Source organism: Cyprinodon tularosa, unplaced genomic scaffold (assembly GCF_016077235.1).
Source record: "Cyprinodon tularosa strain WSP-4 unplaced genomic scaffold, ASM1607723v1 ctg103, whole genome shotgun sequence".
NCBI lineage: Eukaryota > Metazoa > Chordata > Actinopteri > Cyprinodontiformes > Cyprinodontidae > Cyprinodon > Cyprinodon tularosa.
The window spans coordinates 617,931-689,694 of NW_024037816.1; the positions used below are offsets into that span (position 1 = coordinate 617,931).

General features: G+C 36.6%; 4 protein-coding genes across 4 annotated transcripts; 3 read left to right on the forward strand and 1 right to left on the reverse strand.

Annotated features, from left to right (window-relative positions):
* Positions 1–3,052: 3,052 nt before the first annotated feature.
* Positions 3,053–10,218, forward strand: sec11a (SEC11 homolog A, signal peptidase complex subunit). The gene is made up of 6 exons (XM_038280839.1): positions 3,053–3,225; positions 4,238–4,347; positions 4,582–4,731; positions 4,924–5,043; positions 9,434–9,491; positions 9,582–10,218. Exons 1-6 carry the CDS (start codon positions 3,175–3,177, stop codon positions 9,630–9,632), a joined length of 540 nt encoding a protein of 179 aa, XP_038136767.1. The 5' UTR covers positions 3,053–3,174; the 3' UTR covers positions 9,633–10,218.
* A 3,587-nt stretch (positions 10,219–13,805) lies between these two features.
* nmbb (neuromedin Bb) lies at positions 13,806–14,755 on the forward strand. The gene is made up of 3 exons (XM_038280621.1): positions 13,806–14,068; positions 14,230–14,417; positions 14,538–14,755. The coding sequence occupies exons 1-3, from the start codon at positions 13,903–13,905 to the stop codon at positions 14,589–14,591; spliced, it is 408 nt and encodes a 135-aa protein (XP_038136549.1). The 5' UTR covers positions 13,806–13,902; the 3' UTR covers positions 14,592–14,755.
* Positions 14,756–20,952: 6,197 nt separating this feature from the next.
* LOC119780720 (tetraspanin-3-like) lies at positions 20,953–26,904 on the forward strand. The gene is made up of 7 exons (XM_038280864.1): positions 20,953–21,131; positions 21,547–21,738; positions 24,355–24,429; positions 24,574–24,675; positions 24,795–24,947; positions 25,069–25,152; positions 26,751–26,904. Exons 1-7 carry the CDS (start codon positions 21,069–21,071, stop codon positions 26,841–26,843), a joined length of 762 nt encoding a protein of 253 aa, XP_038136792.1. The 5' UTR covers positions 20,953–21,068; the 3' UTR covers positions 26,844–26,904.
* A 2,203-nt stretch (positions 26,905–29,107) lies between these two features.
* LOC119780712 (proline-serine-threonine phosphatase-interacting protein 1-like) lies at positions 29,108–43,133 on the reverse strand. Its single transcript, XM_038280853.1, has 15 exons — positions 42,947–43,133; positions 42,412–42,512; positions 41,319–41,393; positions 40,705–40,739; positions 40,500–40,606; positions 40,230–40,292; positions 39,914–40,003; positions 37,065–37,110; positions 35,569–35,648; positions 35,171–35,269; positions 30,578–30,674; positions 30,356–30,446; positions 30,138–30,226; positions 29,835–29,944; positions 29,108–29,748 (listed from the first exon to the last, which is right to left on the reverse strand). The coding sequence occupies exons 1-15, from the start codon at positions 42,977–42,979 to the stop codon at positions 29,617–29,619; spliced, it is 1,248 nt and encodes a 415-aa protein (XP_038136781.1). The 5' UTR covers positions 42,980–43,133; the 3' UTR covers positions 29,108–29,616.
* Positions 43,134–71,764: the final 28,631 nt, after the last annotated feature.

A 71,764-nucleotide genomic window follows, 5' to 3' on the forward strand; every position in this document is an offset into this window, starting at 1 on the left:
TTGCAATTTTATTTTAATTAGCATACTTCCAGTCTTTTAACAGATTTTTCAGTCAGATCTGACTTGAGTTATTTTTAAATGTTAATAAACCTATTTAGAAATTGTTTTATTGTAACTGCAACTATAGGTGTCTCTTAATGAATACCCGTTGTCAAGCTCTTTGCATATTCCCATTAGCTACAAGCTATAAGTACAATATCCCCACTGCATGCTGCCACTTCCAGTTTGTTCTGATGACAATGGTGTATTCAGGGTGATGAGTACTGCATGTTTTTTTCGTAGCACATTTTAAAGAAATGCTCTCCAACCTCGGTTCCTAAGTTCTACTGTCCTGCAACTTTTAGATGCATCCCTGCTCCCAGACCTAAAAAGGGGCTAAATCATCTCAGCAGGTAATCAAGAAGTACAAAGCCCTGGCGATGAGCCATTTGATTTGGGTGTGTTGGAACAAAGGTGAATCTAAAGATTACAGTACAGTAGCCCTTGAAACCATAGCTCGGAGATGTAAGCCAACAATTTAATCTTTTAATCTCCTGTGACCTGAGTACCATTTTATAATGAACTGTAAACAATTCATTTTTCTTGCCATTTTTTCCATGAGGGACATCTTTTTGGGTAGCATAAATAAAGTCATGCCATTGAACACTACAGCTGCTTCAAAGTTTCCATCATTGTCTCCCTGATATACACATAACCTTTCCTTGCTTGCAGTGGTGCTATATTCTTTTTATTTTGAGATGATTGTATTAATAAAAATATGTAAAATGTCCGAAGCTTGTCATACTGTTGTGCAGTCTGACCTTCAATGTTATTCTTGTCCTACCTGCTGTATTCTTTGGTTCTTATGATGACTTTTTATGGATGTGGATTTTATTTCTGGCTGTTTGATCAATGGGGCAAATGCCTATAGACCTCACTTTGGTTTACTATCTTCTTTCACGTTATATATATAATCTAAAAATGTAAACTACTGTACTGGTCTTAAAAAAAAAGTACAGCAGCCAATTTAGCTGTGGTCAAAATGTGACAAATATGAAGAGCACAAAAGGTGTGACCACAAAGCACTATTATAGGTAAGGATCGTAAACAAATGCATACATTATATATATCTATCCATCTGTCTATATAGAGAAATATATATATATATATATATATATATATATATATATATATATATATATATATATATATATATATATATATATATATATATATATATATATATATATATATATATATATATATATATATATATATATATACAGGTGCTGGTCATAAAATTAGAATATCATGAAAAAGTAGATTGATTTCAGTAATTCCATTTAAAAAGTGAAACTTGTATATTATATTCATACATTACATACAAACTCATATATTTCAGATGTTTATTTTGTTTAATTTTGATGATTACAAATGACAACAAATGAAAATCTCAAATTCATCATATCAGAAAATTAGAATATTGTGAAAAGGTTCAAAATTGATGGCCCCTGGTGCCACACTCTAATCAGCTAATTAACTCAAACCACCTGCAAAAGCCTTTAAATGGTCTTTCAGTCTAGTTCTATAGGCTACACAATCATGGGGAAGACTGCTGACTTGACAGTTGTCCAAAAGACGACCATCGACACCTTGCACAAGGAGGGCAAGACACAAAAGGTCATCGCTAAAGAGGCTGGCTGTTCACAGAGCTCAGTGTCCAAGCACATTAATAGAGAGGCGAAGGGAAGGAAAAGATGTGGTCGAAAAAAGTGTACAAGCAAGAGAGATAACCGCACCCTGGAGAGGATTGTGAAACAAAACCCATTCAAAAATGTGGGGGAGATTCACAAAGAGTGGACTGCAGCTGGAGTGAGTGCTTCAAGAACCACCACACACAGACGTATGAAAGACATGGGTTTCTGCTGTCGCATTCCTTGTGTCAAGCCACTCTTGAACCACAGACAGCGTCAGAAGCGTCTTGCCTGGGCTAAAGAGAAACAGGACTGGACTGCTGGTGAGTGGTCCAAAGTCATGTTCTCTGATGAAAGTAAATTTTGCATTTCCTTTGGAAATCAAGGTCCCAGAGTCTGGAGGAAAAGAAGAGAGGCACTTCATCCACGTTGCTTGAAGTCCAGTGTAAAGTTTCCACAGTCAGTGATGGTTTGGGGTGCCATGTCATCTGCTGGTGTTGGTCCATTGTGTTTTCTGAGGTCCAGGGTCAACGCAGCCACATACCAGGAAGTTTTAGAGCACTTCATGCTTCCTGCAGCTGACCAACTTTTTGGAGATGCAGATTTCATTTTCCAACAGGACTTGGCACCTGCACACAGTGCCAAAGCTACCAGTACCTGGTTGAAGGACCATGGTATCCCTGTTCTTAATTGGCCAGCAAACTCTCCTGACCTTAACCCCATAGAAAATCTATGGGGTATTGTGAAGAAGAAGATGCAATACACCAGACCCAACAATTCAGAAGAGCTAAAAACCACTATTAGAGCAACCTGGGCTATCATAACACCTGAGCAGTGCCACAGACTGATCGACTCCATGCCACGCTGCATTGCTGCAGTAATACAGGCCAAAGGAGGCCCAACTAAATACTGAGTGCTGTACATGCTCATACTTTTCATGTTCATACTTTTCAGTTGGCCAACATTTCTATAAATCCTTTGTTTTTATTGGTCTTCAGTAATATTCTAATTTTCTGATATGATGAATTTGAGATTTTCATTTGTTGTCATTTGTAATCATCAAAATTAAACAAAATAAACATCTGAAATATATGAGTTTGTATGTAATGTATGAATATAATATACAAGTTTCACTTTTTAAATGGAATTACTGAAATCAATCTACTTTTTCATGATATTCTAATTTTATGACCAGCACCTGTATATATATATATATATATATATATATATATATATATATATATATATATATATATATATATATATATATATATATATATATATATATGTATGTATGTATGTATGTGTGTGTGTGTAGTTTGGAAAGCCCCTCCACTTTGAACTCTCGTATCCAGAAGCGACACCTCAACCCAGTTCTCACAGGTGGGCGGGACTTCCGGTTGCAAGGACCCGGAAGATTCGCTGCCTGCATCCATATGCCCGCTACTTGTAACATATTAATGTAATTTAGACAGTTTTCTACTGTGTAGTATTAGCAAACATGTTATCTTTAGACTTTTTCGACGACGTCCGACGCATGAATAAGCGTCAGGTAGGTATCACAGCTTTAGCTTCTTCTCATCTAACGCCTGTCTCTTTGTGCGTTGAGTACCTCTAAGCTAACCACAACAAGCCGCTCCGCGCCTTATAAACGCCGCTCATTTCTCTGGACAAACCCTCTGCAGATTGAAACAATGTGTTTGCGTTTGGGGAGATTAATTTCAAACGCTTCAAAAATGAGTATAACACCGTTTGTTTATTATACAGCACACGCTGTAACAGGCTGTTATCCACATTGCTGCCGACAGATGTTGCTCCGACTAAAGCAAAGTTATAAAGATATTCACACATTCGGCTGTTTGGACCAACTACTTATCTGTGGAGCATTTCTTCTACAAAATCGAAACCTTTCTGCATGCACAGGAAGGCAGACAGTGAAATACAATCGTATTTTCCTTTAAACGAGCAGAGATACTGGCCCTGGTCTCTGGGCTCTTTAATGAAAATCCCCTGCCAGCAATGTAAAACTATTCAAAAGCTCTACTCAGGACAAGTATGTTATCATCAAAATCACTTTATATGATCTCACATATTTCATATTGGTCACATATTTCATATACCTTTCTTGGACTGGGTAAAAGTAGTTTAAAATATTGAAGGAATTTCCTAAAACCCTGTAGTCTAAGCAGAGAAAGTTAAAGGGCTTTCATTTGAATGACTTTTGTATTATATTAATAAGTAGCTAATTCCTACATAGTAATATTGTTTTAATTAATAAAGTAACTTTAAAATTAGCAATCAGAGGCACAGCACGCACATAGGGCCTCATTCTGATCACACTACTCCTTTTACTTTGCTTAAATGTGCTTACTTTTATTTTCTTTTTTTAGCCCTAAAAATAACACTAAAGCAACATTAGCTACACCACAAACAGTTTGAAGGCCATCAAACTCACAGTACACATAGAACTCTTTAGTAAAATTATTTTACAGATTTAACAAATATTCTCCAGATAACATGCTTTTGTTTATTTCTGCCTATTGAATGAGATTGCTTGCTCTCAGTTGTATTACCAGGTTTTGAACTTCGGTATGATTGTGTCTTCTGCGCTGATGATCTGGAAAGGACTGATGGTTGTCACTGGCAGCGAAAGCCCTATTGTTGTTGTCCTCAGGTAAATCTAGTATTTATTTCTGTTTTGAATTTGGATTAAACACGTTTTTGAGTTCTTGCTTTTCACCTTTACTTTAATTGCTTATGAACATATGCTGTTTGCTTCTGGCTATTTATGTTTATTTGGTTTTATTAATGTAATGTTATCCAGTCTCATCCTTTTATGTTAAGAATAAATAAAAATATATTTTAATGAAACCGACTTTTCTTGTTTTTGTTTACCTGTTTATTTTAGTGGGAGTATGGAACCAGCTTTTCACAGAGGGGATCTTCTGTTTTTGACCAATCGAGTGGAGGACCCCATCAGAGTTGGAGAGATTGTTGTCTTCAGGATAGAAGGCAGAGAGATCCCAATAGTACACAGAGTGCTGAAGATCCATGAAAAGTATGAATGCATATTTTCATATAAAAGCTTTCTTTGAATCCTGTTTTTTTTTAAATGCTATTTATTTATTTTTTGCTATCAGAATGACTCTCAGAGAAACCTCTGTGACCTTTCTAACTTATGTCACCAAGGTGGAGAAAGAGGTTTTGCATCCTCTGTGTTCTGGAAATGAGGCTGTTGATTTGTTCACAGGGAAAATGGTGACATTAAGTTCTTGACCAAAGGAGACAACAATGCAGTCGATGATAGAGGATTGTACAAGCAGGGCCAACATTGGCTGGAGAAAAAGGATGTGGTGGGACGAGCGAGGGGGTAAGTTGTTTTACTAATTTTCTACAGTGAGTTGGTATAATTTTTCTTCACAACCACAAGGCTTCACATTAAAACTAAGTGGATTTTTATAAAATCTGACCATTTTTTTTTTGGATAGAATAAGCTTTTATTTCCTCTTTTGACAAATCTCAAAATATTAAGTAAAGAATCGAGTGAGTATTTTAACATTTGTTGTACTTGTTATAGTTTCTTATATGGCTGAATGATTTTACCTAAAATCTAAATTGCGATTATTTTTTTGCCAAAATTGCGATTTTATTTTGATTCTCATTTGCACTTGTAGATGTTTTACCCCAGGCTTTTGGTTTTTGACAGCTTGCTTGCCCAGAGCCTATTGTTACATGGCATTTCTGTAACTATTGTATGAGAAAGTGTTTACCTTTACTTGCTTGCGTGAATTTGTGTGCTGGCTGCAACTCCTTCTTCCTTTCTGTGTGGCGACAAACCCACTTCAAGCATTTAATCGGCATCTAAAGGCCTGGAGGGAGACATTTAATCTCTTACTCTTGTTAAAAATAGATTTAATAGTGATTAAAAATCAGTGCCTCTGCGATTTGAAAATCGTGTTTTCATAAATTGCAATTATATTGCAAATGTATTTAATTGCCCAGCCCTTGTTCCTTTAATGTTTTATTTCCTTACCATGCATGGCTGAAAACGGGTATATCTTTCAGATTCATAATCAATCAAAGCAGTTAAGAGATATTTGTAAATTGGATTCAGTCTAAATATTTTAATCTTAGCTGCTCTTTGGCTTTAATTTAATCAGTCGTTTACTATTTTTAAAACATCCCAAGACAAAGCAGAACCATCTCAAGTGTAAAATGTAGCCCGTTGAAATGTCTAGTCATAATCATTGCAACATCTTTTTGAGTTGAAGACACATCGAGCACATAGCGGTGTGTTGCATCAGTGGATGTGTTTTATACAACAGATACCAGCTTGTAAGAGGAGTGGTTTTAAGAATATTTTTTTTTTAATTATTTTCTTTGGATTAGTTGGATATGAGGAAGCACAATGGCTGCTACTACACTGATAGTTCAGTTTTTTTTTTACCTCTCTGGTCTAGTTTGCAACAGCAGTGTAAGTTTAATCATCATCAAAGTCATTCATGCCTGTCAAACTAGATTTACTTTGTCAAACACAAAATTATTTTCCTTTTTACATTTTGTTCAAACATTTTGTAGAAACATATTTTTGTGAGAATATGGTTAAAGTTCATCATAGTATGTTCAGAATATGAAAGGGCATTCTTAAAAATAAATCAGCTTTTATGAATTTTCTGTTCATTTATTGTTTTTGGAAGTGTATTGTGGCAACTGAGAATTAAGTGTTCACAAAAGAGAGGGACATTCAGTACAATTCTGCGAGCGGATTGCGTATCTGCCTCTCATGTCGAGTTTATAGCCAATCACAGCAGCTGTAGCAGCTTAATTCTTTCGCAACTAGCGGAGTAGACTTATAAATCAAAATCTTACCAAATGCGGTCAGGGAGAACATGCTAACATCCCTCTATCCACAAAGGCAAAAATAGTTTCCTTTTGCTTGTTTTTCAAAAAGAGATGGCGTGTATTCCAGCTAAAACCTGCACAGCCATGTTTGTTTTGCTTCAGCCTCTGCTTGATGCGCTGACATCATACATGTTACTGCATTTTGTTGGTCCGAAACATTTCTGTATTGAGGTTAACGCATCTGCTTGCTCCTGGCAAGATGTATTTGTGGGGAGTTTGGGAATTTTGCTTGCAAGCTAATAGATTTGGTCTTTCCCCTACCATAATCCAAGGCGGATGCCCCCCCTCCTCGATTGAGCCCGCCATTCCTGCATGCTTTATTCGTCACTGACACATAATGATGCTGAATCACATGCAGGATAAGTGACCGTTTTTGAGAGGTAGTGGAAAAGGGGGCTTATGTTATGCAGGGTCACTAGGCTAATAATTGTAATCATTGAATGTATTAGCATGTTTTTAGTTGTGGAATTGCAGCAAAGAACGATCATTTAATGTACTTTATAGGGATTTTCTACATGCTACCTCTGGAATGGCAGTATCTCACATTTTTAATACAATGAATGCAAGAGTTGTTCTTCTGTTTCGGCCACACTTGCAGTCAGTCCCCCTTTAGAGTCGCAGCTAAAATCTGTTTGATGATGAGTTTGCAAGTGTGAGAAGAAAACTGAGCTGACCTCAGTCACAGTCAAGCAATCTGAAATTTTAAGATCTAATTGTTAGCTGTCATGCAGTGTAAACTAATTATGGAGGACCAACTCTGCCATATTTAAAAATAAATACAGAAATAAATAAATGCTCAATAAATATATAAGCATACAATTAATTGCCAACAAAATTCCAACAAACAAATAAATGTAAGTAGAAATTAAATTATGCAGTGAGACATAAATGTATATAACTTTTAATAAAGAAGCCAATTAAAAGTTATATACATTTATGTCTCACTGTATAATTTAATTTCTACTTACATTTATTTGTTTGTTGGAATTTTGTTGGCAATTAATTGTATGCTTATATATTTATAGAGCATTTATTTATTTCTGTATTTATTTTTAAATATGGCAGAGTTGGTCCTCCATAACTAATAACAAAATCAACTGTAAATGCATGGGTTGCCAAAGGCCAGTGGAGAATAAAAACACAGACAGCAGTTTTGATCTGGATATTTTCTAAACTTTATTTGTAGCTAACCAATAAAATGAACATAAATGTCAAACAGCACTGGTTATAAGTAATTTCAATAACAAAGTGCTGAAAAACAAACATAACAGAGATACTCGTATTTATAACTAAAACACGTTAAGGGGGAGCATCTTGATAGCTTATATATTGAATGTAACGTTAACGGGACTAAATTAATGAATCTGATTATTCTGAATGATGTATTTCCATGTCGAATAAACATTTTTACTAAACTCGCTTCACTTGTTTTTGACTGATCCATATTTCCAGCCGAAATGTTCTTTAAAATAAAAATTTCCGATTAAAACTTACAGTGACAGTAATTACAAAACCCACAAACATTCTGAAATACATGCTCCATATTTTCAATGACGTTATAACCAGCAATAGGATAAACATTACCTAGAACATGATCAGTTGTGGATTAAACTTGACATATTTTAGATTATATCATATTTTTTCAGTTTGTGAGGAAGATGAACAGTAATTTATCCTATCTGAATATCTAAGAATATCTTGTATTACTGCACCTACTGGCATGTTTGTTCCTTCAAACTGTTGCTCCCTTCAATTGGTCTCTAAAAAGCAATCCCATATTCTGTTCTGTTGAAAAGTTGACTGTTAAATCTAGGGCTAAACAATTGGATTAATCGATTATTGAAATAATAATGTGATAATTTAGTATTCAAAATATTAACTGGAGCATAGAGAATCTAAAACATGCCTTTAACTGACAGAGCAACCCATTTGGAGCAGTAATTATATCAAAATTGTATACATAATAATATATAAACATATATAAACGTTTACATTTAAGATTAAAAAACATTTTTGCCTGTCAATATGCTCTATCCAGAACTGCTGAAGTGGAAAAGTTTTAGTTTCATCATGTTTAATTTAGTAAAAAAGAAGAATCCTTTTTAAGGAACCCTTGGATTTCTGATTATTAACTTAAAAGATTATCAACAGATTAATTCATTCGCAAAATATTCTTTAGTTGCAGCCCTTATTACCCAGTCGTGACAAAAAGGATGTCTTGGTGTGAGCACCCAGTGATAAAGTTGTCGTGTTACCCCAGCTAAATGGTAATTCCACCTCGCTCTCAAGGTTTAGCCTGATGTTCTTAATCTATTCTTCAAATTCAAAGTAAGAAACTTCTTAGATTTCTTTTTAAATATACCTTTATAACAAGTAGTACTTTTAGCTCCCATAAGTTCGGATTCTATTTAAACTTATTTAAAGGAGGGATTTTGGATCTAATAGCTTGGCTCATTAATATCAGGAAACCATGTAATCATGAGCCTATTACTGAATATTGTAAGGACTGGATCAGTTACAATGCAGCTGCACTTACACATAGTATGGAAAGCGCTAGAGGTTTTTGGAATAGTAGTTAGTGCAGACAGTGTGGAAATAATAGAATAAATTGATTTATATTTGCTTGGCTGTTTTAAAAATTGCTTGGCTGCTTTTATTACCAGATGGAAAAGCTGTGGATCGGTTCTGCGATGAGAATTGTTGGTTTGATTCCGGCTTCTTCAAACCTACCAGTTGATGAATTAATGGATCAAAGTTTTTTTTAAAGATTGTGAAAAATGATTTGAGTGGTTAGGAATAGAGAACAACCAAACAAATTTACATTATACATCAGTAAGACAATGTTTTATATTTTCCAGGTTTGTGCCATATATTGGGATTGTCACCATCCTCATGAATGATTACCCGAAGTTCAAAGTAAGTTTCTTCTCTAATAGGTAACAGTTATTTATTTGCTTTAGTTTGGATCTGTTGTGTCTAAAGTATTGGTTTGTTTGCTTCCCTCAGTATGCTGTGCTCTTCATGCTGGGTCTTTTCGTTTTGGTCCACCGGGAGTGAGACAATCAGCACTGAAGATGGCTATAAACTGCGTCCAGAAAACCTCAGTCATGCCTTTCAAACCAGATTTACTTTTTCAAAACCAACATAATTGTTCTTTTTTTTTTTTTTTTTTTACCATTTGTTAATTATTTTTTTTTGTAGAAACATGGTTAGTCTTTGCATTCTCAAAAGTCCAAATATTTTTGTGATAATATAGTTAAAGTTCACTTTAGTATGTTATCTTCAAAAGGTGAAATGGCATTCTTAAAAATAAATCAGCTTTTGTGAATTTCCTATTCATTTATTGTGTCTGGAAGTGTATTGTGGCAACTGAAAATTAACTTAATATGTTATCTGGTTAGCATAATTTTGTAGTTACATAAACTGTTGTATTTTGTTTGGCCCCTCACAACAGGACCAATTTTTTTATTAATGTAAACGGTTCATCCTTTTTGGAAAGAAAAAAAAAACTTCATTTTGATTTGTAGATTTATGACGATATGTTTAACAAACCTTTTTACAAGTCTGTATTGGAAATGAAAATAGTGTATGTCATCACTGAGAGACCTACATTAAAATAAACGTTTCAAAGTTCTTGGTAAAATGTTTCTTTATGAACTCTTTCCAAAAATCTAGTAAATGTAACTGTTAAAGATATTTTTTCAGACTGAAAAATTTCTTATAAACCAAGTTTTCAATATCAAGCTTCCCAACAGTTTAGTTAACTATAAAAGGTAACTTTTTAAAGATTATGCTGAAAATTTTGTAAGAAAAGGGCTTATTTTGGTAAATGTCTTAATGGCCAAAGTTGGAGATCTGTCGGTTGGTTTATATGGGTGGAATATCCTTCTATATATTTTATATGGGGACAGTAAAGTGGTCTTGTATTATTAAAATAAATAACTTCCATATGCAACGAAAACTATAAGCTATTTTAGATTAACCTTAATAAATGCTTAATTAGTTAAATTAGCAAGACTAAAACTGATTCTGTCTGTAGGGCAGGACAAGTTTGTTCATAAAGCCCCATGCATAACAAAGACAATTCTGAGGCAAATAACAAATGTTTAACAAAGAATATGAATTACAAATTTCTCAAACAGATTCTATGATTTATTCTTTGATTAAGAGCTGCTGTAAATAAACATCTTTCCAGGATTTTCTCAGGATTTCAGGGTACAGGCTTACCAGCTGAGGAACATGGGAAGTAAATCCTGCCTCATCTTGTAGTTTTGTGGTCCTGGAAGCTGAATAAAAAGGTCTCTAAATTTTTCGTATTTCTGTCTCATTCACACTTGACAATTTACACTGAAATGAGTGTAAGTGTTTTTTTGAGAACAATGGGATAAATTCAGAATCCATTTTGCAATTAAATACAATAATAAATACAATTCCTACCATAAAACATGGTGGTGATGGCATCATGCTGAGGTGATACAATTTTCCAGCAAGGACAGAGGCTACAGTCACAGTTAATGGAAAAGTTCTTAAAATACAGGGTAAGAACAGAGGGAGAGATTTACCATTAGGCAATACTAGGCAGTTGCCTAGGGCCCCAAGTTCATGGGAGCCCCATAAAACTCTATATGTATGGCTAATACAACTATTCCTTATTTGTGCACATTAATTGTGTTTTTGATAAAGATCCTTTCGCTAAAATGCCATCAGAACGCTTATAAAATTAAGTGTGTCTCACTGTCCACCATATTGGATCAGTCCATTTGCTGCACATATTCAGAAATGTCCAGCAAAACATTTGAAAAGAAACAGTGCAAAGAGCAGTGTTTCCAACTTAGCGCTTTTGCCGCTATATTTAGCAACTTTTCAGACCCCTCTAGCACTTTAATTTCAAAAAAGCACCCAGCAGCAACTGTTTTCTGCTACTGGAGACTTTGGCGACAACATATAAATGCAGCGAGCTCTGCTCTCCAGAGCAAGTAGATTGGCTCTCCTCTCTCTTGTCTGCTGTTATGATTCATACAGCTATTATTTCATTTAACTGAAAATGGAGAACAGATAAGCAGATCATGGCTTGTCTAGAGTGAAAAAAAGGACTGGGTTATTTACTTTTGCTGTCGCCTTTTTGCAAACACAGGAAGGAGCAATCAGCTAAGTGAGCTCAGTTCTTGGAAAAAATCTTTCATTCCTTTTAAAACGGAATGAAAAGTCAGTTGAGTACAAAACATACAGAGGAAAACAACAAGAAGAGAGGGACAAAACGTAGAACAAATAATTTATATCAATTCTTTTTAAATTTCTCTATCTGTATAATAGGTGTGTTTTATGTGTTGTCCTCTCAATTCAGAGGGCCCCCTGCCTGTGTTTGCCTAGGGCCCCCAATTTACTAAATCCGCCCCTGGGTGAGAAAAAATGTTAGAAGCTGTTAGAAAACCTCAGTTTTAATCTGAAGGTTCAAATTTCAGTTTAACAGCTTCACAAGCCTAGTTAAGAAGTCGGTTATCTTTCATAAAGTTAAAAACCAGGAAAATAAAGTAGGAACATGTAAGAGGTGTTTTACCGAGTGCCGTGTTTAACTGTGTTCAGAGGTCAGAATGACCATTTAGTATTCCAATATGCTGTCACACCAGTGGTCATGATAACACAAGGTTAATTAAACCTAAACTATGTATTTTAGCTCTACCTCAGCATCTATACATCAGTCGCTTTGATCCTGAAGTGCCAAGGCAAGTGTCTTGGCCTGGTCCATTCAACTTCTGAGCTTGGGCACTGTGATGCTGTGATGTTCAGACAGTCTTCTAATTAGAGTGACATTCAACTGTGCAGAATTTACCAAATCTCAATATGCGTGTTAATGTCAAAGGTTATTAAAAGAGCAAGACAGAAGCTGCGGCTCCTTCACAATACCCCAACTTTAGCACCCTGAAGTGAGGAAGAGGCCATCTGTCTCATCAGCTCTAAATTAGCAGTGAGAATCAGCAGGTTCTCCTGTCCTCTTGGAAGTGACGATGAGCGTAGTAGCACGGCTCAACTGGCCAAATGTCATATGGCTTGATGCAATGGCGTAACAACACAACAATAAGCAACATTATCTGGGTGGGCCCATGAAGTACAACACCCCAGTCTACTCTGGGTTACCCATAGTTCCAAGTCGTATTGTAAAAAATAAAATACTCAAATACATCATTCTTTTAATATCGTTATTGCGGTTTGAAACACATTATATGAGTGTATTTTTTACCAACCGTCTAATGAACTATACATAGTTATTAACATAGTAATTAAAAGTACCACTGTCTACTTTGCTATTGGTGTCGTGTTTAAATGGCTCACTATCATGTTGAAATCTGCCATGTGTTGGGGTATAAATAAGGTCGATCTGTACAGTATCAGGTGGATTTAGGAGGAATTTTTTACACCATTACATCTGCAAAGAGACATCCTAGTATATGATTGCGCATGGGGCCCCGAAGAGGTTGGGGGTCCCTAAGCAACTGCAGTCCCTGATTACCGATAGTTACGCCATTGGCCTGATGTAAACGGGCCAAATTGGGCCCCTGGAATGTAGATATGAGGTGAACCTGAGCAATTTGCATTTTGTTTATCAGAGATGCAACTCGAGCCGAAATGCACAACATTTAAGGAATAAAATAATGGCTTCACATATATAGGCTAATTAAAATAAACAGAATAAACAGAATTCCTGAGTTTCATTCGTGTAAGTACCGAAGAGGATTAGGGCCACTGAAAAAAAGTTAACTAATTATTTAATTTTATTTCAGTATATTATGAGAAAAAAGTCAGAATTCTGAGGAAAAAAGCCAGACTTTTTTCCTCAGAATTCTGACTTTAATCTCAGAATTCTGACTCAGAATTCAGAAAATCAGAATACTGACTTTAATCTCAGAATTCTGACTTTTTTCCACATATTATACTGAGATAAAATTTAAAAAACAGTAACAATCCTCTTCCGTATGCAAGCCATAAGGACGAGAGCGCGTAAAATATTAATTCAGTTTTCGTTTTGTTCAAATATAATAAAATCCACATGAAAGTAAATCCAAGAGTAAAAAAAAAATAATAATATGATGCTGATGTTTTTTTTACACCTTCGTTTAGGTCCTAAATTACGCACATCCTTCTGGTCTCATCTTTACGCAGCAGTGAAGGAGAAGTAAGCGCAGCCCCTAAAGAGAGCCCACCCCATCCAATAGAAGCTATAAAAGCAGGATGAATCTGCAGCGATCCATCACTAACAGGAGCCGTTTGGGGGGAAAAAAATATTTAAAAAAACTGCGCTAAGGAGAACCGATCCACAGTCCTGCTTGAGATGAGAGGACTCACGCTTAGAAATGTTTGCCACTGTGGCTTATTTACTTATCTCGTCTTGTTCTCTTTCATGTCTTTGAGTGCTGCTGTCAGTTTCGACTTGACTGAGCTGAGGAATAAAGTTGCGAAAATCAAAGTAAATCCTAGAGGCAATCTTTGGGCAACAGGTAAGATACAGAAATATTCAAAGTTTTAAATATGCAATATCAAGTTTGAAACTTTTACGCACATGTTCAGTCGGGTTCTCAGATGTTTTCCCTTTAAATTGTCCAGTCAACGTGGATAGAAGTCAAATGAGGGATTTTTGTTTTTATTTATTGTTTGGCAGGGCATTTTATGGGGAAGAAAAGTGTGATGGAAACCCCTCTGCTGCCTTCCCCCGAGGAGTGGGCTGTGGACGCGCTGGAAATCAGTCTCCCGGCCGCGCAGAGCTCGCTTGGGGAGCTTTTCCAAGAGTTTCTGCGGGTGGCGTTAAAGGCGCAGGTGGACACAGACGAGAGCCGTTTGAAAAATCAGGTAAAGACACAAAAGTTTACCTTCTCTCAATTTTATTTTCTGATTTTTTTTTTTTTTTTTTTTTTTTTTTTTATCATTCTTTTCTCAAATCTCATTTGATGTTTCCACTTTTTGTTTCAGGAAGCGGAGTTTCTAGCGAAGATCTTAGAAAACTACATCCAGAGCAAAAAGTGACGATGAAGTTTGGCGGTGGCACGCATGGACTGGAGACCTAAAATGATTTGCAAATAAAATATCCAGAAACAAGCTATTATTTTTCTGCTCGTAATGATTAAAATCTGCTGTAACCACCAACCTGTCACATTAAACTGTTTTTTTCAGTCAATATATATACATTACATGTTGTTTATTTATTTGGGCTCTTTTTATTTGATAATAAAAAACTGAAAATGTAGCAGGTAAATTATATAAGGATGAACTCTAACTAAAAAATAAAGCATTTTAATTCTCCTCTAAATGTTCCTCTGGGCAATGCTAAAAAAGAATGACCCAAAACCCCCTCTGGTGAAATAAGCTTGACTCACACTCTTATTTATTTAGGAGCCAAAAGATTTGACCACCAGCTCTCAAATGAACATAAGACATTTTAAGCAATTACAGCTGATAGAATGAGTTGGTCCAAAGATTTCAGAATCTGCTCTGTTAGATTTCCTTCCACAAGGGGTTTAATGTGACCTTTTCTCTTATTTATAGAGCCATTACCAACATTTGTTTGTTTTATTACTTTGTGTCTGTTCATTCTTATATAAGTACTCATGTAGGCAGCTTACATAAATCAAAATTCTTAGCTCCCTGAGCATTTCAACATGAAATCGATTGCTTTTTCTTTCCTCTGCATAGAAGTTTGATCTCTCGATCAATAGAAGCAAAGTGAGATGGTTCATGCGGAATAGACTATTGCCTCGGGCGATAGTCTATTCCGTTTAATACATCAGGCTATTTCAGTGTCGTTCCCACAATGCCCCATCCATCTTACTTTTTATATATTCAAAGAATAAAATTTGCACATTGTCTGAAGCTTTCAGAGGTCTGCTGTCAGGAGATGCTTGGGTGTCCCTAAGTGAACCTTCAGGATCTAATCCGGAAACTGTTATTTTTCTTCTGATTTCACAGACTTTGTCTAATAACTTCTGACAAATGCCTATTAAGCTGTCAGGGTCATTTTTAAGGCTGTTGTCATGTGGTTGAGACGTGCTAACAATTATTTAACAAGAGGTGTTAATCTAAATTCCCCCTTTCGTTCTTCAGGGTTAAAGTATAAACTTTAAAATCAACATTAAAAACATCAGAATTATTTTGTTTTTAAGGACTGAAATCTTGATGTGTACATGTAGGTTAGTAGAAATATGGCCTCTCAAACCACCAGCTTTAAGAATACATCTCCAGGTGCAAAAATGTAGAAAAGTAGGTTAGTAGGCCTTGGAAAATAGGATTCAATTTATTTAACAAGAGGCCACTAAAGGCAAGAAACTATGTTCTGGATAATATCTTTGCTGTATTGTTGGGGTTAAAATGTGTCCTCTAGCAAAATATTTTTCTCCAATATTACAGCGAGTATTAGGATGGGGACTTCAATTAAAAACTGAATTTGTAGTTAATCTAAAATGGCAGGCTATTAGGCTTGCTACAAAATACAGTTATGTATGTTGATAGAATAATTAGACTTTGGCTATATTGGTGATGCATGGAGGGAGGGGGTGTTATAAATGTGTAATTCTGTGTCTCATGATTGAAGTTGCAGATCCAAACAGGTTTGGATAAAATTGTTATTTGTTGAGGTTGTGTTTTCGCACCTTCTGAGCATGTGCTTCATCACTCCTAAGGGACTGTAAGAGCTGCTGTCTTTTCCCAAGGACTAAGTAGATGTTACTATCTAAAATTGTTGTACCTGCCATGTTTCTTCATAAATTTACAGTTTGCTTTCATCATAGGCAATAGGAGAAAATTATTTGAAAATATTTCTGTTTGGAAATGTACTTAGAAAAACATCTGATTATTTGTCTATCAACTCATCCTGCTGAATGGGAAAGAGTTTTATGACAGAGGGAAGAAGTCTTTTGTTCCAGAATCCCAAATGGGACTACTGGGTCGCTCCACATATGTGGTCCATCCTGATAAAGAAGTAGGTTTAGAAAATGGAGGAATGGGTGTGGTTCATTTGGCATTTAACTGAAACAGACGATTAATCTTCTAACAGTCCTGTTAATGAACAGACATCCATCCAATTATTCATAAGAAAATCCACTTTTCCTTCTTTAATTCTGTTACGGCTCTGTGTTGTCTTTGTTATTCCTGTTTCAGCAATGGACATCTAGATGTGGACATCTTTTAAATTTTTTTCTTTTAATTGAGCCCAGGCTCAGTTAGATCTGATGGAGAGCATCTGTGAACAGCACATTTTACTCTCTGACACAGACTCTTAGGGAAATTTTGATAAACTGAGTCATTCTTACACAAGACTTTGACCTTAAAATAGCTCACACCAATATGCTGTCCTACTGCATTACCCTGTGTTAAGCTGCAACAGTCTTCCCATCTACTCCGATCAGCCACCATGTCCTGACAGGAAAAAAAATCCCAACATCATGATGCTGGGGAATCCATTTTAACCCATCAAGATGTTTCTTCCCACTGTGACGGGTACTTTCAATCCTATAGATGCACAAAGGAGCGCTATGGCAGATCCTTCCTCCTAGAAGCTCTTAGACCTCATAAACGTCACAGCTTCCAAACAAACACAAGACATGTTAACATCCCTGCTGTTATTTGCAAAGCTTTCCTCTTGCTGTTTTTATTTCCTCTCTCTCTATATATATATTCTTTAATTCTTTCGGTTTATACATTGATGTTAATCTGCACTGATTTTCCTCTTTTTGTCTCTTTGCTGCTAGTATACCTACGTTTCTCAAACAAGGGACAATAAAGGTTATATCTGTTCTATTCTAATTTGCTGCCTCACCTATGTAGTTTTTTGTACGTAGTCTGCTATACCTCTTTGAAGAAGTCAGTTACATATATTTTAAGGTCATTGTTGTGTCATTCCCATCAATGCATCTCAGAAATAGTCGATGAACTTGGAAGTGATAATTTCATGTCCTGTTTCATGAACAATCTCAGTACCCCTCTGGACTGGCAAACATGTTGCTGCTTGTTGGTGTGATAAATGATCTTCTCTCTTTCACACCTTAATAAGTGATAAATTCCAGATTACTTTAGTGTGAGCATCTTTACACAATTCTATCTTTCTGTAATTAAAATGATTTTTACATTTGCTCCATTTGATTGCCTGTAGGAACAGGTGTAATAGTAAATGCTTGAGTGATTATATCATTGCTCTGCCTTCACCATTTTGTAATTAGGTGAACTTAAGGTCTGTGTTAATTTAAAGAGGTGCTTGTCTTTACTTGATGGGTTTCTGGGTCCTGCTTTACTTCATTTGTTTTTTAGGTATGAGCTTACCTGTCTTTGTAAAGGCTGTTTTAACAATAGCACAATAATAAGCATTTAAACGTTCTGTAAACTTCACAGTGAGGGTGTATGCACTATCAGCAGATAGACACAGCTTCTGATGTTTGTTAGTTTCCGTCTAGTTCAGCTTGAACACCAACAGCTGACAGAAACAAATGCAGCAAGAGTTTACTCTATAAAACTGAGGCTTTGGGCATTGAGTCAAGTCATGACTGAGTGAGTGGCACAGCTCTTTATTAATATGTCTCTATCACACATGGGGCACAACATGGATATGCTCTGCAGTTATTTACATCTAGAATATTTATGTTATTTAAATAAGCATCCTCAAAAGTCTTCTTTTTCCCAACATCCAAAATCGCCTGAGTACTTCATCATAAAATACAAACCCATTGTGTAAAACTAGTGATGATACACTGCCACCCTCTGGTATGAAAACATTAACTGCAATGGCTTTCCAATACTGACTGAAGAGTTAATTTTCAGGGCTTTAAAAATACATTAAAAAAAAGAAGAAAAAAGGTAGGAGAGCGACAAGATGGATTAAAGTCATATAATATTCAGTGGTACAAATTCAGCCCTGACCTGTATTAAATGTTTTGGTCAAAAATCATTTGTCAAATTAGATAAATAAATTAGGCTTTTTGAAAGGGTATAGTCAGAATGGAGCATTTATCTTTTTAAAAGGTCTATTCTTTATTCCTAATGATTATCAAACTATTAATCGTATTTCAGATTTGATTTATATGGTGGCAGTGAAAGAGTACATCTGAGATTCTTCACAAATAGAACGTCATTTGTTGGAATCTCTAGACCCACTCTTCCTTGTAAGAGATTCCTAATCTAATTGTAACTTTATCCAGCTTAAATAATGAAAGATCAAGAAGAATTAAACAATTTATTATTTTACATTTGTAATAAATTTCTTACTTCAATTCATAAACATTTTCAAATGTCAGGTTACTGGTCCAATCCTTAGTTATTTTGACCAGAGAGAATAGATTAGAATAGAATAGAATAGAAAATCCCTTTATTGTCCCACAATGGGAAATTTCTGGTGTTTACAGCAGCAAAACGATTATAGAAAAAACAAAAATGGTCATACAATTTCTAATGTTTAGCAGGATGTTAACTTCAGAAATGAAATGTATGAAATTATTTTTATGGTTCAATCAGGATGGAAATCAATATAAGCAATCAAGGGACAAAATCTATCAATTTAGGTAAATTTACTCAGAAACCTATTCATCCAACTGTCTTTTGTATTCTTTTAGCATCCCGGCAGACTTAGAGAACACTTCCTACTGCAGCTTGGACATGAGAAGAGCAGCAACAGATGGTTAAAAGTGAATCAAGATCTTGCTGCCTTAAAACTAGTAAAACAATCTATTTTAGGTATGTTATCTAAATAATACTGGAGGGAAATAGAAAGTTCAAAAATGCTCATCTATTCTGTCCAGCTTTAATGTTTGAAATGTAAATAAAAAATGTGATATCTGCATGACGTTGCTTTCTTTCCTTGTCTAAACAAAATCTATTCTGTAATTTAATTTTATTAATTTATCTATTTGTTGTATTTGTGAGAAATTGCATTAACTCTTCCAGTACCAGTGAAGTGTTTGTGTATTTACCATTTGGAATTTAGTGAAGAAACACAAAAAACATAAAAAAAAAAATAATTAGCTTACTGTTAAACATAAAGACTAAGACACTAACACCCATTGTGACCCCAACAGGGATGGAAAATAGATAGATGGTTGGATTAAACACAAAATGCTCTATGGAGCCACTTTTAGACACTGACTTTAAATGTTCAAAAGCTTTTTTAGATAACTCAATCAATTCCCAGCTTCACCGTTGACCAGCTTTGTAATAAAGGTCCTGTATTTGAATCTCACCCTGAGCTCCCTTTGAATTGAGTTTTCATGTTCTACTTATACATGAATGGCTTATTTGGTCTCTTTAAATTGCCCTTAGGTGTGTTTTTAGTAGAATGAAAACATGTTTAGTGTGTACCATGCCTTTTGGCCAATTACCATTGCAGATAGGGAGAAATCATACTGTGACCCTGAAAAGACAAGTGGGAATAGACTTTTTCCTTCCACACAACTTTCAGTTAATATGCTTGGATAGCACTTTGTGAAAAGACAGCTTTTTGAAAAAGACCAGTTGTGGTTTTCCTTTGTTGTGGAGAGTGCTGATGCTGTAGTGTACAGGCTTTCCCAATGACAGTGTGGAGCATAAAATGACAATAACATTTCTGTAACTAAAGTAAGGAAAACGACTGGTTTTATGTTAGGGCTGTATGGCAGTGCTGCTTTGCATCATAAAGTCCTTAGTTAAATCCTGTCCCTGGGTCTTTCTGCATGATTTTGCATGTTCTCCTCCTGCATGTGTGGGTTCTCTCCAGGTACTCTGGCTTCTTCCCACAATCCATAAAACATGGCTTTTAGGTTAAAGGGTGACTCTGACTTGGTATAGAAACCCTGCTTTTTGTCCATAGACTGCTGGAGATAGGCACCAGCAGCACCCATGAGCTTATCAGACAAGCAGTAGAAGATAGATGGATGGTTTTATGTTATTTTCTAATTTCTGAGTAGTTATATGGGCGTTTTTTATTTCCAGATGCTATAACAGTCAAAATCATCAAATACAAACTTTTAAAAATGCATCCCTCTGTTGGTATGAGTATACAAAATAGAAATGTAAGACCTTGAATGTGTTTTAAAATATTTTGGATGTATCTGAGACAAACTTTCACCAATCTAATGGGTGCAGGGAGCTTTTTTTGTGATTGAAACACTTTGCTAATAAACAAATATACAAACAAACAGTTATACAGAAGAACTATAGACAGGTGCTCTAAAAAACATACATAAAAAATATATAATATTCTTTGAAAAATCTCTCGAAAATATCCGTTTCCAATCAATTAAAGTAAGGGAATTAATGTACTTTTTCGGTGCAGAGAGCCCTCGGGCTGTTTGTTTTGAACGATGACGTCCAGTCGACACGTGACCTCCATCATCCGCTTGCAGTGATATGATTGGTTGAGCCTGGAGGAATCTGCACGGTGAGACAGACCGAAGCCATTTTATTATTTTAACAGGAATGGTGCAGGTGCACTTAAAATCATAACCAACGAGTGATAATAATAACAATAGGAGAAGTGGTCACGGCACAATGGGACAGTGTGGGATTACGTCGTCTAAAACCGTCCTGGTTTTCCTCAATCTCATATTTTGGGTAAGAAACCGACAGATGGTGGAACAATGAGCAGCATCCCGAGGATGAGGCCAGGACTGGGAGGATTTTAGCAGACTGCGCCAGAAATGCGCTGCGCTCTGCGCAAAGCTGCGCTCCAAGAAGCGGGGCTGGACATGCTTCCACTTCTAGCTTCACAATTGCTTCTTTGGAGTTAATAGCAGGGCCGGTTAAGCTGTGGGCAGTTTCCTGCTATCAGCTGTGTTGATGCAGCAGTGATGTAATGCAGCAGGTAGCCACAGCTGACCTCTGAGCCACATTAATGCTGTTGTATAATGCGATGGAAAGTTATTATTATTTTTTTTTAGTTAATCCCCAAATGACCTATAAATGAAACTTTTGCAGCTTTGAGTTGTATTTTTGTGTCTGACTCTTGTCTTTTTGTATCTTTCTGCAGGCAGCTGCCGGGATTTTGTGCTACATTGGAGCCTATGTGTTTATCACATATGATGACTATGACCATTTCTTTGAAGATGTGTACACTTTGATTCCTGCCATTGTAATCATAGCTGTAGGGACTCTGCTGTTCATCATCGGCCTGATTGGCTGCTGTGCAACTATCCGTGAGAGCTCCTGTGGCTTGGCAACAGTGAGTTTTGACAGCTTTTACTTAAAAAATGATAGGAGCAGATGCACATGCTTTAATATGCATTTTTTATATGAATATCTTCTGAGGCTAATGCATAAAGCTGATAGGGTATGATGGTAGAGTCCATGCATGTCCTCATGACCTATATCAAGAGTTTAAATCCTGAAAAACAATCTAAAAACAAAACTACACTTGTTCCTGAAGGGTTCTTAGAATTTGAATCTGGCTCAGCCCTCTGATTACTTCCTCCAACTATTTTCTACCCAAGGAAAACTGCCTCAACTGCTACTTCCTTTAATACTCTCAAATAGCATATAGGAAGTACGTCTTTAAAAAAATGTAATGTAATGCATTTTTGTCACTTATTGCATCTAGTTGCACTCGGATGTTAGAGAAACTGTATTCAGAGGCAGAACACAGGCTTTGAGCCACCGCTTCCTTTTTTGGTAATTGTAGCTTCTTCTTTTTTTTTACCAAATTGATCATTTTTATACTGCAGGTTTTCCTCATTTACAGGAAAGATGGATGCTGCGGCTTAGAAATATTTCCTGTTGCAAAAGAAACACAAACGCTGAAACTAAAGGAGGTCTATTTTTTACAGTTTGCTTATATTGCTGTTTAAAATGCAGGGCAACACAGCAGTATGATATTGCAATCAATAAGCATTTTATCTTATGGGTTTTGCTTTGTCTACATATCAAAATAACCAAAAGTAAATGTTATAAAATATTGAAATAATCGTCGACTAATTTAGTAATCGATTCATTATAGAGACTATAAAACATGCCTTTAGCTGACAGAGCAACCCACTTAGAGCAGTAATTATATTAAGAAATATATAAAAAAATTTAACATATTTAAGGTAAAAAAAAGTTTTCATCTGTCAGTATGCTCTGTCCTCCGCAGTTGGAAAAGTTTGAGTTTCACTGGGTTTAATTTGTAAAACATTTTCTTAACGGAACCTTTTGCTATCCGATTATAAATCGATTAATCAAAAAATTTTCGACAGATTAATCGATTTACAAAATTATTGTTGCAGCCCTAATGTTATATTTGCTCTTTAAAAAATAATGTTGCTTTTGTGTTTTAAGCAAGAGCTTAAATGTCTAATTTAGATTAAAACCTTTTCCAGAGAGAAGTGGTCTGTTTAAAATAATTGTCAATATTTACAAAAACTGTTTTTTTGGGGGGTAAATAAAAAAAAAAACATTTATGATAAATAACATTGTTTTAATTATTGATGGTTAATTATGCAAAGCTGAGTTAGTGGTGTTGCTAGAATAATTATCGTTGTGCGGTTTGTTTATAATTCTGTGTTTGGTGGTGTGTGTGTGTGATATAGAAATTCAATGTATCTGCCTTTTCTTCGGTAAAAGTTGAGCTTTTAATTTTCTCTTAAAAAGTGAGAAAAATGACTGAATGGGTGGTCTTTGAGGAGGGGCTGCTGCTGGGTTTTCTGTTGTTTTTCCAGGCAGCATGAACTACCAGCTGATGCGCTCTAGAAACACTTTGGTTAAACTTGTTTATAGATAAATGAGGAATGTGAAAAGCCTTTTGCAGATGTAAGCCACCAGCCCCGAGTAATGCTACTAATAAACCAATACTCAAGGATCCTTACAGTCAACCAGGGTCAGAGTGAAATGATTACATTTTAATAAAGGAAATTCATATTCTTGTTGAAAAATGAGTTTTCTTGAACATTACTTTGTAAAACTAAATACAGCTTGAACCTTTTCATATTCTCTCATATAAAAACAACAGACTGCAGTCTATATTAGAGTCAGATATACAGTAGAGCAGAAATGTGAACTGGAAGGGAAATGACTCATAGTTTATTGTTTTTAATGTTATCTAACAAAAGAAATCTGTTCATCGTGAATATGTTTTAAATTCCCAGATATAGTAGTTTGTAGAACCACCTTTCTTCACGTGTTAAAGATTCAGGTCTTTTTGGATGATGTCTCTAAGAGCTTTGAGCACCTTTAACCCTGGCCTGTCTTTATTCATAAAACATGCATCAATGTCCTTCCTCTGGACGATGGTGTGCTGCTCTGTGTTGGCTTACCACCTGAAATCTGAATACAATGTTGAATTATGAATTCTTCAAATGGGCAGAATGCATATGCTTGCCACAAAGTTTATTAGACCATGATGATGGAACCCCATCAGCCGTTATACTGTAATGGGTTTTCTGATTCTCCCCAAACAGTAGTTGCTGCTGCTGCCTTTAATACTTCATTGTTCAAATCCCATTGCTCCTCATCAATTAAAAAGATAAAACGAAGAAACCATTTAATAAATAAAAACATCTTAGTTATACAATCTGCTTATATTAAATCCTAAAATTGATTGAAATTTGAAGCTAAATAATTATTGTCTACTCTTCTTTATAAATGACCTTTAACATTTAACTTCAAGTTCAAGACTCTAAATTGGGACAGTGTGAATTGACCCTTATATAGAAACATGTAATATTTAGACAGGAGGAGTCCTATTAGATATGCTGTCCGTCACTTGTTTTAAATCTAAATGAAAGACTTGCAAATTCCATCTGATGTTTGTCTATAAACCAGATTTTGGGTGACTAATTCTACCGTTCTCTTCTCGCCATTTCAGTTTGCTGTGATCCTTCTGCTGGTGTTTGTGACGGAGTGTGTGGTGGTTGTTCTCGGCTACATTTACAGGGCAAAGGTAAGCACAGGCTTCTATTCCTGCTGTGTTTTTCTATATGTGGGCTAAAGATGGCAGTTCTTAGTGTTACAGAGTGCATCATGTTCAACAACTCTGTCAGTTCTGCTGATATATTCACTGGTGGGGACTGTCTCACTGTTACAGGTAGAGGATGAGGTGAATCACTCCATCCAGAAGGTTTACAATGAGTACAGCGGCCCCAATACTGACGCCCCCAGTCGGGCTATTGACTATGTGCAGAGGCAGGTGAGGAAATATACAAAGTTCAGCAGATTATGGCGTTATCCTTAGTATTTAAAAAAAAAAAGTGAAGACAAATAAAGCTAAATTTCTTTTTTATATTTTTTTTGATCATCTGCCCCTAGCTTCACTGCTGTGGTATTCACAACTACTCTGACTGGAGGAACACACTGTGGTTTAAAGAGTCCAAGAATAACAGCGTCCCAGTGAGCTGTTGCCAGCCCAACATTAGCAACTGCACCGGCACTCTGAGCCGGCCAGGCGATCTCTACCAAGAGGTACACACAAGTAATTTACAGAGAACTTATTGTATTCCTCTTACTTTCTGAACAGTAGGCTTTCTTAGTGAAGTTCTTCTCCAAGTTAAACCCCATGTGATGTCATTCATTTTCCCTCTAGGGCTGTGAAGCTCTTGTGGTGAAGAAACTGAAGGAGATCATGATGTATGTCATATGGGCGGCGTTAACTTTTGCATCAATACAGGTGAGAAGCACATGACCTGGAAAGACCGAGTTTTTTTGATGTAGAAAAAAAGGATTTGATAAAGTCTTTCAAAACTTTTCCTACGTTTATTGTGTCATATGTTAGATATGACACAATAAATGTAGGAAAAACAAACTGAAATTCTAACTTTATTTTGCCAGGCGGGTTCCCTTTCCCGTTCTAATAATTCACGACTGTTTCATCCATATGAGTAAAAGTCCAGGCCAATTCAAAGTTACATTTTCTTGTTTGTTTTTACTGTTTTTTTTATATGTCATATTTTACATTTTGGGATTGTGGCCAGAAATTCCAGTTTGGCTTTCTACCACTTTCTCCCACAAGACTTTTAGAGATTTTTTCAAGGGTATTTGGAAAAATGTATTCTTATTTGACACATGGGAAATGGATCAAGTTGTTGTCACACGTAGAACTTAACTAGAAACTCCTTCAGTGCTGCTGTTATCTCATTGACACGTTTCTGTACATTTGCAGAAGCATTAAGCATCTGCAATGTCATAACTTATCTAGTTATTGATGGTAGTCTGTAAACAAATGTCTAAAAAGCCAACATGGGGCACTAAAATTTTTGTTTTTTATCAGATTCACTATAATTTGGCTAAAGCAGATTATCTATTTTTTGAAATATTCTTCCTTTTAAGAGATATGTTTTTTAAGGTGAGTTGTACTGATTATACACTGCCCTGCCTAAAGAATAGTCACCACCTGGATTTAAATAAGCAAAAATGTATGGGCCTCCCATTTGATAATCTATTATTTAATTAACCCAACTGGTGCTTGGAGTTGCTTCCCATTTCTAAAACCACACATCCCGTCGTGAAAAAGATGTCGGTCTGTTTAACATAGGGTCAGATCATTGACATGCATCAAGCAGAGAAAACATCTTAGGAGATTTGCAGAAACGACCTATGCTGGGTTTGGAACTGTTCAACTCATTATTAAAAACTGGAAGGATAGAGGGGACCCATCGTCTTCAAAAAAGAAATGTAGCCAGAAAACGTTTGAAATCCAAGAAAAACAAGAGTAGAACACTGGGCTATGTTCAATAATGACAATGCGAAGGGAAATCAAGGGATTGGAACCAAACAGTTGTGTAGCTGTAAAACCACTAATTAGTAAAGATAACTGGGGAAAAAGGGCTTAAAAATATCAAGGAGCAGAAAGATTGGACTTTGGAGTAATTGAAGAAGGCCATATCTTGGTGAAAACTAATCTAATGGAGCAGTTGGTGGAAATAAATCTGGTGACATTGCATTGAAACAATGCAACACTGGAAGCTCCTGTATTCACAGCTAAAGGTGGTCCACACAGTGTATGTGACAATATTAGTGGGAAAAGACTTCTGTTGGGTTTAATTTATACATTAAAACGGATCATGCAAAATGTATTCATGCAAAACTGCATTTATCCCGAAATTCCTGTTTTCCAAGGATCCAGACTTAAAATAACGGTTTAAAAAACATCTCGGGAATAACAATGTGTTTCATTTTTTTTATTTTTTTCATCTGTGGGTGTGTTTTTATTAGATACTTTGAGCCACAAACATTTTTACGATGACCTTGTGTGTTTCCTGCTTGCAGATGCTGGGCATGCTCTGTGCCTGTGTGGTGCTGTGCAGGAGGAGTCATGATCCAGCCTACGAGCTGCTGGTCACCACTAACAGCTATGCTTAAAGGACACAGCCCAGCCAACACTGCTATCAGTAAAACAAACCAACAACAAAGAGAAAAAAAACCTGTTCACACTAGATTCAGCCGTACTTACTCAAGCACACCTTGCACAGTTCATGATAAAGTAGCGAACACTAGCAATTTGGTTTTAGTGGGTGAAGGTCTAAAGAGAAGAAAAAAAAAATGCTTTTTAAATAAATAAAACTGAGTTCCAGTTTTTTTGTTTTTAGTCTTCTGAATCCTGCCCTTTATTAAAGCCAAAGCTGTACATGGCTGATAATTGAAATAACTTGCAAACATTTTACTTGTGTTGAAATTTCTTTTCATCCAGTTAGTGTGAGGATTTGTTGGAGCTCACCAATTAAAATGTAACTGGAAGTGTTATAGAGAATGTTTGCACAAGGACTGAAGCCCTTAAGACACTTAGTTATTTACTTGTAATAAGCTATTCTTTGGCTTTTATAACCATACAGTGTTTTAGACCATTGATTATGACTGACTCAAAAAGTTTTTCATTTGTTATTATCTGTTTTGTTGCAGCTATATATCCTCTCTTTTTTTGTTCTTAGATATTTGGTTTTGTAATTAGTGTATTTCTTGTTATGTTTTTGCCGTACATTCTCTGAATCAGGCTTTACTAGTGAGCCATCTGCAGTATAAACTGCAGGGGCATTTGTATGAATCATCAGCAGTGTTACATGAATGCTTTAGCCTAAAGTTTGTTTTCCTATTTAGAAACCTAATGCAAAGACCTGAAATGATATTTTCTACCATGTGTGTGAAATTGTGTACTGTTATATTCGAGCTGCTACGTCGCTCCCATAAATATGACTAGTCCTGTAAGACAAAGATGCGAGGCACTTAAAAGTTGTATTTGACCCCGAACCACAAAGGAGACAAATAAACTCAAATATTTCATCTGGATTGCTTTTATTTACCTACTCATCCATTATACTTTATACGTAGAAAATACATTAAAAACAAATGAGTTATATTTGCAGTATGTTTAAAAAAGCCCTGCTTTAAAAGATGGAACTGTTTAAATATCCAAATAGCTTACAGTCATTATATTCACTATTAACACAAACTATTTTGCAGCTGTTTCTTAAACTGACGAAGAGAACTGGTAATACAAGTGAAACATTTTGCAGTTGTGCTAATAACGGATTCACTACATAACCTACAGGAAAATAAAAGAAAAAAATGCAGTACCGTATTTTCCAAACTACGAGGTGCACCTAAAAGCCTTCAATTTTCTCAAAATCCGACTGTGCGGCTTATAATCCGGTGTGCCCTGTGTATGGCTCAAGATTGAGCTTCAAAAGGTCTCACAACTACGGGGAGCAGCCACCGACTCCATTTTCTCCCTTAGAAGAAGTAGCGTGCGCTGCATACTGGGAATTTTCATTTCTAATTGTGTGTGTTAAGACCCCATAATGGCTGATAGAATTGAGTTTAAACTCAATGCTACCAGTTAGATATTAATGAATCAATGGTGTGGAAGTGGAGGAAGCAAGATGATGACCTGCGCCAAGTAAAGAATAAACAGTTTGGAGGGAACAAAGTAGGTTGGATAGAGCAGTGGATGACAGAGGATGAACACACGTTCACCAAGATGGGGAGACTGCTCCGAACGCCATACGCCACTATATGCATGGATCATTAATGCCTGGGCTGATATGTCAGTCTCAACTGTGGTCTGACCTTTCAGGAAGGCAGGACAACAGCAGGGACATTGACTAAAATAATAACGACTTTGACGAGACAGAGCCGAGCACATTGGATTCCATATTAGCCCAACTTTTCAATTTGGACACTGAAGAATGAGAATTTTAGGGATATGTTGTGAGAAATGAACAGATAAATTGAAGTTTAGTTGTTTCTTTTTTTCGTTTACAGCTGAAGAAGGTTGGTCATATTGAAAATAACATAATAATAAAGTTTGAGTTCCTTATCTGAATGTTTTACTGACATTTTCTTCAGTGCAGCTGCATCTAGTGGATGCATAACGCCACCCCAGCCACTGCTGTAGCTTGTATCCGGCTCATAGTCTGGTGCGCCTTATATTGAGGAAAATACGGCAATTGAACATGCAGATAGATACGTACATCCCACAGTACTTCATCATCAGCTTAAAATGCTAAAAAGTCGACCTCAGTTGTTTATTTGTGCTGAAATTCTGATATTGGTCTGTATGACAGGTCATCAGAAATGATTACCAGGTTTTCAAAACCAGATAATCAAAATAAGTAGTTTCCTTTTTTTTTTTTTTTTTTTTTTTAAACAATGTTTGTTTATAGTTGTTGAAAAGAATAAAGCTTCTAAAACTAATTTCAAGTGTCCCTTTCTTAGGATTACCAACGCAGAATGTCCTGCCCAGTCAAGAAATGCACTGGACTGATTTGTCTGGGCCCAAATGTAATTTAAGCAGATCTAAACTATTAAAGAAAGTAGAAAGTAGTATTATCACCTTTGTGCTCACAGGTTTTCATGAAATTTGCTTTTGAAAGCAATCATAGTTGTAGAGCTTTTAACCATAAAACAGACACGTCTGAAGATGGAAACTAAAGAACAGAGCCAGTTTATAAATGTTTCAGGATTAAAAACCTGTCCACGGTCTAAATAAGTCTGCAACTTTCCTCCTTTGTTAGAGCCAATAAATAGGTTTCAGTGACATAATTAACCACCCTTTGACTACACCTCTATAAAAGCAGAAATTTAGGGCAGCATGAAGCTGAAACATGTCTATAGTTTTGCTTGGAGTCAATATATGGGTTCAGATTTTGTCCAGATAGTTTCCCGGTACCAGGCCACTGTAGCCATGCCTCTCCACCGTCCACCAGCCATCTGCTCCTTTCACCAGGACCTGAACTATGTCCCCTCTGTTCACAGATAGCTCATCCTGCTCCTGTTAGGTAAAAAACAGAAATATACTAGATTAATGGTGTTATACAGAACTAATTGTTGTTCAGTTTAGTTTTGTTTAGGAATCACCTGTGCTTTGTACTCATAGAGCACAACATAAAACTGTTCTTCTGCAGGCATTGTGGATAATAAAGGAAGGGGTGCATATCCATTATCTGATGTTTCACCTAAAGAAGAAGCTAAAAAATGACAAACAAAAAATGTTACAGATAAGTACAGCTTTTTGTTTCAACAACAGCATGTTTTGTTTGTGAAACAAATGTGAAACAAATGTTTGTCTTTTTCTATTATATTAAGCATCAGTAGAATAAGTCATATGACTGCAAAGAGACATATGAGGTGTAAATCTAAAAATAGGATAGCTGTGCTTACTTTCTTCCACCGAGGCCAGGGTTGGTTGTGAAAAGGAGAGACTTTCAGCATTAATGCTAACAGATCTTCTGATTAGAGGATCTGAACTCCTGTGTGATCAGAATAAAGACAAAGACCTTTAGGATCCTCATAGTATCTTCCTCATTAACATCCTGATACGGGATTAAAGGAGTTTAAAGTGAGCTCCAGTGCACAATAATGCAATTATAGTTCCCCACCTTCTTGAAACATCTTCCTGAGAAAAAAAAGCTTGGCCGTTGCTGTTCCTCTTTATTCCGGATGGGCAGTAGCTTTCAAACACTATCGGATCTGTTAATGGAAAAGATATGTTATTTTTTTACAGAGTGTTCATAGACGTGGTGTGAAACTTAAAGAAAAAGAAAGATGGGGAGCAGCTCTTAAAATCTCTTCATATTGTGTGGAACTTTTCCTTAGCTCACCTGGTGGCTTGGAGCCAGTTCTTTTCAGCTCTATAAAACAGTTGTTGTCTGTGGTGATGTCACACACCTCCAGAATCTTCCTCACCTCCTCGTAGAGCTGAGTTAGAACAAGGAACAGGAAATATGAACTGAGCCGTGTTTCTGTATGAACCAACATGCTCTGCTGTGGGTTTCGTTTAGTCTTTTATTTCGAGTGGAAGAGAAAAGGTCAGAATGTGTAAAGATACAACATCTTGGTGTACTGTCAGGCCACATACACAATAAGAGAATTATGTTTGGCAAACAGGAAAGGTTCAGTCACTTATTTTTTTTTCGAGATTAATGCATTTCATCTAAAAAAAAATCAGTTGAACTGTTTCTTAATCGTGTGAAAATCAAACTATCATTCATTTAACAAAAGCCAAAATAATAAAAGAATGTTGTAAATGAGACAAATATTCCAAACTCTATTAAAAATCAAAAGTGTGAATAAACACTAGGTGTCAATCAAATCTGATTAAATTCAAAGCAGGTTAAATTCAATCGAACCCGTTTTGTAGATTGGTAGATTAGTGATTCTTAAATTGTGTCTCAACCCAAAGCCACACAGGAAAGACACTTCCAATGAGAGAAGAAACGTTGCAGAGAGAAATACAACTTCAAAACACTCTTTTTTTCTTTCAACTTTTGTACGTAGCTCAGACCTTGCAATATTAGCAAAATGCTGTTTAAAATCAATTCAACAAGTCCAGCTTTCATGTGAAAGTTTCTGGGATGAAGTGCTTCTCTATGAAATAACATAATTGATCAAAGGTTAACTGTTTTATATAAAAACTAACCCCCTGTTGGAGACTGTCACTGGGATCACAAGCCTCTGAACCTTTACATATTTTGTCAGATAACAACCACAAATAACAGCATGTTCTAGTAGGATTTCATGTCATTGATACATCGATGCAAAGTGTTGTATACTTCTGACATGGTTGGAAAACTATAAAGGGCATCCTGATTTTCTTTACTTGTCTAACATATTTGGTGTTTATTTGGAAACATTTTTACTCCTATGATCCTAAACACAATTTTTTTTTTCTTTCAGAAATCACCTAATTAGTCCACATGTATTTTGGGTAATTTCAGTTTCGATTCAGCTGCTGTCTGAATGTTAGATTACAAAATAAAAACATCTACAAGTCTTGAAAATAGAAAGATAGCCACAGTTGACAAAGAGCCACAAGAAGTCATGTCATGTTTACCACAAGCATTAGGAGGAATAGAGCCAACATGTAAAAAACAGAACTGCTCTGATCTGATAAGACAAAGGTTTCAGTCATTAGCATACATATATGCTGTGTGACAGTGACCTAACTCTGTCAATCACCCTGAAGACGCTCTGCCCAAAGTGAAACAGCTGATGAAAACACTACCCTTCATCTAAACACATGTAGGACTCTATTAAAGCAGTCGGCACAGCAGATTGTGCAAATAGACACCCTCGCTAGAAATCCCAACCTATAGGGTCTTCTTTTTGGACGCAGCTTGCATGTTGTCTATATGCATGCATACTCTCTGATTCAAACAAAAACACTCATAAGAGACAAGTTGCTCTCTCTGAACTGTCCATGCATGCTCCGGTGTGTCTAGATGCCTGGTTTCCCTGTGATCCCTTCTACTTTCACCCAGTGACCACTGGAAATAGGCAACAGCCCCCTGCAGGGGATAAAAAGCTAATATGCATATGCTAATATGCAAAACATGCTTGCAAAACCCTTCACACCAATTCATTGGTAGATAATTGAACATTTTGGTTTGTTTTAAAAAGGGCTTGGGTTCCATGCAGTCATTTATTTAACCACAGCACCTATGTAAATCAAATAATCAAGTTGGGCAAAGCCTCTCTATGTAGCAACCTATGCTTTGCCCAAATTTGGTCACACAAAAAAGAACAGATGTTTGGCCGCTACTTAACCACAAAATGCCTCAAATACATATTAATTGAGGTGCTGCAATGGCCCAGTCGAAGTTCATTCCTGTGCCCCAGAAAAAATATGGTTTATAACATGAAGATAGCCTTGAATATAGACTCAAAGGTAAACTGTGAAATGCTGTGAACTGGATGCACCAAAATTCCTCAACAAGAATCAAAGGAATACTTGACAACTTTGAGTTACTGCCTCTGATGGAGGGGCTACATGCTGTTAAATCATGGGCTGAACTTCATAAAGGCTAATAAATGGCAAAATATTATGAGTTTTTGTCCGTCTTTTTTCTCTCTTACTTTGCTAACTCTTGAAACCATTTTGAAAAGAGAAGAATTAATTGTTTGACAATAGCATAGATGAATGCTGTAGAACTGGTGACAATAAAAAAAATATTTCAGCTTGGTTGTTTGCTGGGGTCCGTTTCAAAGAGCAAGTTTACTGAAAGTTTTCTAAACCTGAAATCAGGGAAACTGAATTTTCTGTTTCACGAAAAAAGAGTTGACTCAACCTTGGTTTTTGTTACGGTAGTAACATTTTCCCCAGAGCTAACCTGGTCGGGAGCAGGTTTTGTTCAGTAAAGTCAGAGTGTCCTCTGTCTCTGCTCTCCTTCAAGCCAATCACATTGTTTTATTTCCTGATTTAATCAGCAGAGATATATCATAGTTTTGCACATAGTGCATATTATTAAAAGATTTCACTAAAAATCAACATTTTTAGACTTTATCTTCACTTGCTGGTGGATGATTTCACCTAAATAGATACATTGACTGAATACATAATCAGTTAAGCTCATAAATGTCAAAACAGCCACTTTAAATGTGTAAAAATTTCTAGGTGTATGAAAATTACTTCTTACTGGTACAATTTAGTTTTTTTTAACTTTCTGAAATTCAATTTCTACATCAAAAATGTAATTTAGGAAGTTTGTTAAGTCTATTCCAGTTCTGTCAAGGAGTGTGATTTTTATCAGGAAGAATCTTATGTTTGTAAACTACAAACTGAACAACCGAGAGTTGTTGAATAAATTTAAAAACGGCCTGCCATAGCCCACTTCAAATAAACTTAAGCATTAACTCGATCAGCAGTCTTGTTCTACGCCATCTCCCTCTTATTTGCAACTGTAGCGCTGCTTCTCTGTATTTTAAACAGATTCTCCATTTATGTCTTTCATTTCTGCATTAAAATCACTTGTTCCAGTGACGTAAAACAGGCATTTCCTGTTGCCTGTTGTCGTGTTGACATGTCAAATCTGTGCTCCACCGATAATGACTTTTCATACTTGTTACGCACGTGTTCAGCTCTGAGTAGACCCACTTAGAGTTGATTAAACTAGTGTTTTTCACTCCTGGTCTTGAAGGCCAAATGGTTGAATTACCACCCCAGTATGCAATCAATTTCTCCAGAGTCATTTTAAATATCTATTTACTTGATTCAGGTGTGTTAAGTCAAGGACCTATCTAAAGGTTCCAGGATACAGGCCCTCCAGGACTGGAGTTGCCCACCCCTGATCTAAAACATGCAGGGCAGAGTGCCTTCAGGACCAGGGGTCTTTTTCATGAAGCAGGTTTAAAAAAATTTAGATTCAAATCTGTAACTCTAAAAAGTCGGGAACTCTGAGTGTTCGGTTTCACAGCGGCTGCTATCAATTAGTTTAATCAATTTTAACTAGGTCCACTCAGAGTGTACCACGTGCACAACAAGTTTGAAGAGCCATCATCAGTGGAGCACCAATTCAACAGCTCACTATGACAACAGGCAACAGGAAGTACTTATTTCATCCCACTTGAATGTAATACAAAAAAAAGAAAAGAAAGGAGAACGAGACAGAGAACTAGAGCTACAAAGAAGAGCAAGGTGATAAAGGTGAAGATTGATGCTTGAGTTAATTGTTAAATTTATATGAAGTGGGCTATGGCAGGCCATCTTTACATTTATTAAAAAACACTCCCCTCTGTTATTCCATTTGTAGATCACTAAAATAAGATTCGTTCTGATCAAAATCACTACTACCACTACTAGACCCAACTGGAATAATATATTTTCTAAATTAAATTTTTTGTTGCAGAAACTGAATTTTAGAAATTAAAAAAAGAAAAAGATACTAGTAAGAATGGAGTTTTATATATCTAGAAATGTACACATTTTAATTGGCCATTCTGACATTTATCAGCTTGACTGAAAATGCATTGATGATATCTGAAACATTTTTTAATGTTTAAAATTAAATTATAGATATCCAGAATGTTTATTTGAAATGGTCATTTAGACAATTCCTTTTTTTTTTTAGATGGAATACATATTCAATAAAACTATTACATATCAAAACAGCTTGGCATAGTGTTGTTACCATGAAAAAATATTATGGGATTATTTCTTGAATGGTAGTAGATCAATGTATCTATTTAGGTGAAATCATCACAGCAGCTTTTATGAAACGGAAAACTCAGAGTACCAACCTTAGACTAGATCAATTTTGAATTGAAGATTTGATTCAGAGTTTTTTTAAACCTGCTTTGTGAAATGGACCGCAGCTGAGATTTAGTAATGTGTCTGTTTTAATGCTCTGTTTTATAGAAGCCAAGCAGGACATTTTTTTTTTCTTGCAATTTTTTTCTGATTAAGATAGAAAAATCACCTCATCATCTTTAACACACTGCAAGGAGAAATGGTTGCAGTGATCCCAGAGGGCACACCGAAGAATGTTGATCCTGTCCCCCTCAAGCTGCTGGAAGACCTAAAATGCAAGAAACAAGAATTGAGAAGCTTAATGATATAAGCAAGGTACATATCAATGAAACACACACAACAGGATATAGGAAAACTTCATAAATTATATGTACTTCTCGTTAATGATAATCATTGCATACTTTCAGCTTTTGTGCTCCATGCAACATGAAGTGAAATTTATCATTGAACAGCAATAGAAGGGTTTTATTTTTGCTACGGTTTGTGGTTTGAGGTTTAGCCTTGGAGTTAGGCTCTTATTGCGGATATGCAGAAGGTTAAAGAAATGCTAAAAAGAACCTGCAGTACCTCACACGTGCTTTTGTGGGTCTCTTCCCAGTCTCGACGAACCGTTTCAAGCTGATCAATGTTGGTCAAATATACCCTCTCTGCAAGGAAATCAGAATATTGTAGTGGGTGAAGCCTAAAAGCAAAACTATACAGTCAACTGTGAAAGTAGGCTTTTGGTTACAGGGACTATATAAAACAACTATATAATCTTTGGGAAGCTATTTTATTTCATAGATTCAGTTCAAGTCTAATACATAGATGTACAAGACAAATAGACTGATAATCAGTAGCCAGTTGGTAAAACAATGTTGTATTAAATTTATGTTATGGCTTGCAAAATCCTGAGGAAGAGGGATTTGACAGTTGACCGGCAGACAGTTACTTAAACCCTCCTAATGCAAGGTGAGATTGTCAATGCTAAAAAGGTTGAGTTTTCCCAAATGGCTATAACTCTAACGGAAAGAAGTGAAAGCTAAGTGGAAAACATTGCAGAAGAACAAATATTTAAATGTATAAAAATCTCATGGACAAGCGAAAAGCATTCTCTTTTGAAGACTGTTAAACAGCGACAATCAAGTCAAAACTTCTCCAGATTTGGTGCAATTGAAGCAGCTACATAGATAGTTGATGCCTAAAAAAGTCACACCAGCAAACTCAACCAGCTTTAAACAGTGGCAGGTAATAACTAGTGGAATAGTTTTAATAACTTTCAGAAAAAAATATATATGTTTAGGATTTTTTTGTACTTTACTGTAGATACTTTAGACTTTACTTATAATCATGTAAAGCATCTCTACTCTCTAATCTCGACACATTGATTCAGGTATTGAGACAAAAGGACTTTAACCAACTGCTGAGTCCATATACTGTCGAGTATATTGAAATGCTGAGCTCTAAATCTTTTTTTTTTTTTTTTTGCCCGGTATTCTGATTTGTCAGAGAAATATTACTGTAATCGATGGTTATCAAAATTAGAAATAAGGACTTCACATGTAAATAAACATATCAAGCTATATCTAAGCAATTTTCCAGTTGGACTACCTTATTACATTCCTTTACCTGGCTTTTAACAAAATGCCAAGAACCAAAAGTGATTTAGAAAGTGCCGTTGATTAAAACTTGGCATGCACCAGTTGGATCAACCAACGCATGCTTGCTTCTCTCAGGTCCTGTGTCTCATCGTGGCTCTCTTCCTGTTTCTTTAGGACACCCATTTCAGATACAGTTGAGTCGCTTTGGGTAGTTAGTCAAGGCTGCCACTTCTTCTTTTCTCAGTTTTTTTCAGTTTCCCTAATTTATGAAGTAAGTGCTACACATTATGCAGTAGTTTGCAGCAATTTTTAGCCAACTAGATTTAAACGACCAGTGACACAAATGGTGCGCAAAGAGGAACTCAGATAGATGACTTCAAAAATTATAAAAAAGTTTGGTTCATTAAATGCAATAAAGTATCACTGTGCTCTATTTACTGCTGGAAAAAATAGAAACAACAGATTATAAAATTGGAATCTTACCTGCTTCGTTAGCAGCTTGTTTACACTGTTTGACTCTTTGACGCACCTGTGAACCACATTTTCAACAGGAACGTTATGAATATGCTGTGAAGGAGGCTTTTAACAGACTAGATAAAGTCATTTAGCTGTCATTGAATAGACTTATGAGGAGTTGAAGGAGGATTTAATGCAACTAATTATTTTAGCAAAATTTCTTCCTCTCTAGTTTATTGCATCTCCATTTTCTTTCTGTCAGGTATGGGGTGTAAGGTCCCCACTTTCTTATGAACAACAGAAAGTCCTGGTGCCATGTTTTGAAAAATTTAAATTTTTACTCATTACCAGAGCAGGCAGTAAATATATGGAAAGCAGAAGAAAAAAATTTAACATCTAATGTAAATTTTTGGATGATAATAGAATTTCTTTTTCTACCTAATGATGATTTCTTTTATGACATTTAGCACTATTTAGAAAAAAAAAAACAAGAGTAAAAACTTAGCTATATTAACATGGACATAAATAACTGGAGTAAACGGCTGATCGGCCTAAACATGTCTCAAATAAAAAAGCCAGTTTGAATATTCTGACTTAATTTGGCAGTTTCATAATTAAATGCTATCTGACTGATGCTGATTGACAATCCCATCAGCATGCATGTAAATCTTTGTCAGGATGAAGTTATTCTGGATGAGGCAGGGACACCTGAGTTCGCATGAAAGTGCCATGACATGCCATACTTCAGCCTTGACTAGCTGATTGTTAAGAGAATATTTCAAGCAGCATGTTCACAGTTTTTTTTTTGTCCGATTTACAGTTCTATTCCACTTACTTATGTCCATATAAATGATACTCTCAGATTTTTATTTCTTTATCTGTATACATTTCAATCTGATAGTGACATTTTGTGCATTTTGCAGTGCTGTCTGCAAATTACAGCATATCGTAAATGTTTTGGAACCGGGTAGCAGTGTTGTGCCATGATCGTGGTTTTGGACATTGGGAGCCAATGTCATCCCCACTGCCCACCCTCTGCGAGGGCATACACATCTTAAAGTATCAGAACATAAAATTAATTCCCAGCTGAATGGGAATTGAATATAACAGTTATTCACAACATTAATATGGTGTCCAACCTGGAATATAAAGTCACAACAGCAGGGTACCAGATTATTGGCGGGTGGGTTACATTATCCCAACTAAATAAATATGAAACAATTCTACTGGCAAATTAAAGTAGAGAAAAGAACCTTAAAAAAAAAAAAACCCGCTTATAAATGGATAATAATGTAATATTACAAGGTTTGGGTTGATCATAACCCCCCACCCCCAAAAAATTCTTTTGCAAATGATGCTCTTAACGATCCATTAACCTGCTCTGTGGCCTTGCACCTTTCATTTAAGTTGTCCTCATTCCTTGTTTAGTATATCATGATTAGCAAAGGCCTTAATACCCCTTAATCGTTCAAATTTTGTTACACCACAAACTTTCCAATAGCATAATTTTTTGCATTAACCGGCTTATAAATTGGTGCAAAACTGTGAGGTATAAGTAAAATTATACATCATTTTGAATAATGTGTTCAAATATGAATCTGGAAATGTTGGCCTTTAGTTTTTTATTCCCCCTCATTGATCCTTTTTAGAAATTTCTTTTATGGACTAACTTTTGAAAGTATGTCAGTTCCAGTTTTGCTGATCTAGATATCATTTATTCTTCTTGCAGTCAGCTGAAGCTCAGTCAGATGGATGTGAACATCAGCTTTCACTGATTACGGGGGATTGTTTTGCTAGTTTAAGGTGAACCTAAAAGCCTGTCTCAAGTGCTTTACAGGCTCATGTGTTGCATGATTGGCTATAATAACCTCCCAGCATCTTCACATTAACTCTGGCAAATTTTCCCATCCTCTCAGAAGAAAAGCATAACTACAGCAAGATGCTGGCAGAACTTCGTTCAATGATAGACATGGTGTGTTCAAGGTTTTTTTTGGGTTTTCTTACATTCAGCCCTGCAAGGTCTTTCATATCGTTGTGAAGTAATTTAAACTGGTAACGCTAAAGTGCCACGAGGACTTCCTATGACTCTGTTTGGAGAATTCAGGGAATCTTGTATTTTTTCTGTTTAAGACAAATGTATGCAGTACCTAATTAAAAAGCTATTCTGTCAATCTGTACAGCCACCAAAGGATTAATGCAGGTAACTCTGCCCTTCCTGATGGGCCGGTCAGTTTAGGGGCGGTATGTTATGGTGACAGTGAAGCCATTTTTTTTCAGATTAGGGATTGTACAGTTCACTGCAAAATGTTCAAAGCCTGAAATGTAATTTTAAATCACATAGTTGTGTTTTCTCTAAAAACTTTAATTTGTGTTACGTTTAAAAGTGATCAGACAGGAAATAGGACTGAGAGAGATGGGGAATAACCGCTGACAACAAACTGAAGGACTGAGGCCTTCAAATCCAACAGAGGCCACTAATTTATGTCACGTGCGTTTAAACCCTGCACCACTGCTCCTCACTGTATCTTTTAGTATTTTATATATGTACTGTATATATATAAATTAATGAAATTATTAAACATTAATTATAAAAGTGCTTTTCCTTTCTCTTCTTCTTTTGTCCCAACAATCTAAACTTGCCTCTACCTAAGCAGTCCCTTTAATTCATCTGTAATATTTTTAAGCTTAGCCATTAGAAGTGAAGTAACAGGTATGTCATATCTGTCAAAATAAACTGAATAGATGTGTCCCTTCTTTATATGGAGACTAACAGCATTTAAATAGAACTAGTCTAGCCAGGTAGGCTAGCCAGGTAAAACCTTTGTTAAAATGCTTTTATCTAAAAATATTCAGTGATCTGTATGTTTATACTTTACCTTTTCAGTGTTTTTGGCCTGGGCATTGGCTCTCTCATTTGACTCTGCCTCGTCAGCCTCTTTGCATTTTACTTCATAGGTCTTTTTAGACTGGAGAAAGCAGAAAACAAACGCAACAACTAACCACAAGGATTAAAAGAAGGCCTCTTTTGCTATTCAGTTCTGTTTAATTATTTATATAAAGTAATAGTTTATTTATTTATATTTTTCCTTTAAAATGCATTATGCTTTTGGTTTTGCAAGGTAAGGAATGGATAAATGCAATGTCCCAGGGAGTTACCGTTTTATATACAAAGAAATTATTTTTGTGACATACCTCCATGGTCTTCTTGAATATGGTAACTTTTTTCTTTTGAACCTTCTCCATTATGCTTTCAAACTATGAAAAAATAGATATTAACACTAGGAGTTTATCTTCAGAACATAGAATGAAGTCTTACACTAAGTTTCTGCAAATAGATTTTAATGCATTAGAAATATCAAGCAAGAAACAAAGTGTAGGTAAAAATATCAATTAGACAACTAATATTTTTAACCACTTATAAGTTAGCTTTTAGTTAGCTGATTGCTAAGCAACACCCAGTACCTTTTTCCTCTGCTCCTTTTGACGTTCTCGGAAAGTCTCAATCTTTTTCACCTCCTCTTTCGATATCTCAGATAATTGGATGTGAAAGTTTCCAATGTTCTCTATTTCTGTAAATAAAAAATGCAGAGCAAAAAGCAAATCATAATACTGCTGTTATGTCCCAGCATTATCTGGAAAGGTTGCTATGGCTGGGTTCCAGACTTACTTGATTTTAGTTGTTCAAAGGAAGCCCTCAAAGTGCTAAAAAAATAGATCATAGTCATGAATGTACAGCTGTTTCCCTCCAAGCCTGATTAAAATATTTCAACATGAATATAACATATACTGTATAGCATTTACATTTTTGATGATTTTAGGTGTAGGCTTTTTTAAGTTTTGAAAATGTAGCTGAAGATGGGTCAAAGGATGCAAACAAGCAAATAACAGTTTTATCTTCTTCAAGTCCTTTTTAGTCTATACAAAAGTAATGAATGAAAATATGTAGCTTCAAATCTAGTCAGGCCCACTAAACCTTTTCAGTTTGTGAAACGCAGAATTTTGGTTTTAGTTTATCCATCTTTGCTGCTTTTTTACCTGCCACTTCTCACAGTGAACAGGAAACTGGTAAGTTATGTCTTACAGTATGCAAAGAGACAAAGTGTGAAGTTGTTACATTGACATGCACAACCAATTAAGTTTTTTTGCTCATGTCCTGTGTGCCTCATACACGTTGCTGTTCTAAAAAAAGACTGACTCAAAAGTTTGCACTGTGGTTTCGTATTCAGTATTGCGGGCCAGTTTCAGAAGCACAGATTGTCTTTTTTGTTTACTAATTTTTACCTGATCTCTGTTTGTCCTCCAGCTTTGCGAGCAATCGTCACCAGTTCCTTCCCATACTTCTCCTCTGCAAGTGCCCTGCGGAGTAAAACAGAAGGTAAAATGTGGATGATCAGAAGATTAGTTTTTGTTATTTATCACAGCTGCATAACATGGCTTAAATAATTTAGATTTATGCTGCAGCTTAACCAAATGCATGCATTACTTACTTTATTAATTTGAACTAATGTTTAACATAAAGACTTTATTAGTGATGCAAAGTCAATGACTATGCATTCATCTAGGCTTTAATAGAGAATACCTTTAACAAATGGGTGACGACTCTGTGTTAGAGCTACAATAAAACTGGAATGGTTACACCTGTATTTAATACTGTCTGCATGACTGGATTGTTTTGGATTAAATATGTTAAGTGCTTTAAGATTAAATTAGATAATTTTTTTGCTATATAAATAAACAAAATGATTTGAATAAAGGGTCTCAGAGATGAGTTTTGCATCCCAGAAATCTTTTAAGCTTTAATTTTACATTTCAAGTAAAGTATAAGCTGTTGTTTCGTCAATCTTCATTGCTGTTTTTAACTCACAGTCATGCAGATGTGAGTTTTGGCTACTTCAGCTCAAGTATGACTATGAGTCACACACTTCTCTTAGTCAAATGGCGAGTTTTGATTCTTGTTTCTCTTTTCTTGAAAATGATTTAGATTATTTTGATAAATTGATATCCTAAACATCTTACACAACTGTAAATTTAACCCCAGCTCCACCCGTCTGAGTTGTTGCGTCCTTGAGCTAGACACTTCGTCTGCATTGCTATCAGTGTGTCCCAGGGCAGCAGTGGCATTAATATAGCTTGCCACAATCAGTGAGGGAATGGGTGGATGGAACAAACTGTTTTAAGTCCTTTGGAGTCCCCTAACTCAAAGAATCTTTGTAAAAGCCCGTGCTTTTTACCATTCATGGTGAAAATAGGCATGTGAAATGTTAAATGTTCTTAAAAATAACAATCAGAACAAACACATTCTACTGGAATCATTTTACAGTCTCAGCACTTTTAATAGTTGCAGTTTGGTTTCAGTCCCAAAAATAAATTCCACCTCATCTTCAAAAGTTCCTCCATATCTTTGCACATTTGCCTCCCTTCCCGTAGCCTCTGGATCATGGCGTCGTATCCAGCATGACAGGTGAAGTCAGACCCCTGCATTCATAAAATACATAAACCACACTGAAAAGCTGCAACAAGAAGGAAAGCCCAACTTCTGTTACAAAATGTCCTTTCTTTATCTTGGAGTCTCTGCGAGGTAAAAATGCAGAACTAACATTCGTACTCGGCAAAAACACTAATGTGTGAAATTTTTACTACATTACCTACTTAGCTATGTTTAGGTTCTGACCATAAAGATGCTAGCAACAGTTTTTTGCTGCTTTAGGTTGTAATGTTGAACACTCCTTGTGATAAGATTACGACCATTTGCCCCTTGTTCCTCACTTTAGTAAGTATATAGAAAATTAAGCATTCCACAAAAAGCAAAATATTAGATTTAACATAAAAGTCTCAAACTAAATAAAAGTATGATGTGAATTTTAATTTTCCTTGTTAATGCACTGACGAGACCACAAGAAGTGACTTACCCAAAAGGCGTCTTTGAACATCAAAGGAGCCATCTCAGCTGTCACTTCCTCAGTTTGCCCTTCTCTTGTATTACTTCTTTTTCGATTACGTTTTTTTATGTCTACAAACCAAAATGTCAGATTAAGTCTGTGCAGACGCCCAAAAAGCTGATGTGTGTTCCAGACCTGCTGTCCAAAATGTCAGTGAGTCACTCTTGGTGTTCTGAATGAGGAAGAGATTACGTCCCATGATGTCACTGACCACAGGCAGCTCAGACCCGCTTCTGAAACGCAGTGTCTCTTACCATCATTTGGTGCAGAAAAAGATTGCATGAAAATGCTTTCTGGTGAATATCTGTGTTTTATCAGTGTCTTTAATTGCTTCACGTATTGCTTAAACTCAGCTTTAATCCACTCATACTGGAAATTTAGTGAAGTTCTGAAGTTACTGATGTTACCATAAAAAAAAAAAACTGCAATCATTGGTTATTAAGAAAACAAAAGTTTTCACTGTTGACTGCTCTGGTATATCTTTCATTCATAAATAAAAATATTGTGGTATAGACCACGTCAAAAGTAAATATTACTTTTTGTATATATTGGAAAAATTCATCCCCCTTAATTTCCTGTAGCTGCTTGTTGCATGGAGAGAAAGAGACACACAGGAAAAAATGACCACTTATACTTTTGTGTTCATATTTCTTGTTGCTTTTCTTCATTTTTGTCAAATGAAGTTTGCATCCATAATCCTATATAAGTCCTACATGCAATCCTTAGTAATGTTTTCTATGTTTTAATATTAAATCCTTTCATCTAGCCTTCCCAATGGCTTGGCGTAACCTAATACATTTATTCAAACTTTTTAGAGTAGATGGCCTAACTAATGATTACCATCCAATAATGTTGAGCTGAAGTTCCTTTTCATATATACAAGTAATGTTCACTTTATTATGTGGAGCAGATGGCTTAGTTCTATGTTGTTCCTTGGTAACTTAGATAGGTGCAGATGATTCCATAATTCTGTTATAAAAGAAATAATTAATTCTTTTGCAATCCCAGCAAACTAATTAATAACTTTTTTTTTTTTTTTTTTTTTTTTTTTTTACGTTTTAAGGAAGTCAGAGTACTAGAAGGAAAACAGATATACACAGAGAGAACATGCAGACTCGGTGCAGAGAAACCCAAGCCTGAGAACTGAAATCAGGACGCAACAGGGCTGCTGACTCAAACAGGGAAACTGATGTTTCATCAATTCCTAATATAATGTAGATTTTGATCAATAGAAAATTTTGTCAAAATTCCTCCCAATCCTGAAAGGCTGTCAAAATCAGTTGATAAAAAAAATCACAGTATTAGTGCAGAGGTAATGAAACCCAAAACGTTAATGACTATGTAAACTTGTAGTCATACTAGTACTCGTCGTCTCCCACTTCATCCTAGACCTGGTCATGGGGGAAGCAGTCTCAGGACATACTCCTAGACTTCCCTCTCTGCAAACACCTGCTCCCAAGGTGTCTGTCATAGGCTCTTCTAGACCAGCTGGGAGACATAGTACCTCCAGCATGTCCTGGGTCTTCCCATGGGCATCCTCCTGGTGGGACGTGCCTTGAACCCCTCCTGATGGAGGCGTCCCAAGGGCATCCAAAAAGATGTCCGAGCCACCTCAGCTGACTCCTCTCGATGTGGAGGAGAAGCAGCTCTACTCTGAGCCTCTCCTGTGTGGCCGAGCTCCTCACCCTATCTCTAAGGGAGACCCCAGCCACCCTGTGGAGAAAGCTCATTTAACTGCCTGTATCTGGGATCTTGTTGCTTTGGTCTATGCTCAGCTTTCTCTTCCCTATGACCGACCGGTGCAGCATCTCCATTATAGCAGCAGCAGCACCGATCCAATTATCGATCTCCCGCTCCATTCTCCCCTCACTTGTGAACAGGACCCCAAGATACTTGAACTCCTCCAAACTGAAGGGGAAAAACCACCTTTTTCCAGTTGAGAAACATGACCTTGGGTTTGGGGGTACATTTTCTAACAATTAACCGTCTTTACTTCAGTCAAATTGCTTGAGCAATTACTGAGGAGCCCACCCCTAACCTTCTCCTATTGATAAATGTTCCACCCACTCCTTGTGCAAGTGAGAATGTGCACATGTAATAATAAAAGTAATGAATAGACACCTATCTAAGAGGACTACAGGCAGTTTGAAGTCCAGATTCAGTCCAAAGTGGTCCGGCAACTCTCTCCACCTCGAGTATTCCTGTCTGAGATCTGCTTTACTGGTCATTCATGTGTTTCAACTTTCTCTTCTCTTCCTATGTTTTGACCCTTTTAGTCAGTTTTGCTATTTATGCAGTGACAGTCAGTGGAGGTATCACAACTTCTACTTCATTGGTGATCATACATCTTGGAGAAAACATACCTTGTTGGGAAATTCTCTAAGTGGCTGAATGGAAACAGAAAACTCTACAGAATGAACCCAATTGGCAGAAAAAACGTTGTTTTAAGAAAAATCCTCCTCTGCCACACAATATACTAAATAAAAAACATTTTTCTTGGTGAGATTGTTTTTTGTTTACTATTTGTTTACTATTTATATAAATGATTTTAATCGGCATGTGTCTGATGCAAATTTTCATTTTTATGCAGATGATAGTACTGCTGTGCATCTTCTCTTAAACAAGCCATTGCACACTTACAGAATGCTTTTAATGTGGTCCAAAATACTTTGCTACAGTTGAAACTTGTGCTCAATGCAGACAAAACTAAATGTATGCTTTTCACAGACCTTCGTACCTTCGGAACAGGCCACTGAATGTTCCTTCGGTGGTTACTCTTGATGGTCGTGAAATACAGATTGTTACAACTTATAAGTATCTTGGTATTGTCATTGATGACCACCTATCATTTAAGCCTGTCACTGCATGATTTAAGCATGTTCACTGTCTAGTGAGAAAGTTGAGACTAAAATTGGGTTTTTACTTTTGAAATAAGCTGTGCGTTTCTTTTAATGTAAAAAAAAATGGTTGGTGGCATCCACTTTTTTAACTGTGCTGGGCTATGGTGATATATTATATATGCATTCATCTGCTTAATGCCTGAAGATGATTGACGCAGCCTATCACGCATCATTGAGATTTATTACTAATTGTAAAGCTCGCACCCATCACAGTGAGCTGTATTCTCGCGTAGGGTGGTCTGCCTTGGCTACACGGAGGCTTTGTCATTGGTATATATTTATATATAAGGCTATTCTTGGTGTACTTCCATCTTATTTATGTTCACTTCTTATGAAAAAAAGAACTGGTCATTACTCTCTCAGTTCTCAGGCTGTTGTCTTGTTTTCTGTCCCACATGTCAGTACTGAACTGAGTAAAAAGACCTTTGCCTACTCTGCTCCCTTTACATGGAATTTGCTGCAAAATAACTTGAAACTTAGTAAATTGGTTCCTTTGAATACTTTTAAGCTGAGAATGAGATGTTTTGAGTTGGACTCCCTCACATGTCAATGTTTTATTTGAAATTTTATTGTAAGTGCATATTTGGCTTTTATGTGTGTGTCTTTGTAGGTATGTAATGATGTGATGTAATTTTGATGCCTATCTTGGCCAGGTCTCCCTTGCAAAAGAGATTTTTAATCTCAATGGGTATTACCTGGTTAAATAAAGGATAAATAAAAAAAATAAATAAACACAGGCCTTCAACTCCTCTGATTTTATAATTTTCTGTATTAACCACAAGGGGGAGCCATAAACTAAGACATCAAAGACAACAGTGTGATCGAACCCACTGTTTGCACAAAGACAACAATTGTTAAATCTCCAAGGAGGGATGGACATCAGCATCCCAAGTCACTGCATTCCAGCTCAGAGGACTACATATCTATGCCTTGGGCATTTTTCAGGGAAGAAAGTGATCCACGTGAATAAGCACATATGGAAGCATCTTATTGATTTCCTAAGTGAGGAAGGGAAGGACAGACTGTGGTGTCTCTCACCAGGCGCTCAATGAGATGTGTGAAAATCTTTGGGCCTCTCACAAAGCCCAGAGATCTGTCTGTCACACACCTAACAACATGTTAAAGGAGCGGTACCAATCAATACAGCCAACTGAGAATAATGGCACTTGGTTGGCTAAAGTGTTTTTCTTTGTTTTATTTATTTACCTTGATTATACATTCTTTTAGGGTTTCTTAATGTGCTTGCATCTTTGAAAAAGTACATTTCTGTAAATAAAGATTTTCAGCTTACGTAGTGAAACAACACATTGGTTGGTTATGAAGTTGCCTTGTATGGTGAACAACACAGATGACTAAAAAAGAAACGCTGAAATATATCAAATAATAAAAAAATGGGAAACAACAAAAAACTGAAAAAAGCTGAAAAAACAGAGACAGAAAAATAAATATAAGGATAAATAACATATGAATTATCAGTTAAAACATATGAACAAGAGGCATCTTCAAAAAAATAAAAAATAAATTAAGCAAGTTTAAAGTATTGATAATAAAACAATGAAATAACTGAGCTTCAAGTAAAAGCAAAGATGTAAAAATGTTTTAAAAATATATTTAAAGACACCAAAACTGTCACGCCTATATTGTGGGCATTATTATTTATTTTCCCTCTAGTTGCAATTTATTTTAAAGAATTTTAAGGAAATAAGGAAGATTTACTTGCTTTGCTATTGGTGCCTGAAGCATCCGACAGAAGGCCTAACAGTGTAACCCAGCCTTTGATTAAACATTATTACTGCAATGCAAATAAATAAAGTCAGAAATTTGTATTTTTTTAAAATGAAAAACTAAGAAAAAAAATCCCCAAATTAACGTTAAAATTACTAATTACTTCTAATTTATGAAATTTAAATCTAAAATACCCACATTTTCCATCTGCATATAAACATACACATCCTATCTTACTTCTGTTACTTAATCCAAACTCTCTGCTTTAAGTTTGAACTTATTCTTGAGTTATAATCTTTGGGTTCATGAAGAGAGTAACATTTCCCTCATGGAGAACCAAACATCTACCACTTAGAAAGGAAAATAAAATCCTTCCAGGTCAAGGCTTACAAGTTTTCACATCTCCATGTCTGAGTCTGTGGTGCTTTGCCTTCGCTGTGACCCTGTTTGAGGCCTCAAATGGAAGAACAAGCCCTGGGAATCAGCTGTGCTTCCATGGGTTGAGTACACTCTCACACACCAGGGTTGCTGTTCACACGCACACAAGCACACCAACACACACAAACATCCCACCCTTCTCACACTCATTTTTTTGTCTCCCCCTCACACTCCCTGGAGTGGCAGTTATTGAACTGTGACAAACGAGCCGTGTCAGACCAGCCCCCCCTACCTGGGGGATTGGCTAAATGACCTTTCCATTACCCAACCGCTGCTGTATTCCCCCACCACAGATAGAGTTACCCACACAGCCACGCAGTCCGTTTGCTCAGACCAGTGTCCCTGTCGCTACCATTTTTGAATACATCCTACCCTTGATGCTTGAAGTTGCTAAAATGTATCAACTGCAGTATATTTCTACATTTTGTCATTTCATTTTAAAATTAAAGTTTTTATAAGCTCCATTAAAATAGTGTGCGTGTGATTGTAAACTGGTTCTCCCATATTTTCAAACCTCCATGTTTTCTAACCCCCTCGGGAACCAGTGGCACTGGACATAAGTCTCACCAGGTACTTGAGGGAGCATGTCTGAGGAGACAGAGTGCAGGAAACGAGAGAAAATATTAGATTGTATGAAGACTGAGCAGAGAAAGATGTGTTAGGGAGGGTAAAGACGATACGAGAGAAAAAGAATGAGATATGAAATGACAGCATCACAAAGATTTCAGCTAAAGAGCAGATAGTTTGTTTCACTGGTACTTCCTGGCTTAGAATTCAAAGAAAAGAGTCATTGACGACTTTAGTGGGAACTTGTCAGAGAGCTGACAGACGCGGAGCTAATGATGTCGAAGCAGTGGGGCAGAGTCTGTAACTGTGAATGAGACTATCTGTAGTTCTTGTCATGATACAGCTGAAAGCCAATAGAGAAAACAGAGAGGAGCCAGAAGTAGGAGCAGGGGAACAGAAACCTTCCTACCTTTGATCTGTGTGTGGCTTTAAATGAAACATTTATTGGCTGCAATGATCCTCAGCAGGATGACAAAGAAGTTTGTCCCAAATCAATCTGATCCCCACATGTCTGTTATTCCCTAAAGGGTTTCCTTGAACACAGGGATAAAAGTGCAGACAAATGGTCAGAATCTATATTTGTATGGATTTCTTTCTTTTATATAAATATTTAATTAGCACTGATGCCACATAATGCAATCATGACTATGTTTCTATTTTATTGATGACATTAAAATGCAGTCATGGAAACACTGTGCAAGAGGGGCTGTAAGTGTTTAAACATGTTAAGGAGTCACATCTAGGACTCTGATAAAATGATTGGTATCACAATAATACACCCTGTGGTCGGATAGAGCTTTAATGCTGCTCGACTCCAACTTGACTGAATCACCTTTCTTTCCTTTCACCTCGGTGTCCCATTTTTCATCATCCTCCCTCTCTCCTCTCATATCTTTGTGTCTCACTCCCCCTTTCCCTCACACTGTTCTTCCCTTAGGACTGGTCTGTCAGACCTTGGCCTTTTACCGTCCAGTGTTACTTATTTGGGATTGCATGTGTGTTCCTTTGCATGCCTGTCAGTGTGATACACTGTTTTGTTTTGCTTTGTGCGTTAATGTCTGTGCATCTGAAACTGGCTGTTCCCTAAATTGTCTTAGCCCTCTGACACAAGGTTAAGGCTTCCCTCCACTAATCCAGGCCATGAAGTGTGTCTGAGTTCACCCAGAAGGGGGGCCAGGACAGCCGGACACCCGGTACAGACTGGCTCCTTTATTTGCTGTGCTTTTCTGTGACTTCAAAGAATACAAATTGATTTTTTTCTTATGTTGCTGTGTGTATGTGTTTGGCTGTGTTGTTAAGACTTTGTCTGGTTGGTGGCGGATAATGGATTGCATGCATCTGCTTGCACACCCTCCTTTGTTTGTGTTTTTAAGGTTTAAAGGGCCATAAAGAAAAAAACAAAAACATAACAGCCATCTTTGATGTAGTGATGAAAGGTTTTAGGTTTGTTGATTTTAGCTTTGAGTGTGTACGCTCCACCTTAAGACATTGACCACTATCTCACCTGTTTTACTTCCCTTATAGGTAATCAAGGAAGTCTCAGCTAATTTTAACTAGACCGTACTTTTAACAGCAATGCTAAAACACCATTGAAAATGAATAAAATCAAAACAGATATAATGAGCTTCAGTCAAGAATACAACATTTTAACAAATATGCTCTCTGGCCATTAAAAAAATTATCTTTTTGTCTATTAAATTATTAATAAAAATTGTAATTATGTGCTTTTATTGTTTTTATCCAATCAACACACACTAAGTAGTGCATAGTTGTAATGTCAAAGTAAAATAAATGGTTTTTAGATATTGAAAAAAAAATCTAAAAAATTTCACTTGGTCTATATGAGTCCTTACATTTTAGCATACCAGGAGGCTTTATTTAGCAAATTCACAGACTGGATGGGGAGCGACTATGAATGTTAGCTTTAAGTGGAACATGATTATGCTCTGATCCAATCATTTCATCATGACAAGTAGTGTATTTACAGGTGCTGGTCATAAAATTAGAATATCATGAAAAAGTAGATTGATTTCAGTAATTCCATTTAAAAAGTGAAACTTGTATATTATATTCATACATTACATACAAACTCATATATTTCAGATGTTTATTTTGTTTAATTTTGATGATTACAAATGACAACAAATGAAAATCTCAAATTCATCATATCAGAAAATTAGAATATTACTGAAGACCAATAAAAACAAAGGATTTATAGAAATGTTGGCCAACTGAAAAGTATGAACATGAAAAGTATGAGCATGTACAGCACTCAGTATTTAGTTGGGCCTCCTTTGGCCTGTATTACTGCAGCAATGCGGCGTGGCATGGAGTCGATCAGTCTGTGGCACTGCTCAGGTGTTATGATAGCCCAGGTTGCTCTAATAGTGGCTTTTAGCTCTTCTGAATTGTTGGGTCTGGTGTATTGCATCTTCTTCTTCACAATACCCCATAGATTTTCTATGGGGTTAAGGTCAGGAGAGTTTGCTGGCCAATTAAGAACAGGGATACCATGGTCCTTCAACCAGGTACTGGTAGCTTTGGCACTGTGTGCAGGTGCCAAGTCCTGTTGGAAAATGAAATCTGCATCTCCAAAAAGTTGGTCAGCTGCAGGAAGCATGAAGTGCTCTAAAACTTCCTGGTATGTGGCTGCGTTGACCCTGGACCTCAGAAAACACAATGGACCAACACCAGCAGATGACATGGCACCCCAAACCATCACTGACTGTGGAAACTTTACACTGGACTTCAAGCAACGTGGATGAAGTGCCTCTCTTCTTTTCCTCCAGACTCTGGGACCTTGATTTCCAAAGGAAATGCAAAATTTACTTTCATCAGAGAGCATGACTTTGGACCACTCACCAGCAGTCCAGTCCTGTTTCTCTTTAGCCCAGGCAAGACGCTTCTGACGCTGTCTGTGGTTCAAGAGTGGCTTGACACAAGGAATGCGACAGCAGAAACCCATGTCTTTCATACGTCTGTGTGTGGTGGTTCTTGAAGCACTCACTCCAGCTGCAGTCCACTCTTTGTGAATCTCCCCCACATTTTTGAATGGGTTTTGTTTCACAATCCTCTCCAGGGTGCGGTTATCTCTCTTGCTTGTACACTTTTTTCGACCACATCTTTTCCTTCCCTTCGCCTCTCTATTAATGTGCTTGGACACTGAGCTCTGTGAACAGCCAGCCTCTTTAGCGATGACCTTTTGTGTCTTGCCCTCCTTGTGCAAGGTGTCGATGGTCGTCTTTTGGACAACTGTCAAGTCAGCAGTCTTCCCCATGATTGTGTAGCCTATAGAACTAGACTGAAAGACCATTTAAAGGCTTTTGCAGGTGGTTTGAGTTAATTAGCTGATTAGAGTGTGGCACCAGGGGCCATCAATTTTGAACCTTTTCACAATATTCTAATTTTCTGATATGATGAATTTGAGATTTTCATTTGTTGTCATTTGTAATCATCAAAATTAAACAAAATAAACATCTGAAATATATGAGTTTGTATGTAATGTATGAATATAATATACAAGTTTCACTTTTTAAATGGAATTACTGAAATCAATCTACTTTTTCATGATATTCTAATTTTATGACCAGCACCTGTAAAGTCCTTATAATACTGTTATTTAAGGAAAGTGATTGCCCAGACCCTTTTTATCTTCCAGGATTATCCTGTATGAAAGAATGCTCTGCATTTATCTTCTCACCAAGTCTAGGCAAGGTACCCTGACCCCAATAAAGATGAGCATTATGACACCATGATACTACTACCACCATGTTTCTGAGTTTTAACCTGTCTTTCACTAATACTATTGTGTGTTTATGCTAAAATGTCCTATCTCTTGATTTTTTGTATGTTAAAAATTATGTTGCAGAAGATTTTTACAAATTTCTAAATAAAAAATGGAATGCAAACAATGGCCTCTATTTCACACTAACCAATAATCTTTTAGCGGATTTTCTGATTAATCTCCATTTTCTGGCTTCTTGGTTCAGATGTCTGACCATAGTTGGAAGTTTTAGGGTTTTCAATACTCTTTGTTTTCAGTTGATGGATGGGAAATGACTTATATTTCAGATACTGCATATTGATCTAAAGTATTTCTGCACAGATTTCTCCACAACGCCATCTATGACATGTCTGGTAATCATCATGATGGCTTATGTTATCAGTGTTTTCTCTCTGTCTATCTCTCTCAAACCTCTGGATAGAAAGGCTCACTGTTAAACTCTGTGTAATAATAAGTTGATTTTTTTTATTGCATAATGTTGTTTACATAGAAGTTCCATACTACCTCTCGCCCAATGATTGGGTACTGGGTCTCATTCAACCCTAAAAGGATCAGCAGGTGAAGGCAACAGATAGAAGCGTTAATCATTTCTTAGATCACTTGTTTTACATGATTTTGTTTGGAAAAAACAGAATAAAAGGGGCTAAAGAGACCTAACATATTTAAGATTTTTATTTTTTTTGTGACAAAAGGTGAAATATTGAAGAAGTATAAATTATTTTCATGGCACCATAGACATATTACATATCATATTTATCATTACTAGTAGTCCCACTACAAATAACTTAATATTTTCTTGCCAAGCAGTGAATAAACAATAACATTTACTGTTTCAAGCATGAAATTTAGAAACCCTGCTTGATGTTCTCTAATTGTACTTATATATTTTAATCTGATAAAGTTTTGTTTAAAAAAAACTTATTACAAATTTATTTAATATACAATAGCACAATTGCTATATATATATTTTAAAATCTTTTATCTGTAAAAAAAATTCTAAAATGATAGATAACACAAGTTGAAATTTAAGATTTAGATTTCCACTATTTCCAGTTTTAAATGTTCAAAAATGACACTGGTTTATAGATTAAAAAGAAAAAAGGTAAGAGGAGAATAAAAACAGTAAGTGAACGTAAAGGAAGAGGAAAAAAAGATGTATTCCACTTTCAAAAGCTGCAGAGGAAAAACCCCAGATACTGCAGCAGTCTAGCTTTAAGTTAAATTTTTTAGTTTTCTCCTTTCTTTTCATGTTCGGTGGCTTACTGTATACACTACATTTCCTACAAACATTTGAAGGGATCTGCTTAGACTTGTGAACATATTTGGGAACTGCTGCTAAACACAGTTTGCTTTTAGAACAGCAGGTGGTGCTGTTGGTTTCCAAATTCACTTACTCAGTTGCCTTTCATACACCATCTATTTTTTTGTTGTTTAATCAAAACACATGCAGACCTTTCCTGTCTACATAGGGAAAACTGCTATTCAGTAAGAATAATCCTACTGCTCCCCCCAGAGAAGACTTCATAGATGAATAATAAATAAGAGCTGAAAGTTTGTTTGGGAAATCCTTTATTTACCTCCACAGCTATTATCTTGAATTATATCAAATATAAATGATAACAAAAACAAAAACAGGATTATTATGCATGCATGCATTAAAAAATGCACAATATGTACATTGTGCATTTTTTAATGGAATGATAAAAATCACTAATTAAAATTCCGAAACATGTTTGCAATCCCAAATTGCAAAAATTGAATGTCCCTGACTGTCTGACCCCGCATAGCAATGCAGTGCATTCTTGTAATGTCTCCAGCATTGGATAACGGTTTTTAAAAAATTATTATACATGTGTGGATAAATGAAGGACTTTTGTGTCAGCAGGTTTTGTGTGACAGTTTGCCTTTGATGCTGTGCTGCAGTGGAAGGTTTGTAGGTGGTGATCCATCAGACAGTTTATTGCAGTGGTAAAACAGAGGACAGCACAGGTTGCATTTTACAGAATGCCATCACAGACTGAGACGAAAGCAGGTCCTGATTAACAAAGGCCACGATATGCTTGGTTTACCATCCCTTATATCCAGTTTTCGGTAACTTTTATAAAGTTTGTTATGCAATCCAAAGGATTTGACCTGAAAATAAAACGGCATTGTTTGCTTAGATTTTAATCCGCTCAATGAAAAATAGCATGTATGACTGATGCTGCTGTTTTGTATTCTCCATTGCATATTTTAGACCCACAGAGAAACTGAAACATGGAGGTAAAACAGATTTGTGAAAAACATTCTGCTTTTAATGTCGCTGGTATTGCAATCTTGTTGCCATTATTACCATCTTACACATATAAAAATTAAGATGTTTTGCCATATATTCTGTGCTTACTGATATAAGCTTTTAAAGTATTGACAGTTTATTAGAAAATTCCTACTAAAGAATCCAACGTTTCCTATAATGGCTTTTCTTTCTGAAAGCATAAAACAAATTTTCATTTTTAAAATGTAATTACTATTATTATCAGTAAGTATCATTTTAAAAGTTTGAGTAGTTGAACCTTATGATTAACTACACAGAAAAATTGTATCCTTATTCAAATTACTTTTACACAATTTCAGTCATATTATATTCCACCTTAAAATTAGGCAATTAATAATACAAACATATACATATATATACTTAAAATAAAAGTGTCTAGATTTTCTTCCTCCTTTAATTAAGGTTAATTAATAAAAGTAAACTTCAAAAGGTATGTTGATTAAGGTCTAGCCCATCCACATGACAAATCTGTCTTAATCAAATGCTTTACAGATGTGTCTTTATTTCCATAATATAAATTACTTTTAGGGTAAGCTGGGCTCCATCCAGGGGTGTTTGTTTATGCAGCCAGGCAGGCAGACATGCAGGCCCAGGTATTCTAGTTACAGTGGTGTTGTGCTATGCGGTGGTGTGCATGACTATCGACCAGCATGTCATGCAGGATAAAGCCCAGTGTGCCTCTGTTGACTGCTTTGCGGTCAGAACTGCAGGGAGGAGGATTGTGGTTAGCCTACGGACAGCCGAGGCCATGTAAGAAGATCAGCTTGGTGTGTGTGCGTCTGTGTGTGTTTGAGCCATTGGTTCTTTAATTGCTGTCTTCAAGCTTTACCTCAGATTTTTTGAAACAAGATTAATCTTGCCTTTTAATGTTTGTCTTTTTCTTATAGAAACAAAAAACCCAGATGTTTTGCTCTTTTAGATTTTTTTAAATGCCTCAGGATTTGAAGAGGCTACCAGCTTTATTGGCTGATTTTAGGTTGAAATATTTTCGGTCAATCAGTATCCTGTGTGAATGAAGAAGAGTCGTAATTAGAGCATTAAAAATATGTATCATCCTGTTTATGGTCTCCCTTCTACTTTCAAATCCTCCTTTCTTACCAAAGCAACTGCAGATGTGTGCAGAAGATGCATCTCTGAGGCTGAAACTAATGGATGGCTCTCATAAATGGCTGGAGCTATGCACAACCGGCGCAGAAATGTGGTCTTTGCCATGCTCTGATTCTTTCTTGTCCCGATGATAGCACCGTTCCAAAGAGCTTCATCAATTCTTCATAGAGTAGAGCGCTAAACACAAACAATATCTGATGGAGGTTTGCCAGGGGCATGCTCAGAGCAAACTGAACCTCCTCTTTCTCAATCTGTTTTGCAAGCTTGAGTGGTTCCAGTACACTTGTGGTGGTATGGAGACATCTTATTTAACATCAAGTCAATTGTTGGATGTGATGTATTTTAAGCTTGGTTTTCCTCAATCCTTACATGACATTAGACGCAATTCATTGTGGTTTTGTTTAGGCTTTGATATTTTAAGATGAGCAACAGCTTCAGGATGATTGGAGATCTAAAGCTGTGGGGTTAGGATATCTACTTTAAATCAAAAAATCTACAAAGAGCAGCCAGTTCTTTATAGACTTTTTCATAATAGAACCCAAGCATACGCCATAATATGCAATTCTGCAAGTTTGAAATGATGATAATATACCTTGTTTTTTTCAGGGAAGTTTTTCTACGCCTGTTCTGCATTTTACAACTATGACACAATATACATACAAAGTCAGACAAAATGTTTCATGTCCTTTAAACTTTTTTTTTTTTTTTTACAATTTGTCAAATAACAACAAACATGAAATGTGATTTTACATGATAGAGAAACAAAAAAATGTCGATAACTATGGAAAGGAATCAAACAGTGTGTGGGTTTTAAAATATGTCACAAATACCTGCATGCATATATATTCATATCCACAGAGTTAAAATGTTATAAAATCCTTTTAGAGTGATTCCAGTATTTTGGCTATGTGTTCACTAGTCCTGCTATAGATCTTCTTTTGGGTTTAGGTCCATAGAATTTCTGGACCATGCTAACGCATGCATAGTCTTTGAACCAAACAGTATCGTTGTACCTCTGGCTGTATGTTAGAGGAGTTGTGCTATTCCTATTGCTGTTTTTGCACAATCCAAAACCCATAAAGGTACTGAATAACTGCCAGATACTGAAAGTAGAAAAGAGTGGAAGATGCACCCACAGGTCAAAGTTTTTTCTACTTAGATTTAAACTTAGACAACTTTTAATGTAATTTTGTATACCCAGAGTGTATATCAAATGAAAATTCGCTTAGTACAGCTTTCATGACATTCATAAAGTGTAGCAGTGATCAAATGTAAACAGTGTAGGAGAAAAAAACATGGTGCAAAAAAGCATTGATATGGAAGTTAAGAGAATTAATATCTATGGTGCATATGTGCAATATTTTTGGTTTAGTATTATCGGAGTGATGCAGAGTCTGTGACATGAATTAGAGTTTTCTCAATAGTTCAGCTGTCTGATGGAGATGGGGAAGAAGCTGTTGCAGAATCTGCTGGTTCTGCATTGAATGCTGAAAAGCCTCTTCCCAGAGGGCAGCAGGAAGAACAGTCCATTGTGGGGTGTGAGGTGTCATTGATAATGATATGGGCTCGGGACATGCAGGGATGAAATGTCTTTTATGGAGGGAAGAGGAGCCCCAATGATCATCTCTGCTGTTCTCACCACTCTTCTCACTTTCTTCCAGTCTGAGGAGCTGCAGCCTCCACACCACACAGTGAGACAGCTGGTCAGAACCCTCTATATGGTGCTTCAGTAGAAGGTAGTGAGGATGGGTGAGGGCAGGTGGGCTCTCCTCGTCCTCTAGTGTTAACACCCATAAAATGAAATGAAATGAAAAACAAAAGAGTCTAACGCCCTGGTTTTGAAAGGCATCCTATGATCACACTTTTTTCTTTCCACCCTTGAGGTTATTATCTTCTGCATGTGCCCAATATCAGCAAAAAGTTCAGGAGTTGGTTTATGCTTTTATTTCTGCATTTCTCCTCTGAAGGCAAGCACATAATGATTGATGCATTTGTTTGAATAACACTACGACCACTCTGACCCACAGCATGAATGGATAATTTGTTTTTTTTTTTTTATCAAATCCATCTCTTACAGGGTTTTGATTAATGTCACTTCATGCATTAAAGGACACAAGCCACCCCTCCCTGTCTTGTCAAGTGATGCTATTCACATAATTTGTTGCAAAACACATCAGCACACAGCGGCCATTAAACTCATCTGAGCCTCTTCCCAGTTAGCATGATCTTAAACCTGGTCAGACGCTTTAATTGATTGGAGCCACTGATAAACAGCACCGCTTTGTCTTATGTAAATAGTAAGTAGTCTCGTTCCAACAGCTGCCTTATGGTGAAAAATAGTAACAATATTGATTTTGGTTCCCCTGTAGTGATTTCACTCATTTGTTTCAGCTGCTGATGGCTGATGATGAAGAGTGCGGTGAGATCAGATGTTTTGTTCATTAATTTTCTTGGCCATTTCTTTACTTGGATGTCTGGCAGGCTCTTAATGTCTCAGGAAGCAATTTTTTTAGAGCCAAAGATCTACTGTTTATATTACTGTTTTATGTCTTATACTTTGGATTTCAAAATCAATGTAATAGTTTTTCTGTAAATAGAAATTTAGTTATCATTTTCCAGCTCTGTTGGTTTAGGTATTAATGCTAAATTGCATATAAGAGGTAATTTGAAATGTGTTAATGGACATGGTGAGTATTTTCCAAATATTCAATTTTGCAAAGTATTGATAAAAAAGCTTATGGCGCAAATTAAAGTTTATTAATTAAAGTTTTTTATGATGATTTGTCCATCAATGACAGAGAACCTCTGAGAAAAAAAGTCAAGAGATTTCTCTAAATGCAGGATTATGGGGACCCAGTAGACCTGCATTCCTTATTTTTTTAACCTTATTTTGTCGCAAACAGTATGCTACTAATTGAGCCCTTAGGACAAAAACTGTTGTTTAAAATGTGAGGATCCTTATTGTGGAGTTTTACATTAACAGAAATATAGGTGTCAACATCTGTTTTGATATAATCAATCTCTGTAGCAATTGTGTTCCCTCTGTTCTTTTTCTGACTCACCAGTAACGGGCAACACACTAAAAATACAAATTATATCCATTTCGGTTGTCAAAATTTATTTTTAGCTGCTTAAATCCTTGAAAAAATATAAAAACTGCACATTTTTATACATTTTTACATTATAACACATTTTTATATTTTCTATGCATTTAATATTAATTTGTTTTGGAAGCATATCCTTTAAAATATAAAAATTATAAGTTACTTTTTTTAATTTAGCGCGTAGTCCATGCTGTAAAGATCTTTTTAAAAGGCTACTCATTTTCATAGATTGAATATTTCTCTATTTTTAAAGATGTTCTTTGAAAATGCTGTTTTGTTTGCAAGAATCACATAATTAGGTTTAAATTAATGATGCCTATCCAGATGTCTCTTCGTTAAAAAAAAAAAAAAAAACCTTGTCTGAAAATGTGTGTGATATTGTAATTTGTTCGTGGCTGTTGGCTGGAAACAAACTCTTTCTCCATATTGGTCCTCATTTATTACCTCATGAGTCTTCTTCTGCCACGACCCTCTTCCCACTGTTAACCAGCATTCATAATAAGGAGGGTGGCGGGGCAAACATTGCTCACCAGTTGACTTGTCATTACCTAAAAGCATTGTGGAGCTTTACTCTCAATTACCACTCCCCACAGTTCACATAAATCAGGCATTGTCGACTTTCATGAGCTGTGGTCTCGTCTCTCTTTCCCTCACTATCCCATCTCGCTGCATCTACTGTATACTCTATTGAAAACTTCTCACTCTGTAGATGCACTGCAAAAACAATCTAGAAATAAGTTACATTTTCTTAAATCAAGTGCATTTAGCCTTAATTTGAGCAATAAAATGATCTGCCAATGGAATGAGTTTTTTCACTCTTAAAACAAGATGCTTAGATAATATGGGCTTGAAATAAGACAATGCAATTTTCATTTTTATTTTAGATGTACATTTTCTTTTTCCATTGGCAAAGTGTCTCACTTACCTCCTCAATGGAACAAAAAATGCACTTATTTGAAGAAAAAATTACTTATTGAGATTTCAATTTTTGCAGTGTGTAGATGCAGTATTGTCGTAAGAAGTAAGTTTATGTGTTGCAACTTGTCTTGTTTAATTTTGTGCAAACACAGTTTGATTGCAGGGGGTTTGGACCAGGGCAACAATAGAGACCTCATCATTTAAGCTGTTATGATCTTTTAATGGTCTTCTATTACTGTATCGTTATTCTAAGAGCCAGCAGTGGCTGCCGTGGGCTCTCACTTTGATATCGCTTTCATTAAGAGGAGGCCAGGATCATTTGTAGTGGCACTTAAGTCATTTGTTGAGAGTGTGCGAAAGTGTTTATGAGTCAGTGTGTGTGTATAAAGCAGATGAGCTGAGGTGCAGTGTATTTTTATCAGTAACATCGATCTGTTTCAACCTCTCCTTCTCTGCTCCTGGGTGTAGAAGTTTTGACCTTCATTGTGGGAGGTATCAGTGAGCCTTGTGACCTCTGTTGGTGCATAGGATGCAAATACATACACAGTCAAACAGCTCTACATTTGCATGTAAAGTTGTTCAAATACTTTTTACAGTGGAAAGAACAATATGGAAAAGGTTCAGTTTAATCTTCAGTTTAACTGTGTCACCATGATTGGTAAGCATGAAGAGGCACTAGCATTTTTTTTTTTTATATATATCTCTTTTAATCTTACACACACATAGACGCACATATAGATCGGGTAAGGTACTCGAAACACAAGATTTCAGTTGTCTTTGTTTGTTGTCAGCACCTTCTCAGGCGGTTGGGGTTTCGTTCTCTCCAGAATCAGCCAAGCAATGCAAGGGGGTCCGTCTGTGTGTGTTTGCATTAGAGAGTGTGAGTGTGTATAATATTGTGTGTCTAAGTGTGTGTGTTCTGAAGGAGGTGAGGAGCTCAGTAGCTCCAGGGCCCTGTATTGATGTCCGCTGCCTCCCCCCGGGGCCCAGCTCTGTGGGATAGTGTGTCAGTAGGACAAAGGCATGGCGCCATCCGTCCTGCTCTACGGACCAGTAACTAGAATTAATTACAAACCAATCGAATCCGCTGCAGCCAATTGGTAAACTAATTGGTAATTTCAGCTGCCCATCTCATCAGGAATAGGCTGAAGACTGTGGTCACAGGTGCTGCTGTTTTAGATGGAGACCCATCAGATGGAATTTTGTTGCCCGTCCCCAGATCGAGTCAACCTTAAAGGCCTGTCAGCAAAGTAACTGAAATCACTGAGGGGCACTATGGTTTCCAATGATTTAGAGTTACAGTTGAGAGAATAAATATTTTGCTGATGTTAGATTATTTTTTTTAAAAGTCCCTTATTATTGTTTTACCTTTTTTTAAATTACCATGTAATTTAAAGAGGTCAAGGGGAGGTTAACTCTCCTTGAAGGCCAATATTGTCCACCTTTTTAGATGTCTGTTTTTTTCCAACACACCTGAATCAAGTAATTAGATAATTTTAAGGATTCTAAATAAATAGGTTAGATATTGAGGAGCTAATATAGTCATTTTGATTAGAGTTTCTAGGGCGCCGGATGAGGGCCATATACTGGCCCTCAAGGATTGGAGTTTCCCACCCATTTTGACAGTGGCATCGGATGCAGACATTTCCCCTGTAAATGAAGGGTCATCGGGTCCTCAAACCGATGTTGTTGTGTTCTTGGGCAAGACACTTCACCCGGTGGTGCCAGTGTACGGCACCCTCACTTCTGTCAGTGAGCCCCAGGGCAGTTGTGGCTACAATGTAGCTTGCCACCATCAGTGTGTAAGTGTGTGCATTAAGGTCTGAATGACTGAATGTAGTGCAAAGCACTTTGGTCAAGTGTCCTATCCTGAAAAAGCAGTATATAATTAGAGGCCATTTACCATTTAACATGTACTAGATCATAGAAGGGTAAACATAGGGGCATGCACAAAGACAACTTCTCCAGAGGGGTTATGGGTTAAGTAATGTTTATGACAGGGGTGTCCAACTGTTTCCAGAAAGGACTACTGTATGTGGCTGCTGCTTTTCTTTCCATGCATGCAGTAGCACACCAGACTCCAATCATCTTATCAAGTTAATCCATTCTTTACATGATAACTTGATAATATCAATGGAGTCTGGTGTGCTACTGCTTGATTGGAAAGACACCAACCATAACCCTAACCCCTGGTTAAAGATATCAAAACTTAAACTAAGAACACTGATCTAGAGTCCTATTACCGTATTTTCACGACCATAAGGCGCACCGTACTAAAAGGCGCACTCTCAGTTATGTGTGCCATTTCTGTATTTAACACACACATAAGGCGCACCGGACTATAGGGCGCGTTTTTTTATATACAGGTACATGTCCTCTACTACCTTTAAATACCTCTACTGCGTATTTAAAAATACAGTGGGGGCAAAACTGAGTATGACTGTGCTTTATTCATGTATTTATTACAAACTATTAATCAAACCTGGGTGCTGGCCGTGAGACAGACACATCGCAGATGACAGTGCGCTGTGATCACTCCTAAATTAACTTAAAATCCTGAAACCTGCCGACGGAATTTGTTCGCTTTTATTGTCGGTATCCTGGTGCCTGCAGCTAAAATTATTTAGATGAAAAACACCTGCCAGCCATCACGTGAACCCGGAGGCTGCCCAGCCTAGAGGCTGCTGTTGAAGGGATTTCTACTGTCAGTGCACCGCTGGTATGTGGGGGTCTGAGCGCCTCTGACAGAAATAGATAATCTGGATGAACTGACTGCAATTATGAAGTTTTCAGGTGGACTTTCTCACTTAAAAACATATTAAAACTACTTTATTCCCACTGATCACAGCAAATATAGCTGCAAGATTTAGATTATTTAGATGAAAAACACCTGCCAGCCACCGCGGTGAAGAGGAGGAGACCCACCCAGAGGCTGCTGTTGAATTAAGTTTTCAGGTAGAAAAATAGAGCGGGAGCAAAACTGAGTATGATTGTGCTTTATTCATGTATTTATTACAAAGTATTAATCAAACCCATCAAAGCCATCATCCTCTGTTTCTGAATTAAACAGCTGCGCTAAATCAGACATGCCAATTTCCCCTTCTTCGCTGTCAGAGTCACTTTCCGTGCAGCGCGGCTCCTCAGAAATAATGCCGGCTTTTGCGAAAGCTTGAACAACAGAGCCAGCAGACACGTTAGTCCAAGCATCAACAATCCATCCGCAAACTGTGGCGTAACTTGCCCGGCGCTGCCTTCCACTTATCCTGAAACTGTGGTCTCCGTCTGTCATCCATCGCTCCCACGCCGCTCGCAGCCTTACTTTGAACGGCCGCTTCACACCGATGTCGAGTGGTTGAAGTTCCTTTGTCAGACCTCCCGGGATAACGGCGAGCACAGCGTTCATTTGATTCACCATGTTTTTCACATCGGCTGTGAGATGGGCACACATGGAGTCACAGATTAACTGCGATGGTGATGCGTGGAAAAAAACACCTGGTCTCCTCACATACACCTCCCTCAGCCACGCTTTCATCATCTCCTCATCCAGCCCTTTTCATTTAATATCATATGTCATCAGAGCGCTGTGTCTGTCTCGCTGTCAGCTCCCAGATCAGCTTCTCTGATTGGTTGATGCGGCGCGTCCAGCAGCAAAACTTCAATTTTTCCATCTCGAGCAGCAGCAGCGCGTTGGCGGCGCGCTCCCGACGCACTGCGCCTGCTGCTCAAAACGCGCTGCGGGACCTTTTGCTGCACCTATACGCGCGTCAACCATTGACTTTGCATGTAAACTCGCTGCTTCTGCTGCACCTGCTGGGTCCGGTTCACACCGATGTCGAGCGGTTGAACAGCGAGCACAGGGTTAATTTGTTTCCCCATGTTTTTCACATCAGCTGTGTGATAGGCACGCATGGAGTCACATATTAACAGCGATGGTGATGAGTGGAAAAAAACACCTGGTCCCCTTACATTCAGCCACTCTTTCATCATCTCCTCAATGAGGTGGTCTCAAAAGTCGCAGTTACAACACATATAGGGCGCACCGCACCAAAGGGCGCACCGCACATTTTGAGGGGAAAAAAAGACGTTTAAACACCTTATAGTAAAGCGCCTTATAGTCGTGAAAATACGGTATTTGCTTTTCAAAGTGCTGCCATTCTCCAGTTGTTTAACCTTAACAGCTTTTGTTTTAAACTGACCTTCCTTGGTTCATGTTAAAACCTACTAATTTGATGTTCATATCTGAATGCCTAAAGTCCCAGTCTGATTATGACATTTTGTTCATTGATAATTTTCATGAAATAATAAAGAAACAAAGGACAATCAATGTCCCATATGGAGTTCTCTGTCATCAATAGGCTGAATGTGCTTGGTAGATGCCCAAAACAGCCCATATAGACTCTCTGGCACTATCCACAGGTCTATGACTTCTGAATAAATGTTAGAATATGTAGAATATGCAGATTCTGTCTGCCCCACACTTTATTTTGTTGTGGACATTGCAAAAAAGGGATTTGGATATAAATAAATATTAATTCTTATTGCCACAAAGCAAAAACAAAACATATACTTAATATAACTAGAATAAGGAAAATTATTTAGAACATATTTTCTTACAATATATGTTATTTGAAATTGTTTGGAAAAGGTTAAAAGAAAAGCCATAAAAGTGAGCTTTAATGTTGTCTGGTCTCCAATAACTCATTAGATCACCTAGTGGCATTAAGGGTACTATGTGGATACTGGTGCTGGGAGAGTACTGTCTCTAGCAAGTTGTCACTTCTGATGGTGTGGCTAATTGTGCACCTGCTGGGGGAGCATTCTCGGCCTCCCAAGCCTGGTGGTTGGGTCTGGAGTTGCACTAGATGGACCCTGGTTTACTTGGCTTAGGGTTAGGGTTCCTCTGTTCCACTCTGTAGGGCCACAGAGGTAATGCTTTGTGGTTAATGCCAGGTCTCTCTGACTGTTGCTGCTCTCAGATGGGTGGATGGTGGGCCCTTTACTGTTTCTGCTACACTCAAACACAAAACATTCTGCCTCCAAATTTGTGCGTGTTGCAGGATACATTATATATTTATGGCAAGGGTAAATGACAGGTTGTGGACTTTTTGTCTCAATGCACACATGTGACCCACAATGACAATTTTGTAGAGATTTTATTGATCTTTATTGATCTCACATTAGAGAAATGTACCTCTGCATTTAACCCATCCCCTAGGGGGACATTAGGCTGCCATTGTGCGGCGCCCGGGGAGCAATCGGGGTTAAGGGTCTTGCTCAGGAACCCAGAGTGGAGGCAGTGAGATTCAAACTGGATACTTGCAACCTTCTCATAGTAAAAGCGCACTGCTCTAACTTCGCGCAAGCGCACTGCGCACTAACTTTATTGTTGCTAATTTAGAAATGTATGGTAACATATGTAATAGGGTTTCATTAGGTTTAGGGGTTATGGCAGGGGACAGGTTAGTGTTAGTTTTCTACTTTGTAGTTGATGGAAAAATTTCCTGCGACAACCTGTGATTCCCCCTGCACATCAATAAATGACGACAAGGGTACCGCGTCACGTCAGTATGTGATGCACAGGTGGCTTGACCAAAAATCAATATATGACAAGTTGGGAATGAGACAACATTGCACAAATATACACTTTTAGGTTACAGACTTTGATTTAAATAAATACATATTTATATGTCAACCCATTCCGTCAACCCACTCTGCACACTTTTGTTATACAGTATCCAAAATTTACCTGTCAAGTGTCTACGTTTAAAAAGACCTTACTTACAAAAGAAGTATTGTTTAATGACAAGGTTATCCTAATTTTATTTTGTTATGCATATAAAAATATACAGTAAGTCATCAATAAGTTCGATAAAAAAAAATCAACAACATTTAGAATTAAAAGGATCAGTAGACGCTGCTAATGGTAGACGTTGCCATTCATTTTTTGAGCTACTCACTGCTTGGTAATATAGACTTCTAAAGGTAGTTTAGAAGTAAACACAAATTCAAACACTGGATCATCCCTCTCTAGCACTCCTTTATGTAAATAGCATACTTTGCAATGATACGTTAAGGTTTATAACATTAGGTCTACTACTCCCTTTAGAGTGGAGCACATATACGTTTATCTTAGTAATCGGCAGTCTTTTGTGTCTTTTGATATGATCTGGTACCAAAGAAGCTATCTCGCTGAGAAGTATACAGAAAGCCTTCTTTAATGGTTAACAAAAAAGTAGCTCAATAGATCAATTCTAAGAGTTAGATTTTAACCAGGGTATCCTCATTTAATCTTAAAATTTGAAGAATGAATTCACTGTAGGGACATTTATCTATATCTGCGTGCTAGAAGATCACATTATAATGGTAGCAAATAATTTTGGACCTACAAGGTTTATTCTTATAAATTAAAAAAGTGAAACAGGAATTGCTGATTATAGAAGTGAAAATAAGCTGACCTTGAAATATAAGTATATCCCCTTGTTCACATCTTCAGCTAATTGCACTTTCTGTCTGAGCTTCTTGTCCTCCGTGTTGTAGAAGTGATGGACCTAAGATTCAGGTTACAGCCCGTTCGGATATGGCGCACAGATAGGCAACGCGATAAAGCTACTGGTCCTACTAAACCCATTCAGACATTCCCCACAAATTGCTCTATTAGCTAATACTGATACTCCATTCTTTAAACCCATTCAAGGATGATCTCTTCCCCTTCTGCATTTTCGCTCTGGAGGAGGTAGGGACCAGTCAGATCTGATCATTTGTGGTCATTCAAGTTCTGTCCTTGCCTGTGACATGCTGAGGAAAAGTCATCAAAAAGGATACTTGTGTACATTTCAGTAAGCTGTCAATGTGTCTGGCTCTTGCTGTTTGGGGGGGGGGAGTGCACAAGGAATAATGAAAGGCATGTCAAGGTGCCAGGTTCCTGAATGAACATCAATCTCCCAATTAGGCCTAAAATAACCTGGTCTACACTGACACTTCCTGTCTACTTGAGCATGAGACGGTTGGGGAGAGAAATATAGAGGGAAGAGGATGGAGAGAGAGAATGGGAAAGTATGGCAAATGAAAAACATACCTAGACAGAGGAAAGTTGGCTCTGGATGTGTCATTTAGATGCTTGTGTACTTTTTTTTAGTTATTTATTTTTTTTGTGTTTTAGAATGAAATGCTTTTCAAAAATAAATATCTAGGCTAAAATCAGCAAATAGTTAAAGTGAAAGTATGTCACACATTTTATTTTTCAAATTTCCAGATGTCTATGTAAATGACAGTGACTAATAAGCACAAGAAATATAGTAGAGCTTGATGGTGTTCCCCTTAAATTTGTTCACAATTGAACACTAATAATGTTTTTCATGGAATCAACATAAACCATTAAGACATTATAGATTACATATAACATGTACAACAATAATCAAGATCAGAGCACTTAAATTTGGAACAAACTCTTAATACTTAATACTGCTTACTAGGGCTCCCCTGAACCAAATGCCCTGGCTTATTTGCCTCTGGCAGATCAGTGTCCCCAAAAAACATTAGATCTTGTTTAAAAACAGAATATCAAGAAAACAACCAACAACAAGAATTTCCTCTCAAAGTCTGTTAAAGTACATTGGAAATGTTTTAAGAAAATTTTGAAGACGTAAATCTCCATCCCTGGGCAGACTCTAAATCGTTACTGCTTCTTGAAAGCTTCTTAACAGAAAACACAATCCTTGTTAAGATTGGTTTTTGTGCAACCAGGCGGAGCAACTGAAAAATAGAAATATTCTTCCAAAGTCTGCAAGAGGATATGCTTTCATTTTGGATTCAAACATGTAAATAGCCAAATAAATTTTACAAAGCAAGTTCTGCTTTTTGTCTTAATTGAGACATTCCCAATTTACACTCAACTGAATAACTATTATAGAGCTTTTCTTTAAACTGACATTTTTTTTTCTCTAGAAATGTCAAACCTGATATACTGATAAAAAGTCAAATTTAAATTAAATAAAGGACAACATAGGGCTTCTATGATATTTTATTTCACAAGGTTAAAACGCTTGATTTACATACATACATGAGAGTTGTAATGGTAAGTTGTGGTCAAATATAAGTAGACTATTTTTTTTAATCAGAAGAAATAAATAGGTAAAGAGAAAAAACCCCCACTGAATTTAAAACTTCAGCCAAACACATACCTATATTTGGATTTTTATGCCCACTGCATCAACCAAACCAAGACTATGCACAATAATCCTAAAAATTTAAATAATGCCCTAGAAAACATTTTTCTTCATCTAAATCTAGACAAACCATGTAGTTCTAAAATCAGGGCATTTTATAGACTTAAAATGATAAATCTTTCTATGAGATTTAGTGGGATTTGTTTTTTCTGTATTTGAATTTTCAACAATAGCTTTCTTTTGTACAGCAACACACAAAAGATTTTGTTTGTTTCTTGTTTTTTGTTTTTGTTTGTTTGTTTGAGATGTAACAATGCTTCACTGAATGTCTCTTGCCTAAAATTATTACAAAAATAATATGAAAGTTTGTACCCATCACTAACTCAGGACATAAGCATACAGAAAATAAATACTCTCTCATACACACATCTCCACGACCTCTACAACTTTCATCATAAACACAGGTGGTCAATAGGCAAAGCAGTATTTCAAGGTAATCCACCAGTTTATTGGCTTAAACAGAATGGCCGGTACACCCATAAATTGATTGAAGCATAAAAGTGAAGGCTTTTAAGTAGGTTCCCCCTCCCCGAACTTTTGCTTTTAGCACGGACTGAACATTGATTGCTTACTAGTACTTTGCATGGATTCTGACCTTTTTGTCTCCCATAAGGGAAATAACTTAGTTTACTGATGTAGAAATGTATTTTACATGAGCTGGTTGGCAGTATTACAATGATTCCCAGTGAGCAGAATTGGTAATGGGGAGCTCCACCCACTATCATCATTACCCCTTCTGTGCAGCTAAAGCTTCCTCTCCACAATATCACAAAATCACATTTTTCTGTCATTCTCTAAAGTGAAAAGATCCTACTTGAAAGCATCTAGTTTCCAATGAAAAAATGTCCCAAAACAAATATTCTCCATTATGAGTGAAAAAGGGAAATTCAGCTTAAGGTTAGAACTTCTCACAGCAGTAGCTAGACCAATACTTTCCTTCAATTAAGTTAACCCTGCTGATCTGTGCAGGATAAACAGGAATCACAAACCACATTAGGGGCACATTCCCTTCTCAGATGCACAGTCTGCACTGTTAGGATCTCCCAGTTAGGCAAGAGGAGTAAGATGGATGATCAATGACTTTCCTGAACATCATTTGTTTAATTCGATTTGTAGGGATTTTCTCTCCTTTAGCAACGGAAACAATGGACGGCTGTAAGAGGAAAAACTGTAGTGGGAGTCTGCTGAAACATTGGTTCAATATGGACATTATTCTGAAACCTGACACTACAGGAAGTAGATATTGATCAAGATGACCATTTACTCACTCTCTGGCTACATGGGGGCAAAAGTAAGACTTAGCAAGGAGTTGTGTAAAGATGACACAATTTCTTAGAGAAGACAGTTAAACAGCATTCTACAACAAAGTAAACATATCCTCATTAAGCATACATGGCTTACATGTCTGCTTTTTGTGTTCATTTAGAGTTATAGCACAACTGCTTTCAAACATTCTGCCAATAGGCTCAATAGACCCACAAAAGTGGTGGCATGTTGGAAAGAATCTCTCTTTATTTTACATAGCTCTCTGTTCAGATATGTGTACCTTGTATACAATTCTAACCTGGAATTATCTACTGTTCCATTTGTACTGCACTAGAGTTTCCTCATAAATGATGTTATTATAAGAGCAGTTGTGATTTGTTATATTTCATTTGTTATATTTAATTTAAAGAATGGAAAATAAAAGACCCTGAACTGAATTTGGTTGAAGATAAAGTGCCCTACTTTATAGTAAATATATCACTGGTGAATTCTAATATTTACTTGTCATTTTACCTTTGATCTACAGATATTATAGTTGGTGTGAATGCATGCATTTCTTGGTGTGGTAATTGATCATAAATTGACTCGAAACCTCCTATGTGAAACACACAAGATTTCAAGAGACATTTCAGTATTGAGTAAAGTAAAATACATTGTGGCTTTTAAACCACACTATGTTTTTTACATACAACCCATCAACAAGGGGTATTAAGTAGAGGCGACCCATAAATAAGGAGACAATTTTGGATTTATATGCCTCTTTCTTTTTTTTTCTTCTTTTTCTTTTTTTTCTTTCTTTCTTTCTTTCTTTCTTTCTTTCTTTCTTTCTTTCTTTCTTTCTTTCTTTCTTGCTTTCTTTCTTTCTTTCTTTCTTTCTTTCTTTCTTTCTTTCTTTCTTTCTTTCTTTCTTTCTTTCTTTCTTTCTTTCTTTCTTTCTTTCTTTCTTTCTTTCTCTCTTTCTTTCTCTCTTTCTCTCTCTCATATCCCCTTCCTCTTATGTCTGGTTCATCCCTTACTTAGTGAGTCATCATTTATTAATCCAATACACAGAAATCACTCAAAACACATTTATTTAGACCACGATGCTGCACTTTTCACGTCTAAGTGAGGACATTTTTCCATCAGTCTCATCTTGGGAATTCAATCAGCATTGATCTGGACTGTAGATGAACAGGATAAGTGGAAAAAATAAGGCAAAGAATTTAACAGCGTAAATCGGAGTTAATTTTCTGTTCCTTGATGTATTCAAGGTGGTCATTTGTAAGCCGTAGCTCACTATGATGTCAGATATGTGCGTGAGAAATCAATAGAGGAAAGGAGGGGAGATGTATTTTCCTTGTTTGGGTTGATCCTCAGAAACATGGCTCCTTGTGAAAGATGAGAATTTCACACAGCACAGCGTAAAAAGTGTGGTCTGAAACATTGCAATTGGTTTAGAAACATGTTTGTATGAGACAGTTTTTCCCAGTACAGTTAGTCATAGAGCACTAGAGCACTTCTAATTAGGTTCTTTGCTACATTATAGACATGTATAAATTTGTGTTATTACTCTTCCTACAACTCTCATAAGCTGTTAAATTGCATTCAATAAACAAAAAAAAACAGCATATATATATATATATATATATATATATATATATATATATATATATATATATATAGTAAGAGAGAGTTAAGTTAGGAAGGAATTAAGTTAGAGTGCCAGCTGTTTAGCTTATTCTTATTAAACCAATAAATGGTTTACTATTTACTCTTCTTCCTATACGATGTACAACCAGTTATCTAGCTTGAGCAGAGGTTATTATAGTTCCATTTTAGAAATATTTTTTGCTGTTGTTCTTGTGTACAAGGATGGTTGTGCAATACATTTACTAACAAGACTTCTGTTTATTTATTAGTAAAAGTGTTATGCAGCTAGTCCATGTCGGATGGCTATAATGTAATTAAACCATAGCTTTTATGATGAGGAAATTAAAAGGAAATCCAAAAGTTTTTTCTTTTTTTGTTAAAGCAGCTGTAGGTACACTTCTTTTGAAAATTGATGCTAAAATAAATTTCAAAACACTATTTCCAGACTCACACATGAAACTTTAGAAACTCTGTACAGGCACTGGTTGAGTGTTCAGTGTCTATTGGGTCTAATTACAGAGTGTAAATGATAACATCTCTTAAACTGTAAAGTAAACGGAGTCTTACAGTGTCATGAAACATATATAAACGAACACCCAAGCTGCTACACAATAGACCCCTTGCAAGTGGCTGCTGAGATATTTTCGTCAGAGTGCGTGGAGAGATGGGGGCTGAGACAGTGTGGGGGTTGAGTTCACTCCCACAGGAGACAGTGACGCCTAAACAAATTCGATAACCTAACCTTGTTACCCCAAGTCGCATGGCACTGTCCCCCTAATACCACCTCCCTTTTCAAAACAATAGCTTAGGT

Excerpts from the sequence above, each read along its gene's own strand:
- LOC119780712 (XM_038280853.1), bottom strand. The coding sequence starts at position 42,979 with ATGGCTCCTTTGATGTTCAAAGACGCCTTTTGG. Across the intron at positions 41,394-42,411 it reads GAGGAACTTTTGAAGATGAG|GGCACTTGCAGAGGAGAAGT; the intron begins GTGGAATTTATT and ends TTTACTCCGCAG. Across the intron at positions 35,270-35,568 it reads CCCACAAAAGCACGTGTGAG|GTCTTCCAGCAGCTTGAGGG; the intron begins GTACTGCAGGTT and ends CTTGCATTTTAG.
- LOC119780720 (XM_038280864.1), top strand. The coding sequence starts at position 21,069 with ATGGGACAGTGTGGGATTACGTCGTCTAAAACCGTCCTGGTTTTCCTC. Across the intron at positions 24,948-25,068 it reads CAGGCGATCTCTACCAAGAG|GGCTGTGAAGCTCTTGTGGT; the intron begins GTACACACAAGT and ends TTTTCCCTCTAG. Across the intron at positions 25,153-26,750 it reads TAACTTTTGCATCAATACAG|ATGCTGGGCATGCTCTGTGC; the intron begins GTGAGAAGCACA and ends TCCTGCTTGCAG.
- nmbb (XM_038280621.1), top strand. The coding sequence starts at position 13,903 with ATGAGAGGACTCACGCTTAGAAATGTTTGCCACTGTGGCTTATTTACT. Across the intron at positions 14,069-14,229 it reads AGGCAATCTTTGGGCAACAG|GGCATTTTATGGGGAAGAAA; the intron begins GTAAGATACAGA and ends ATTGTTTGGCAG. Across the intron at positions 14,418-14,537 it reads AGAGCCGTTTGAAAAATCAG|GAAGCGGAGTTTCTAGCGAA; the intron begins GTAAAGACACAA and ends TTTTTGTTTCAG.
- sec11a (XM_038280839.1), top strand. The coding sequence starts at position 3,175 with ATGTTATCTTTAGACTTTTTCGACGACGTCCGACGCATGAATAAGCGT. Across the intron at positions 4,732-4,923 it reads GTGCTGAAGATCCATGAAAA|GGAAAATGGTGACATTAAGT; the intron begins GTATGAATGCAT and ends ATTTGTTCACAG. Across the intron at positions 5,044-9,433 it reads GTGGTGGGACGAGCGAGGGG|GTTTGTGCCATATATTGGGA; the intron begins GTAAGTTGTTTT and ends TATATTTTCCAG.